Genomic DNA, 72,089 nt, shown 5'->3' with positions numbered 1-72,089 from the left:
ACTTTCTCGAATGTTCAGGAAAGAATTACCTCCCCTGATTAGACAAGAAGGGATTTAGTTTCTGACAACCATAGAACATGACAACTTTGCTCTCCCCTAATCAAGAGTCAATCTCAAGAGTCGTGTGAGCACAAGGCAATTATTTTACTCAGTCAGTACGTGCATTCTTAGTCTCATCAGAATGTAGAGAAAAGGAAGAGACGGGCGTGTTCAATAAAAAGGTGTTATTTATTGATCAGTCTCTTTTCTCATACATGAGAAATGGATCGATATTATTGCAATACTTATAGTTAAGTAAAGTGCATACATTAAAAGCAATAGTATAAAATAATACTGTAAAAACATTGATATGGTTTCTGAGCCATATGATGTTTTAAAATGATTAAAATATATTTACATACACATATACATTTGACTAAACGTACTCAACTGGTGTTTCTAAATACGCCTACCCCGTGTACCTGACCTAAGTCTAATGCGTGGGCGGGAATAGAAAGTTACAGTTTAAGTTAAGTTTGTTTTTGCCAAGTGAATAACTAAAGAATTCTCTGTGAGGGGTTATTCAGTTCTGTACCTGGAAGTTAGGATGAATGAGGAATGGTATCTCTTTCTCTGCTCTCGATATTCCAGGCTGCCTGCGAGGGCTGCCCAGAAACGCCGGTGCTGGGTCTCTCGGCTTGAGATAGCAGCGCGTCTCTCAGCGCGTCAGGAAGGCGGGGCTGCTGCCAGCGGGGTCTGCTTCTGCTCTCGGCTTCGGCAAGTATGGCTGCTCCGTCTTGTCACCACGCGTGTGTTTGCATAGGGCAAGATCGGCAATATTTATACCTTAAAGGTGCCGAGATTGACGTAAGGATGGACATAGATACATCAATAAAGATGTCATACGACTTGCTCGTTAGCACATTCTTTACTAAAGTTCTCTGTGAAATCAAAACAATGGCCGCAGGGATTTTCCAGGTTGTCATAGGTTTGATTTGTTATGAGAACGTCGTATGCCTTATCAGGGACTGGAGGAATGTCGCTTGTCTAATTAGATCTCAAGCGTTATGACCTAATCAGATAACACGTTCCTGTGCCGTAGTGTGACTGCGTCAGATAACGGTATCTGCATCATGGGGGCTGTTCTTGCCTCATGGGCTGACTGCTAGTTAACTTGATAGTTAGTTTAACCAGAATAGGGTCAGGAATAGGGGGATCGATTCAGAACCTATAGGAATACACGACACCCACTCCACGCTAACTATGGTCATATCTACTAATCTATGCATAGTATAACATAGTACAACATACTATAGAGTATAGTGTATACCTTACCACCCCAAAATACATAAATGCATTATGAAATTTTCAAATATACTGAAAAATTGCAGTCATATATATTGTATGCACTTAAGCTATGAATCAAATGCAAAAGTAAACACCCATTTTTATGCATTATTGCTTATTGGTATATGAGAAGTACACATGAAATGGCTCTTAATATGGCTATACAGAAAGGAAGGTCGAGACCATTTCATCACACAATAAAATATTTGTGAACATACCAGCGGGCAGCTAAAGTCTATATAAAGTATCTAAAAATAGAAATCTTAGTTCTCTAGGAATAGTTCCTTACTTTAAGCAGAAGATCAGTGTCCCGGAAAAAATATAGGAAGAAAAATATTTTAGGGGCTTGCTGAAAAAATTGCTGTCCGTGAACTGGATTGTAATTGTTCATGTGACTTTATTTTTAAAGTTGAAGGCCGAATTCAGGGAACGCCGTGTGCGAGTTTACTCAAAAGTCTCTATTTCTGTTCTGGAGAGAACATCATATCATTCAGGCTTTCAAAAAAACTGTCAACAGCTTCATGGGAAAGTTCCTCTAAGTCGGGAATAGGTGTAACCATGCATTCATGCGCATGATTGTCTCCATTGACATTCTGATTTGCATCACTGACAGAAGGTCGTACCTGTTCGATGCTGCTTTCATCTTGAACTTCACTACTCTTCAATCGTAGTGGTGAAGATTCCAGGAATGCCGTCATCAGGATTGGCAGCCTTTGAGGGCAGCACAAAGCGTGAACCTTGGTAGGAACCAACAATGTATCTGCATCCACTGGCGCATCCGATTGTAGCGTCAGACAGGTGTCTAACACGCATTCTTCTCCGCATAGCAGACACCTTAGTACAGGTAAAACACACCTTTGCCACATTGGTCGAAATGATAGAAACCAAGTCATGTTCAGGTCTCTAAGCCGGGAGAGTCCCAGGATTTTTGATATCCGGTCCCGGTATCCAATGGCTAGGATCGTATCTTCCATTGTCGCGAGAGTTTGATCTGTGACATGGGTTGCCATAACGAAAAATAAGGACTAGGAATAGGATTCCTGCAATTAGTCCCAGGATCAAGGGAAGTCCGCCAAAAATCGAATGGACGAAATCTGGAAAAATACCCAGTATGGCTTTGAATGGTGTTAATGCCATCGAAAATACTGTCTTAAATACCCCTGAGATCCCATTGGTATCAGAAATATTTAAGATTTCGCTCAGGATTTCCGCGAAATGTACGGGGGAATTAGTTGATAATAATGTATGTATCTCTGCAGTCGTCCTTGCGACTTGTAGATCATACGTTTCTTTTGATGACGTGAGCCTTGTAGGCGTCTGTAGAAGCACTGTTTTCATTCTGCTTAAAGTATCTATTCGAATAGAAGTAATTTTCAAATTGGGCCATGCCCTTGCCTCCCTGTCTGGAAAGGAGCTGGGGAACAAAGAACGTCCACAGCACTTGACCTTCGCCGTCGTAGTGACTAGATAAGGAGTCCCGGGCATAAGACTACAACATCTGCGGTCAACAATAAGAATGTAACTCCCATTATAGAGTCTTTGAAAGAATGGTTCTATTTCAGTTGCAGGTGCGCCTTGCTGGTGACATGAAAGGTTGTATGAATTCCCTTCACAGGCTCCGTGCAAACTAATACCGTTACACAGAAGCGTGCCGCTTAGTGACATAGCACAATTGTCGCCACTAAGAAACACTTTCTGTCCTTTATTACTGACACATGCATGTGAATAGGGCAGGTTCCAAGTTGTTTTAAGGTACCCCTTTCCCAATTTCTCGTACATGCCAGCCTGTATATATTTTTGGCAGTATTGAAACCTGAAGGTTGAGATTGGAATATTTATGATTCCGTGGATTATCCATTCACTGACAGGTTGTTCTGACATTGTCATTGGTAATCTTTCTAGTTTTTCAATGCTCAAGATTGTATAATCAGCACCCTTTTGCGCCATACCGATTTGTCTATCAGTAAGGTTAAAGATTTGGAATAGTGACGTTGTGTTGATTAAACGCCAAGGCACATAGCCTGAACGCAGATTTTGTAACGTCCAGCCAAGCTGTACAATAGAACGCAATTGTGACTGACCATGTTGTAATAACAGTAAGTCTTTCGACAATATATCGATTGCTGAAGACACAATGCTGTCCAAAGAAAAAATTCTGGAGGACAGAGTCATTAACCCATTGTCCACTACAGAAAGTGATTTTTCCAAATTAATACGGTCAATTTCCCGTATTCTCTCTGCTGTTTCAATTTGAGTAACCTTCCAGGACTCATTATATGCTGCATATACAGAGGCTGCTATGAAACGCTTTTGACGCTGTTTGCGTGGTCCCATTATGAAATCACGCAAGTCAGCACCATCAGTAAGTAAAGTTAGGTGTTGCTTAATTTCAGGCAGTGTGGAAGTTTGAAGCCATTGAAGGCATAATTTGCCCACACTGTAGGTTGTTATTATCCCTGGGTGATGTCTTTGGGGATATCTAGGGTCTGGCCTGGTCATTTTGAACCCCTGTGTTTTATTCAGGAATCTGTCTTGACAGTTATTAGTATCTGTTGGCCAGATCAACCACTGTTTCCAATCAGGATGTGTTCTGTTTTGGTTTAATATATGGTTTACGTCTATCTCTTCATCTGTGGCAGAGCTATTGCTAAACACTGTTGGCTTTGGAATAGACGGTTTATTTAAATCTTTGATTTTGGCTAAGCCAAGACAGGTGGTTTGTTGAACAGTGTCATTTAAAAATATCATTTGTTCTGGGATCATGCAGGCTCTAAACAAAGCTTCTATACCCTGTACTTGCCATTCTTTTGTACCCCAAACACTTTTCAAATCAACATTTTTGTCCCAATAATCAAATCCAAAAGTATTCATTTGTTCGAAGAATGAGTCTGAATAAATCAATTTTGTGTTGGTTATCATGGTTTTCATCCCTGTCTTGTTTGACAATTTAAAATAAAATGTTTCAGCATTACTTGTGTTAAAACCTGAGAAATATGAATATTTGTCATAAACGGTTCTTGAGCTCCCTTTTGGAGGTGTAGCTCAATGTTCCCATTGATTATAATTTAAAACATTTCAAGGTTGTGCAGATTTATGTAAAAAATGGTTACCATAATGGTTATAGCAATACATACTATCATAATTTGTAGAACCGTGCAAATAATCATGTTTTGTAAATTTAGCAGACATTACTAAGTCAGACATCATATTGTTAATGCTTTCGAAGTCCCAATCATCAGCAAATGAGTTTGGTTTTGCAAAATCACTCAAGGAGATCTTGATTTGGTGTGGATATTTCAGGATCTCGACCGGACCATAAATTTCATAGTCAGTGTTGTCCCAGGCTACCCCACCAGGTATCGGATTGGCTGTGAAGTTGGCTGAAGTAAGTTCTGAAGAAAGTTCTCTTTTCTCGACGTGTGAAGATGTGTGTGGTTTGAGGACCAAGTTGATGTTCTGACTTGCTGTGTCCATTTTAGCATATTTTCCCTCAATGAAGCGTCCCAAAGTAAATACCATGATGAGCCAAAGTATGAGGATAAATGCACCAAAACCCACCCAAAATTCAATCCATGGTGAAATCAGATATGTTCCTTTCAGTTGTTTCAAAAGTTCCTTCGCTTTGTCTTTAAAGGATTTGGATGATGGCTGTGTCTTTGGTTCACTGAAGCCTTCAGAGGAATCATCGAAGTTGGTGAAGTAACCAGATGCAGTTCTGTCAATTGTTCCAATTGGTTCAGGATTTTTGTTTCTTGCATTTTCACTTGGTACATCAGTATAGATTGGTGTGTCTCTGCTAAATGTCTTTATTTGGGTTTTCAGAGGTCTGAGTTCTATTGCATTGTTGCATAGTCCTTGTTGTTCTTCTGTAGGCGTTTCGAATGTGATGAGCCTCTTTGTTAGGACCTCTGTACTGGTAGCAAACCTTGGTGTTCTGCTACTTATTGGGAGTCCACTTGGCCTACTGTTTGTTATCGGCCACATGTTGTGGTTTTACCAGGTCGATGGATACAACTCGGTTCTCCTTTTTTCCAGCAAGTGGCGGTAGTATAACTGATCTTGTCCCGTTGACAGACAAGACAGGAACTGCTTTTCTGTAAGAAGGCCCAAATTCCTTCTTTACCGCGATCTTCTCCCTGACTAGATCCCCGACTTTTGGAATCCAGACAGGTCTTGCTGGGACAGGTGGTGATTCTTCAGTGGTTGTTGGCTGTTGTTTCAACTGTATGTTGCTCAGGTCTTTTCTTGTTTTGTTTAAGTCCTGCAAAATAGCCAAACGGTCTTTGACATCAAAGCTTTTTTCTTTCACCACTGAAGTCTGGCTATCAAGGTCAGAGATAATCATTCTAGTTCCAAATAATAATTCGTACGGACTGAATCCCTTCAGAGAATTTCTTGGCAAGTTATTTAGACTACGTTGGACACTTATTAGATGTTTGACCCACCCAGCTCCTGAACCTAATATCCTTTCTATTATTGATTGCTTTCTGCCTTGGTTTTTTCTTTACACCATCCCGTACCCTCAGGAAGGAAGTGAGAAGATTCCCGCTGGGCTGTGCTCATTTGGCCATGTTTCCCCCCAGGCTGGTGTGCCTGAGTGAAAACAATGGTCGAACGTAGCATGCTCTTAGCGTATATGCCATTTAGACTCGCAAATCTTTGTATAACAGTCCGGACGTCAGCCAAGTGGAAACTAGCCTGTATATGTTAATCGCAAGCCATTCTTTTTGCTGGTAATATTATCTGCCTTGATACGACGAGGTATAAAACTGCTTCTCTCCCCACTGCGATCTCTGTTGCAGTTTGGGCAGTTTTTTACAAACATGGTGTAGTGCAGGCTCATGCCTGGCCACCAGTACCGTGATTGTAATTCTTCCAGAGAATCTTTTAATTTAAGGTGTCTGAGACCCTCGCCCATGTGTGCGTCTGCGATTAACAAGTTTCTCCTGTCCATGTTTGGAATCACTCTATCCCCCACTCCAGGGATTCGAGCAAAAGGGACGGAGTTTGCATCGATTATGTATGTATAATTGAGTTGATAGTTGATCGGTAGTGCTGAGCAGTCGCCTTTCGATGACGTTTTCACCGCCAGCAATGTTTCACCGTCAATGTATTTTAATGTACGCTTTTTTCGAACTACGGGAGCCGATTTAGTGGCTGCCGCTGCGGCTGTTTCAGCCAATGAATTCCCTACAACGTGAACGCCATCACGTTGATGACTCAGTGAGTGAGTCACGTGAGTCTTTGGTAGTTCTTTTTGTAAAAGAGCTATTTGTTCCCAGAGCAGTTTCTGCTTTATCGGTGCATCTGTGTCATCTTTGTAACCGTTCTGAATCCATGTCTGCAAATCGCTGTTATATTATTTGACGCAGTAATATGAATCTGACACTATAAGTGTCGGGAATTCGCGATCCGCATTATCTAGCGCCATTTTCAATGCTATTATTTCAGTTTGTTGTTCTGAATTAGTTTCTACTGAGTGTGATTTTGTTAATAGAGGTTTTAATATACCTCCGCGCCACACTTCTTTTGTAATCTCACATGTGGGGTTGTATGCTTGTTCTCCCCAAACGGAGGGTTGAGCATGTCCGTCTGTGTAGATTACACAGGCGTAATGTCGTAGAGGCAGAATGTCGATTGGCAGAGGATACGTCTTTTTATATTTTAGATTTTTAGAAAATTGTCAACCATGCTATGCTTGATAATTCATATCCTACGTACAAGACTGTCAGATGGGCAATTCTGGACTTTCTGAAGTTGAATTTGTAACCCTCTGCAGCGAACCCAAGTATTATGGTGTTCACCCTTTTCAAGTGAGTCTCCAAGTCATCATCTGTTAAGTAAATGTCATCGACATAGGATAATGCTTCATCATCATATAGTTGTAGTAATTCTGTTACTCTCGCTGAGAATACCCCCGGGCTGTTCTTGTACCCCTGGGCTAACCGACAGAATTGTTTTTGAGTGCCATTTACTGAGAATGCAGTTAAATATCTGCTCTCTGGTGCTATGTTTTGACAAAAGAATCCATTGGAGATGTCCAAGGTTGTTTTGTATTTTTTGCGCACTATGTTATTCATTAGTGCAGCACTGTGTGAGTTTTGCACTGCAAAAGTTTTGCAACATGTGTTAAGGTGTCGGTAATCCAAAACTAGACGATATGAATTGTCTGGTTTGGAGACCGGAAACAAAGGATTGTTCATTTGTGAGGTGCAAGTTTCAATCACCCCCTGGTATTCTAGCTGATCTAGTATTTCATTTACCTGTTTTTTAGCTTCTTGCTTAATTGGGTACTGCCTTTGTGCAGTAGGTTGTGATTTTAACTGGATTTTGTGAGGAGGAGAATCCTCATCCCATCCTACATGATTTTTGTATAAAGCAGGTGCTAAGGCCACTGCCCACTTTCTAGCAAGTGTATATTTTTTATGAATCGGGATTTGATTCGAGAAGGCAGGCATAATTACTTCTTCGCCATGAGGGCACTCCCTGACAAACTCTGGTGGCCAGTCTTTTTCAGCTAGGAGGATGTCATAGCCCTTGGAGAGGTTATCCCAAAATAGTCCCCTTATTTTCCTAGTCTTATCTCCCTCTATACGTAATGTTATCTCGTATATCTTGTGGGGCTTGCTTACTCTGGTGTCTGCAGTTTCCACTTGAAGATATTCATTCGTGTCCACTGTCTCCAGATGATTCATAAGGACTTTGCGAGCTATGCTCACCTCTGCTGCGCTGTCTAGCATTGTCTGAGCCCACTCTCCGTTTTTCAGTTGTGTCCTCAGTATTCTCGGCATTATTAACTACCTTGATACTGGCTACCTTCTTTTTTGGAAATTGTAATTTCTTTTTTAGCTGAGCAGGTTCCTTGTCTTTGGACTTGGCGTGCTCTTCTCTTTGTTCTGATCGTCCTCTTCTTTCCGATTTCTGCGAGGAATTCTGAAAAGATTGAGAGGGACGTGTATCAATGTCTTGATATCTATCAGGTTTTTTAATATTATCCCTATTTCTAAGGTTATATCTATTCCCAGAGGGGTCACTCTGCGGTGACCTCTGTCTTCGGTTTGGAGATTTTTCTCTTCGCCTAGGAGACCTTCCTCGGGACTGGAATTTCTTTTCTTTAGGATTGGATTGTTTGTTTCCATCCCAGTTCTTTTTTGGTGAATTATTATTAAAAAATATTTTTTCTGGACTTTCAGTCAGTTGCGGTTTTACTGGTATTCCACCTAAACTATCTCTGCCTAGTTCCTCATACGATTTTTCTATGATTCTGGCTATTTCAGCTGGTTGGTCTGCTATATCTGTCTCTTTTAACCTTTGGCGGATCGCCACGTTTGCTGCTTCACCTTTTATGTTGGCTAATAATATAGCCGAGACCTGCTTGAAGTCTTTTAGTAATTTCATACCAAGAGTTAAAGCAGGTTCTGGACCGTATTCATCTTGAATTTGTTTTAGCACATCTGGTATTACCGAAATGGATGGAACACCGTGCGTTTTTGTGTAGATAGAAGCAAAGACTGTACCCCAAGTGTCACAGTCCTCAATGTGTGGTGCGATTCCCATTGGGAGACATATAGTCAGAATCCTGTGTTTTTCTAGCGGGGTGGTGTCAGGAAACACCGCCTCTATTTGGGTGATTTTCTGTGCCAACCAGAATGGTATTTGTTCCCGTTTAGCCGGAACTTTCCCTAGGCAGGATTGGATGTTCTGTGGTGTAATTTTGTTTGTGTTCCCCTGGTGAGGGGTCAGCTGTGGAAGTTTAATCGCTGGCTGAATTGTTGAAGTCCGCATTACATATTGAACTGTGAATCTTTAGTAGTTGTTTTAGCTGTATTAACAGCTCTGCTGCAGGCATTCTTTCGATGTCTGGATGTGGTGTGTATCCGGCTAGGACCGGCCACGTTGCTCCTGGTCTACCTAAAGGACCGAGCCTGGTTATGTGATTATTATGTTTTAGGGCGCCATCAAATAAGAGCAAATGCTCTTGGAATTTGAGTGGTACTTCCACCTCCTCGAAAGGAGTGTACATTTCTGGTGGAACCTCTATTTTGTAATAGTGGAAGTACTTTGTTACAGCATTTGCTGCTGGAAAATGTATCCATGTATAGTATACCTCTGTCTGCCGATATTTGTGTGCCTCAATTACGAATATGACTGTACCACCTCTAGGTGTCAGTCCATTTTCTATAAGTTTTAAGGTTATAGATTTCCTTTTGGCGACCGGGATGAGTATTATATCCCCGTCCGCATCTAGTGCAGCATTATCAGCTGCTGCTATTTCAGCTGCTAATCTAACTGCTTCTCTTTCTTCATCACTGTCTCCCATTTTACCGACAGGATGGTATTATGTTTATTTGGTTGTTTGCAGATCAGGTTTCTTTTGGAAACAGAGATTAGATGCACAATATTTTGGAACTGTTTATCCTTCAACGTTGATTAGACCAAGAACCATACATAGGAGTTCCCTCCTGCGAGGTTTTGGAGGATATTACCTTTCACCCACTCCAGACGTCTTTGGAGTATTTGGGAAAAGGGGTCTGAGTGAGAAAGCACGACTGAGTTACTCTAAATGTCTTACGTTAGTTTTATCGCCCTTTCCAAACGCGTTGGGCGCCATGTAGTGTAGTTCCTATTTTCCCAATAGGCTCTGCGCATTGGAATAATACCTACAGCAGTAAAGGCCTAGACCAGACGTTAACTAGGTCTACTACTGTCGATACTAGACTTAATTTTTGGGTTTGCCAGCTAAGCTCAGAGTTCGCTAGAAACTTTCTCGAATGTTCAGGAAAGAATTACCTCCCCTGATTAGACATGAAGGGATTTAGTTTCTGACAACCATAGAACATGACAACTTTGCTCTCCCCTAATCAAGAGTCAATCTCAAGAGTCTTGTGAGCACAAGGCAATTATTTTACTCAGTCAGTACGTGCATCCTTAGTCTCATCAGAATGTAGAGAAAAGGAAGAGACGGGCGTGTTCAATAAAAAGGTGTTATTTATTGATCAGTCTCTTTTCTCATACATGAGAAATGGATCGATATTATTGCAATACTTATAGTTAAGTAAAGTGCATACATTAAAAGCAATAGTATAAAATATTACTGTAAAAACATTGATATGGTTTCTGAGCCATATGATGTTTTAAAATGATTAAAATATATTTACATACACATATACATTTGACTAAACGTACTCAACTGGTGTTTCTAAATACGCCTACCCCGTGTACCTGACCTAAGTCTAATGCGTGGGCGGGAATAGAAAGTTACAGTTTAAGTTAAGTTTGTTTTTGCCAAGTGAATAACTAAAGAATTCTCTGTGAGGGGTTATTCAGTTCTGTACCTGGAAGTTAGGATGAATGAGGAATGGTATCTCTTTCTCTGCTCTCGATATTCCAGGCTGCCTGCGAGGGCTGCCCAGAAACGCCGGTGCTGGGTCTCTCGGCTTGAGATAGCAGCGCGTCTCTCAGCGCGTCAGGAAGGCGGGGCTGCTGCCAGCGGGGTCTGCTTCTGCTCTCGGCTTCGGCAAGTATGGCTGCTCCGTCTTGTCACCACGCGTGTGTTTGCATAGGGCAAGATCGGCAATATTTATACCTTAAAGGTGCCGAGATTGACGTAAGGATGGACATAGATACGTCAATAAAGATGTCATACGACTTGCTCGTTAGCACATTCTTTACTAAAGTTCTCTGTGAAATCAAAACAATGGCCGCACGGATTTTCCAGGTTGTCATAGGTTTGATTTGTTATGAGAACGTCGTATGCCTTATCAGGGACTGGAGGAATGTCGCTTGTCTAATTAGATCTCAAGCGTTATGACCTAATCAGATAACACGTTCCTGTGCCGTAGTGTGACTGCGTCAGATAACGGTATCTGCATCATGGGGGCTGTTCTTGCCTCATGGGCTGACTGCTAGTTAACTTGATAGTTAGTTTAACCAGAATAGGGTCAGGAATAGGGGGATCGATTCAGAACCTATAGGAATACACGACAATATTAGGTATTTAAAGGAGGTCTTAAAACTTTTGGGCCCGGTGCAACTGCACCTGCTGCACTATTCAAAGAATGACCCTGTTTCCTGCACGACAACTGCACTTGTAACTGCCTGTTTACTAGTAAATTATAGCAATATTTGGTGGTTAGTGGAGTTATGACAACATTAGCCCCGGTCTCAAGTGGGAGAGTGATTCAGTTTAGGACTAAAGAGGCTGGAATCAAAGATAAATTGCAACAAACAGGTGCCTCTCAGACCATAGATCAAAAAATCTTTCAACAACGGAAATCTCCCAATATTATCCCCGAGACTGTTCCATTAATGAACATTGCTTACTTGTGTGATTCTTAAACCATCTTGCTAGTGTTTTCCAGTTTTTAAATTAGAATCTACAACTCAAATAGGTTATATTAATTAATTACTCTTATGCCGTATCAATTGGCTATAGCAAACATTTTATCTCTAAAAGGAGACATTGGAATAGCACAATGACAAATTTACATGAAAGACAAACAAATTGATGCATTGTTAGAAACATAACCGGAGCAGGAGTCAACAAATTGGTCTGATACATTAAAAAAACAGCGCACAAAGCAACTAAATAATACGTTCTAAACAGTAAACATACTGGACATTACATACATGTCACAAACACATAACTATACGTTCAAAATATCTAATGTATTGTTTTAGATCGTATATGCCCTACTGTGCATTTGTGTATCTGGACCTATCTACTTTGTCTCCTCAATACTACTTTAGTATGTGGTCCTAATGAGGTCAGAGTACAGAAATGGTAGTCCTTGTCTATGCCAACTTAATCTAGCTTAGACTTTCCGTCCTTTAACACAATGTTTGAAGGTAGTTGCTCTTGGCCTCAGGGAAGTGTGTGCTGACACGTTTCGACCTTCGTAGTGGGACCGTGAGATTTTTTGATGGAAGGTCTTCCTCGGGACTGGGGAAACTTTTGTAGGACACAAATTTATGCCTCAGTGATTCATGGGCATGTATAAGGGAGCAAATTAATGCAGTGACTTGTCAGTACAATGAAGTAAATCTCTTCACATGCATCTTTTCTTTGCATCACTTTTGTTTTTCATGTTTCTTGCTGGGCTTCAAAATCCCTTCTTTGAGGAACTCGAGGGTATGCTGGGCCGCTACGGTGCTCGCTGCGTCCGCTTCTTTCGAGTATGGCACATTAGCCCGGTGTCACTGCACCTGCAGCACCATTGAAATCAAACCCTTTTCAACTGTAAGGTAGCTGCAATTGTGACTGCCTGTTTAGTAGTAAAATATGGCAATATTAGATTTTTAGAGGAGTTCGGACAGCTATTTTGCCCAGTGCCACTGCACCTGCCACCATTCAAATCATGACCCTTGTGCCTGAAAGCTAACTGCACTTGTGACTGCTTGTTTAGTTGTAAAATTTAGCAATAATCAGTGTTTAGTGGGGTGCCTGGAGCTTTTGGTCCAGGTGCCAATGAACCTGCTGCACTATTGAAATCATGACCCTAGAGCTGAATAAAGTGCACGCCTACTCCAAAGAGTGTCCTTGCCCTGAGGGCAATCTAAGGGAGTGTGTATTCTGCCTCTGTTTTAATTGTATCTTAGCTGCATTCTGTCTATAAAGTCTCTGCAGAAACAATTTCTATAGCCTCATATGGCACTGTTAGGCCAGGATGGACTGTTTTAGCCTTCAATAGCCGTCTGATTCAAGCCACCTCTTCTTCTTAGCTAGAATGTGCTCATGGCTCCACTGGCTGCAAACACCTGTAACTGGTGTATCTGACAAAAACACAAGGTCCCTTCGTTCAACTGGTATGTTGGTTAGGGTGCGGGCCTGTGTGCTGCCCACTGTGGAGGGCCATGGAGCGTAATGTTGAGATTGCTTGTCAGCTGCAGCCTGCTTCAGTCTGTAGTGCTCTTGTGGGAGATCCCTCAAGCTCTCAGCTGCCTGCTCTGGCATCAAGTCTTGCTGGGCTTGTGCCAGCATCTCATAGCTCACTATGAACTTCTGAACAGTACCTGAGCACAGGAGCAGTGGGTAGTAATGTGCATGAAGTTGCCAGTGAGTACAATCCTCCCTAAGGTGAGGTCCAGTGGGAGTTCCATGCCATCCCAAGGAATAGGGAAAGGAGATCTCAAAGAGAATGTCATACTTTGTGAAAAGCCTTTTCATGACGAAAGTCAGACTGTCTCGCTCCTTGTCGCTGAAATCCTGAAGCCGTAACACAGTGCATCGAGGCAGCAAGAGGGTCTGGAAGGGCCAAACTACCCAATAAGGACAACCACCACTCAGTCTTCGCTATCAAAATGATGCGATCCTTCTGAGCGGCTTCCAGCTTTCCATAATCCCCCCTCATGGGTAGCTGGGGCTTCCTAAGATACTCTGGGTACAATCATCCACCTTGGCTTCATTCAGCAAAAAATTCCTAGCCCATATATGGCAGTGTGGCTGAGGATTTGAGCAGCCCATCATTGCACCTTTGTTTTCAAATATCCACACCTGTAGGCAAGTTTCTCTCTGTTCTCTCATGATTGCTGTCCTCTTGTCAATCACAGCTCCTATTTCAGGGGGTGTCAGACGAGGGAGAGTTATATCAGACCAAGGATGGAAACACATGACTGATTCCTCTGGCCGATGCCGTTCTAAGCAATGGGTAGAAACCATCACCAGGTTCTGAAACATCTGGCTGGTGGGCCGTGAAGTAATTCTGAACAAGGTATGTGCTCTCGTACAGGGGATTCACCTCTCCATTGGCTCTCTTTGCTCCAGGGTAAGAGCGGGTTGGAAGGATCATTGCGCGGAACATGCTCTTGGGCTAGTTTCTCAAGCTGACCTTGCCATAGCCTTTTCATTTGATGTGCAGATATGGGCACCCATTCGTCCCACAGTGGATTGCAATGCACATGCTGGTGCTCAGACATTCCAGGAATAGAAAGGCTTGCTCGATAACTGCACTTGTGACTGCCTGTTTAGTTAGTTAGTTGAACAATGTAGCAATAATAGGTATTTAGAGGAGTGATGATAACTTACTGTCACGATTTACTCCCTGTGCTCTCGTGCCCACCACCAGGGGGCTGAATTGTGGGGCTTTTCAGTGTTCTAATATGCCTCCAAATACTCCCCTGTATGGATATCCTGACTTCCAGGCATTTGGACATCATTTGGGAATTGACATCCATTCCCAATCCATGCCGGGTTTTGTGAAAGCCAGCCTGCTTAGACTTAAAGCCAACCTACTAATGCCTGAAACTCCATTACCCAGAATTCCCTGCTCACTGCTTTGTCTCCACCCCTGCAGGCCAAGGATGGGTGGAGGAATTTAGCTCACCTGTGGCTGGCTGCTGCTAGCCTGCTCACACCAGCTGCATGTGGTTACTGTGAGCTCTTTTAAGCCCCAGCTCCCTTCAGGCAAAGGTTGGTCATTGTAGCTGTTTACTGGTGAGACCGATCCTTGTTTCCAGTGATCCCTGAGCTTTTGCTGTTCTTGGTTCCTGAACTTTAGCTATGCCTTGTTCCTGACCTGCTGCTGTTTTCCTTGTTCCTGAATTAGCACTGCCTGCAGTGCTACCCTGACCCCTGAGCCTTAGTATTCCTTGTTCCTGAACTGCAGCAGTTTCCCTTATCCTGAATTAGCACTGTTTGCAGTGCTACCTTGTTTCCCGAGTTCCTGAGCTATAGCTATTCCTTGTGCCGGAATTAGCACTGCCTGCAGTGCTCTTGTTTCCTGCGTTCCTGAGCTATAGTTATTTTTTGTTCCTGGGCTTCAGCTATTTCTTGTTCCTGATTTGCACTGCTTGCAGTGCTCTCTTGACTCCTGAGCTGTAGCTATGTCCTGTTTCTTGAACTAGCATTCCTGTGGTGCTACCTTGACTCCTGAGCTTTAGTAATTTCCCTGTTCCTGAACGAGCACTGCCTGCAGTGCTACCTTGACTCCTTGAAGCTTTAGTAATTCCCTGTTCCTGAACCAGCACTGCCTACAGTGCTGCCTTGACTCCTGAGCATTACCTCCCTTCTTGTTCCTGCCCAATACTGCCTTCTATGCTTCTTTGTTTTCTTGATTCCTTAACCTGCACTATTCTTGTATACCCTTGTAGCCTCCCCTTCTGTATATCCGTTTCCAGTCCCTGCCTTACTTCCCATTTCCTTGGTTCCAGTTCTAGTTTGCTGTCTTTCTATTCTGCTGTCTTACTTCTGTTACCCTGTATGTTTGTTACCTGTTTTCTGCCAAGTGTGCCCTGTCATTTTCTTCCTTTCCTGTTAAGCACTCCTCCTTGCTAGCTACTTGTCTATTGTGCTTGTGTTTAGTTCTACTCCGTTGCTGTTACTGCCTTGCGCGTTCCTGTTTGATCCCCAGGATCCGTGGGCTCAGCTGACTACCTAGGTGGTGTTTCTTGTTCACTGTGAGTTTTGTCTTTGAGTTACATTTATAACATCACTATAGGTATAAGCTCCACAGACCCTGCCTTTGCATGCATATCCTACATGTGGGTATTTGCCGTCAGTATCTGTAACAGCAATTGCGGGTAAGAAACTTACTGAGCTTCAGTCTTACCATGTGGAGCTCCTGAGTGCTTTACCCCACACCCCCCTTTATTGTTAATGTTGTATTATATATATGTCTTGTACGTCCGTCCTGGGTGTAGTTATTCTGAATGCTAAATTGCTTTGTGAGTGCCCTTCCTTTCTAAGTCTTACCCATCTTGTTCACTTGTACAGGCTTCCCCTTTGAATCCCTTTTTCTCCTCTGACTCCTTGTATGTTCCTGGGCAGCGCTGTACTCCTCTTCCTGTGTACGTTTTCTACCCAGTTCCCAGTCCTTGCCCAAGTCCCTGACTGTGTTCCCCACATAGTCCCGGACAGTCCCTGACACTTTTGTCCCCAGTGCCACTGCACCTTCTGCACCATTTAAATCAAGCCCCTTTTAATTGCAAGTTAACTGCAATTGTGGCTGCCTGTATAGTTGTAAAATGTAGCAATTTTAACTGTTTAGAGGAGTTCTGAGAGCGTTTGCTCCAGTGCCACTGCAACTGCTGCACCATTCAAATAATGGTCCTGTTGTTTGTAAGGTAACTGCACTTGTGACTGCATGTTTTGTAGTGAATTATAGCAATTTAAGGTGTTTAGTAGGGTACCTAGAGCTTTTGAACTGTGCCACTGCACCATTCAAATAATGACCCAGTTGCCTGACTGGACTGTGACTGCCTGTTTAGTAGTAAATTATAGCACTATTTGGTGTTTAGTGGAGTGATGCCAACTTTTGTCCCCAGTGCCACTGCACCTTCTGCACCATTGAAATCAAGCCCCTTTTAACTGCAAGTGTCGGCCTTTTTAGTAGTAAAATATAGACTGTATTAAGTGTTTTGAGGAGTTCTGACAACTTTTTGGCCTGGAGCTACTGCATCTGCTGCACCTATCAAATCATGACTCTGTTGTCTGCAAGGTAACTGCACTTGTGGCTGCCTGTTTAGCAATAAAATATAACATAGCTTTTGTATATTCACTTTATATTAACTTTATTTATTTTTTTATATTTCTTTTTATTATCAAATAAACATAAGCAAACAAGGCAATAAACGTCAGTACAGATAGAGAAGCGCTTTGCGAGGGAGGAAGTGCATTACAATTTGATACAAATCATCAATGCAGGAGGGAGGGGAGCAGAGGGGAAATTCAGAATCATAAAACATTAAAGCTAATGCATCTTTCGGAATCTAAGGTCAGGGGGAAGATGGAACATCCGGAGCATCTGCAAGGGGAGGTGCACATATATCACTCCAATAGGAGTTCCATTGGCCCCAGATTTTACCCCACTTTTTAGGTCTGCCGTGCGCCACATATACCGTTTCCTCTCTAAACATACACCAGTCCATATTCTCGTTCCATGCCAGGACCGTGGGCGGTGTCTGGGAGCCCCACAACTGTGCGATATCTCTCTCGGCAACCATATTCCCAAGGGTCCCCCACTGAGTCTGCACCACATCATAATCAATCGGCTCCCAAACATTCAATAAGCAATGCCTTGCTTCAGGCAACAGAGCGATGCCCGTGACCTCCTCCATCACATCATGCACTTGACTCCAGAACCCTACCACTTCCGGACATTCCCAAATTATGTGGAGAAAAGTACCGGTTAAACCGCATCCACGCCTACACAACCCATCCACAGAATATCCCATACGAATCAGACAAGGACCGGTCACATAGATCCGGTGCAGGATCTTAAGCTGTACGAGTCGGAGACGAGCCGAAATCGTGACCTCCTTTGGTGAGGATATCGCCGACTGCCAGTCCTCGTCATCCAACTCGAGACCATCCCTAGTCCAAACATCTCTAAGTTGGAACAACAAATCAACTCGATCATTAATCAATTTCTTATATATCAAAGAAATAGTGCTGTCAGGAACGTATCCATCAAGCACTCGATCTTCAAGTGGAGATGATTCCGGGATAACAATACCTGCAGGAAAAACCGAACTCAGTGCGTGGCGAGTCTGCGCATAACGGAAGAATTCCTTGTCACTCAACTCATACTCTACTTTCAACTCCTCAAAAGTCTTAACCCTGTCTTTGGCCCAGATATCACTCTCCCTGCAGATACCAATCATATCCCATTTCTCGAAACCTTTCGTCTTCCACAGGCTGCCCAATCTTTCAGAAGCATAGAGCGGAGTCGCTCGAGTCAGTCGATCCCTCCATCCCATTGCCGCATTAGCACATTGCCGCACCCGCACCGCTATCTTAGTGGGTCCCGAAAGTTTCTTCCCAGCAGATTTGGTGTAAAGTGCCCTGTTATAATCGCCATCCGGCAACAGCCATTTATCCATTTCAAACGCATGATTTGACGCAGGACCGTACATTCCATGATTAATCGCGCCCAATTGAGAAGCCCAATAGTATCGCTTTATATCCGGAATGCAATACCACCATCATACCAGGGAAGCATCAGCTTGGCGAGGGCGATACGCGAACGTCCGCCCCATATCAATTGTCTCTGCAAACTCTCCACCTCCCGAAAGTAGCTCGCCGGAATGACATCAAGTGTGTTTTGCAGCGCGTATAAAAACCGCGGCAAAGACATCATTTTGACAAGAGCTGCACGCCCGAGGGGGGATAATGGCCGTCTGCGCCAGGCCACAACATTGGATTTTAATTGTTGGAGCGGGGGAAGCAGATTACGATCATAGCGGACCACGGGGTCCAAGGTGATAAAGACCCCCAGATACTTAAATCCCGTTTGCACCATTTGTATGGGACAACCGCGCGGCAAAGAAGGAGAGTCACCCGAGAGTACATAGATACAGGACTTGGACCAGTTAATCAGAAGACCGGAGTTTCTCCCGAACGAGTTCAACACATCAAACAATACGATCAGCGTCTTTCGAGGCGACGTGAGGTACAACAAAATATCGTCCGCATAGAGTGATAATCAGTCCTCAAAATCCGGGGTCCACCGAATACCGCTCATCGATGGCTCCCACCGCAGCCAAGCAGCCAGGGGTTCCAAGGCGAGGGCAAAAAGAAGCGGGGACAGCGGACATCCCTGTCGCGTGCCCCTTCCAAGAAGAAAGGACTTAGAAACCCGACCATTCACCACAATCTGAGCCAATGGTTCCTCGTACAAAAGTTTTACCCAGCCAATGAAACCAGGACCAAAACCGAACTTGGCAAGAGCAGCCCAGAGATACGGCCATTCCAACATATCAAAGGCCATCGTAGCATCTAAGGAAGCCAAGATGGCCGGTTCACGCAGTGACGCTGCTCTCGCAAGAACGCCATGCAAGCGCCGCAAGTTCAATGCTGTATTACTATGTGGAATAAAACCTGACTGATCCGGATGGATCAGGTCGCTAATCACCGTTATCAAACGGTTTGCCAGCAATTTCGCGAGGATCTTGGGCTCCGCATTAAGAAGCGAAATAGGCCTATAAGATGCGCAGTGATCCAGCGGCTTCCCCTCCTTGTGAATCACCACAATGGTCGCAAGTTGCTGATCACGAGGGAGGGAGCCAACGTCTTGCGACTCCAGGAACATAGAACACAGATACGGCGCCATTTTGTCAGGACGCAACTTATAGAGCTCGATGGGGAGACTGTTAGGGCCCATAGCTTTTCCCGAGCGTACAGAGCGAATAGCAGTTGCCACCTCGTCAACGGAAAGTGCTGCGTCCATCAATTCCCTATCTAAATCCGACAATGCAATGTCTCGTAACAGCAGATGTGAGTCTTCCTCTGGTCTGTCGGATACTGGGGAATACACTGTTTTGAAATATTCCGCAAAACACTCCACAATCTCGGCAGAATCAGTCACTCTCACTCCATCCACTCTCTCAACCACAGGGACCACACGACTCGCCCTCTCCTTTCTATCCAACCAAGCAATCAATTTCCCCGCCTTATCTCCCACATCATATAAACGTCCCTGCTGCTCTCTACTCATGACTCTAGCAGCATCTGTTACCAACGCCCTATAGTCAAGTTGTTTGAGACTGAGGAGATGAATCTTGTCGTAGTGATACCCAATTCCAAATCCCTTTCCAACTCAGCTATTTCGGTCTCAAGGCGGACTACCGCCTCGTTTTTGTTTTTCTTGGCGCCAGCAATCAACGACAGCGCCTGGCCACGGATAACCTTCTTGAAAGCTTCCCACAGCGAAACAGAAGAGGACAGAGACCCCACATTCTCGGCAAAATAATGATCCAGAGACCTGATCAACTCCGCCCAGGTTTTGGGGTCGCAGAGATACCAAGGATTAATAGGGGCCACACGACCCTCGGCTCCCATCTTCGTATCCATCATAAGCCACAATGGGGAGTGATCTGAGATACCCCTAGCCAGATGTCTGACTTCCCTGATTGAAGAGGCCTGCCCTGCCGGCATCAGGACATAATCAAGTCTAGAGAGACTGCCGTGAGCACCAGAGTGGAAGGTGTATTGCGACTGTCCCGGATGCAGTAGCCTCCAACAATCTACTAGTCCCAGCGTTTCCAAGAAACCACCCAACCAAGACTGCGATCTCATGAGTTCTCCGGGGAGGTAACGGTCCTCCCCACCGGGAACGACAGAATTGAAATCTCCACCCATCACCAGAATGCCTTCCGGAGCCCCAGAATTACTCTCCCCAAATCAGCGAAGGTCGCAGTATGCAGGCCGGGAGGAACATAAACGGAAAGCAGAGAGACAGTCTTCCCCTTCCATCTACCAGTGAGAGCAGCATAGCGCCCAATGTCGTCAAGGATTATATTGTCAACCTCCAGGGGGAGGGAACCCCTGACTATGATACCCACCCCCCAAGAACCAGTAGTAAATCCAGAATGTGCCAGGAGACGATAGCCTCGCCTATTCATGGCGTGGCATGTATTTCTGATCAGATGTGTCTCTTGCATTAACACTACATCAGGGGAGAGACGCCTCAGTAGCTGCAGCACAACACCACGTTTTATCCTGTCCCCCAACCCGTTAACGTTCCAGCACAATAACCTCAGCCCCCTACCCCCATCCCAGGAAATAAATGCAGAATCCGCCCCACAGCGAGCACAACACCCAGGTCTAGAAGTTAAACAATGCGTTGCCTTGAAACAGAGTGAAACACAAACAAACCCCCCCACCCCCAACAAATACCCAAAACATACCCCCCCACACTGCACCCCTGCGTTAGACTCAAAAGCCACCTCGCCCTAACATTAAACTAGTCTGCAAAAAGAAACCCAGAGGAGGAAAGAGTCTCACCCCCCTGCCACCTCTGGGTAGTCCACCACAAATAGTGCAATTGTAAAAGTCATCGAACCACAGCTGCCAGTTGTGTACAATATCCAGAAATCCGAAATCACTGCTCACTCCTGTTCCAATGGGCCACCTACAGCTCCTTCAGAATGTTTGGGGGGGATCCCGCTGCATGGGCAACGTGTCGAGCCTGTCACTCACATTCTCAGGGAGGTCAAAGAAAAACATCCGATCTTCGTATTCTACACGCAGCCGAGATGGAAAGAGCATCGCATACTTCATACCCATGTCTCTCAATCGTCGCTTCACCCCCTGAAACCCCATCCTTTGTTTCTGAACGAACTGGGTGAAATCTGGGTAGAAGCTCACCGTAGTATTTTCGAACTTCATAGGGCAGCCCACCCGCGACGCCTGCAGGATAGCGTCTCTATCTTTAAAGTTAAAAATTCGGGCGAAGATGGGACGCGGAGGGGCGCCCAGCTTTGGATTTCTGCCCGGCACTCTGTGTGCGCGTTACACCGAAAAAAAGTTGCTCAGGCCTTTGGGGGCAAGATGGTTTAGGATGAGGTCCTCGACAAGGAGATCTACGGTTGGGTCTTCCGGTTTTTCAGGGACCCCAATAATACATACGTTGTTGCGTCTGGCCCGACCGTCAAAATCCTCCAGCCGACGAGAAAAGAGATCATTAGAGGATCGCAGTTTGCGAACCTCTGTCTGTAAATCGGACACATCAGTCGTAAGGCTGGAGGTCTTCAAATCCAAGGATTTAACTTTTTCGTTAGTCTTTGATAAATCCGCCCTGATCAAGTTGACATCGATTGCCACAGTGTCAAGCTTTAGGGCAAGAGCCTCATATTGTTGGCCGATAGAGGTCTTCATACTAGCAATGGCGCCCATGACATCATGCAGGGTCAAGTCGTCCACCGCCGTTGAGTCATCTCCCGTATCTCCCAGGGACCTACTCGTAACACCGGGGGACCTCTTGGGATGAGTGTAACGATCCATGATATTCGATTGAATAGAGCCCCCCCGGTGAACGGTCTTGGTCTTCCGTTTCTCGCTTTTGGGTTTGCCCGCCATATTGGGTGTTGCGCCCCAGAGGGGCCCTCGAGACCTGGTAAAAATGACTCCTCTCAATTCACCCACCGGGATCCACAGAAACAAGTTCCAGCCCGATGTCACATGACCAGATACACTCGACGGCAATCAAACAGTGGAGTTGCGGGGTCAAATTGCATCCCGGGTTGTCAGAGCGGTCTCGAGGCAGGAGAGGGCAGAGGAGCCAAAAACGAAACTGAAAGTTAACTCCGGTGCGTGAGCAGGACCCCGTAGGCAGTTGTTGTTCAATTACTTTAACTCGAGCCCCAGGCAGTGTCATGGAGCAGGCCACGAAAGTTCGAAGTGCCGTAGTTACGGTTCCCGGAGTCCAAATCGATTTCTGATTTCGATTTTGATTAGCTTTATTCGATTTTTGTTACATAAAATCATAAAAGCAACATTCATATATATACACAACAATAAAAACCATTTCATTACAATAAATAACACTAGATTAAAACAGTATTAAATCAGTTCAAACGAGTTCGCTAATTACTAAGTTCCTTTTTTTAAAAACACTTTTTAAAAAGCCAGTCATGACCATAATACAAGTTGCATTGCCTAATTGCTGCAAAGTAAGAAACGCAGGACGGCATTGTCTCCAGGCACCTTGCTTCAAGTACTGTTTGATACACCTTTTACTCTCACTTTCATAAAATTTACAGAACAAGATTACGTGAAATGTAGATTGTACAGAAATACTATCGCATGGGCAAACAGCCAAGGTTCTAGACCAGTCATTTTTATTTGGAAATGAGACTAACCGGTCGAATAAATTGAACCTAAATCTTGTTAAGAGAAAACTATCAAATCCCAGATTGCACATTGCTAGGTACGGCTGGATTCTGTTGGTGGTCAGTAACAATTGATGATCCCTGACTGTTTTTTTGTCATTTCACCTACACACCAAAGAAGCTCAAAATGGGCCATACATAGCCCTTTCAATTCTGATTTTGAAATATTCTGAATTGAGGCAGGAGTGCTGAAAAACTCGGGTCTTTGAATATCAGTGAATAATTTCCTGATATATTCAAGCCAGTTTATACGCTTCACATTGCCGAGGCCCATGACATCTCTTATAATTTCCTGATTTAGGATAAGATCCCCTGACACCCATACTCTACGCCAAAGTAAAACAGGTTGCAGTTTAATCAAATCTAATAAGTAGTCCATCCCCAATTCCTGGTGGCAGTTAAGAACTGAAGCACCTTTCGGAAGGGCAAGGAGGTATCTGAAAAAATTATTTTCTTCAATTTGCATCGCCGATGCGTCCTGATACCCCCAAATCCCTGCCCTGTATAACGCAACACTTCTACATTTAGATATGTAGATCTTTAGCATAATCTCGGGGTGTCTTTTACCCAACTTAGCTGCAAAGTTCTTTAGGGCCCCTATGGTACGTTTAAAAGATAAGGTCCTATTCTTAATCTCAGGCCCCCAGGAGCCAGAACCCTCAATTGTGACCCCAAGGTATGGAAAGGTTTTAGTATGTTCAATTACGAGCCCTGTCGCTTTGAGACTTTTACAGCTAGCGCGGCCCTTACCACACTGCATTACGTAAGATTTTTTGGTATTAATCATTAGGCCCCTTTCTTTCATAAACTCAAGATATTTGGCGAGGGCTTTCTGGGCTCCTACCTTTGTTCTTGCCATTAAAACTGCGTCGTCAGCATACAGGAGCGACACGATGGACTTTTTGCCATATTTTGGGGAGTCAATTTTACAAGCACCCAATTCCTCCTCCAGTTTATTTGTATAAAGAGAAAAAAGAAAAGGGGCCAATACACAGCCTTGTCGTACCCCTTTTTCTATTCTGAAGGAGCCTGTGCATTCCCCCCTCAGCCCATATCTGACTTTTGCAGTTGCCCCCGAATAAAGTTGCCTAGGAAAAAGTACGATGGCAGGATCAACTTCAATTTCTTCCAGAATTTGCCAAAGCTTAGCATGTATCACACAATCAAATGCAGCGGAAAGGTCAACAAAGATGGCATATAGTTGACCTTCCTTTGCCCTTGTGTATTTAGCTTGTAACAAAACGAAATTTAGGACCTGCTCTACCGTGCCCATCCCCTCACGGAAGCCATACTGTACTGGGCTCAAGATGTCATGTTCACCAGCCCACAACTGTAACTTATTTAAGACCACCCTCCCCACCATTTTCATGAGGGAATCTAATAATGAAATTGGTCTATAGTTGGATGGGCTATCCCTGTCCCCCTTCTTATATATCAGTTTTATAACCGATTCTGACCATTTACCAATGAAACCTATCGCACAACAAGCCTGTAAGACTCGGGTACACAGTGGGGCCCAGACATCCATGTCTAGCTTATAAATATCATTAGGGATCCCATCCGGTCCCGGGGCTTTATTATTTTTACTGGCTAATAAGGCCATCTGTACTTCCTGAAGGGTAATCTCCATGGTGAAAGGGTGAAAAGCACGCCTTCTCTCTACACACCCTTTAAAGTTTTCATCATCCATGTATGACTCCTCCCCGTTTTTATATACCTTGGTAAAGAAATCGATCCAGGTTTTTTCATCAATAGCAATATCTAGCTTTTCTGCCTCCTTCTTAGAAAAAAAGGGTGCATTGACTGCCTCCCAAAAAGCCCTAGGGTCTCTACTCTGTGAGGCAGTCAACAGTTGTTGCCAAGCTTGCTCCTTGATCTCCTTTTTTCTCAGGGACCTTGCCTGAGTATACACCTTCCTACAGTGCCTAATAGCCACATGGTCCCTCAGTTTAAGGCTCAGGGCAGCCTTAAGGGCCGCATATGCCTTAGTGCACCTAGAGTCAAACCACCCCTCCCCCCTCCATGATGGTTCTTTCTCTGGGACCTTGTAAGCTTATCCTGAATCACCCCTGTAATGTTACCAAACGCCTCCAGGGTTTGTTCTTCCGTACTACTCTCATCCAAACAAACAAAAATCTCTGATAGAGCCAAGGTTATTATTTCCTTGAATTTGTTAACTGGGTCCACAGAGCACCATTTAAGTGTCAGCCCGTTATAACTAGCTATAGCAATGTTTTGTGTCCATGTAAGTGATTCAATAGTAGTAAATCTACTTAACTCTCCCATGTTCAAGGTCATACTAAGAGGGAGATGATCACTTAACCTGACTGACAGGATCTCAAAATTTACTACACAATGTGCAAAACAGTTCGACACAATTACAAAGTCTATAGTGGAGTGGCACCCTCTTGCTAGAAATGTTGGGGTAAATTCCACCTTAGGTGTACACATTAGGTTGGCGAAACCAAGATCAAACTTGGCCAACACGTTATTTAATGCCTCTCCTTTTCCAGAATGCATAAAATGACACCTACTCACATTTTCCCCCCTGCCATATTCCTGGAACCCACAACTTCCTAGGTTACAGATATTCAAGTTAAAATCCCCTACCCATACCAGCATTTTATTTAACTCCACCGACAGATTCTCAGCGTTTAGATCCCCTTGCAGGCTGCTTATAACCTCTGGAAAATCCCCATTACTTATATTGTTGTAGAAGTTAACTATTAGTAACTCGACACGATGATGTAGGGTAACTGAGATCATCTGGTAATAATGCGTGTTTTTCCTTCTGGTAATTTTAACAACATTCAGGAGATTTGAGACATAAATACAAATTCCTCCTTTATGTCTGCCAAACAAGGAGCGGACTGCGGGGACATGGAAAGTTTTAAAACCAGAAAGGTGTTTCTCATCCAAGAGCCAGGTTTCTTGTACACAAAGAATGTCGATATTTTGGACAAAATCTCCCCAGACAGTATTGTGCACTTTGTTCTCTAACCCACATACATTCCAGGAGACAAACCTCAATGGTCCTTCCTCCACCCTAGGCGTTTTCACTTTTGGTACTTGATTGTCATTTTCAATATTTGCCCCATGTAAATGCGGCTCAAAGCCAAGCCCCATATCTTCCAGCTCATGCATTAATTCATTCTTGCCAGTCAAAACTGACTCAGTTTCCTCCCCAACCCCAACATTGGTTTTTAATCCAGGTAGGGGCACATAAGCAATTTCTTTAATAAGTTCCGGTTCCAATCTAGGTGAAACTAATTTATTGTGCATTTTCTCTACTCGGCTATTCACCTTTGTTACATAATCTTGCAGGATGTATTGTACAAGAGTCCTATTCCTTTGACATATCATCATGGTTGTATCCTTTCCGCCACACAGTCAATCACATTCGTTTAGACCGGAAAGGGCCAGAAACCTATTTGATCTCCCCATAACAGGTATATAACCCATATTTCCCCCAGGTGTCCGGGGTGGATGACCTAACTGTCTCTTCCTGGGATATTCCCACGGTTGGCCTGCTTGTGGATACAGGGTTCAGGCACCCTGATGTATAAAAGAGGGCCTACAGCGATCATTATATTGTTGGAATAGAGGCCTGATCCGATTTTCCTGTTGTTGAAACGGATACCTAGGGCGATCATCCCAACATTGAGATGGAAGTCCAGAACGATCAGATGGTGTTGGAATGGGGACCTAACACGGTCATTTAAATGCTGATAACAATGCCCAAAAATGTCCTCCTGATATTGATATGGGGGTTTTACACAATCGTTCTGATGCTGGAGTGGGGGCCTAATGCCATCATATTGGTGTTGGAAGGGAGGCCCAGAACGATCGTCCCAGCTACGAGGTAAGATTCTATGATTAATGGCGCTCTAGGGTAGAAAAAGGGCAGTTTGCGTGGGATAATCGCACTACCTACGTTTAGGGGGAAGTAGTCTAAGATGTATCTAACTGATCTAACATCTCTAAAATTAATTCCCATGATATCCCCAGTAATTTCCTTTATTCTATGGCCCAGCCAAGGAAGACGCCTCACATGCAGGATTTCACCGTCCATATCTAGCGGAAGGGGTCTATTCTGTTTAAGCCAGAATATGACTTTATTTTTAGGCTTCAATTAATCTTCTCTCTTATTACCCTCCAAAACAGGCACTCCCATGAGGACTACCACATACGGAACTGCTTCCGGGGGTAGTTCTACATTCGGTATCTTGGAGACAGGAACCCTATCAGGGTTTTTACTACCATTGACTTTAAACGTATTTACTATCTGTTTAGATGTAACAGTTCCCACAGGTTCTTTATCGCTAATTCTTGCATCCTTTTGCCGTGATGTTTTAGGAGGCATGGGTTTCAGGGCTTTCGATTTGTCCTGTTTGGTACCTTGTATTCCCTTTTGAACAGATTTATGAACAGTTTTATCTAGAGATGGACCTATAATTGGAGACACTGTTATAGTCTTTGGTAAGTACTTAATCACCCCTTTAATTTCCCCAAATGCTTGCTCTAAATTCCCCAACTGCTGAGCTATTCTTTTTAACCTCTCAGTTAGAGGGAGTATTAGAGACTGTATTAATTGTTCAATGCCTCCCAACAAATCACTACAAGGTGTTACTTCAATTGGGTGGTGAGGAGGAATATCTATAGTTGGTGTTAATGGGACATTGGGTAAATAACTCATTGAATTACCAAGGAGAATTGAAGTAGCCTTGTTTTTCTTGAGTCCCCCCCTGGGAGATTTATTAGTTATTTGGAAAATCTCTACAGATCGCAACGGCGTAACTGTTATAACTTCCACCTCCGGTATTGGGGTACAATAAGATGTAGAAATACTTATATCTGGTAAGGGTGATCTATCCCGTAATAATAGTGGGATACTGTCATTAGGCGAAGCCTCGAGTCCCATACTATCAGGGGGTGTGCTAGTAAGAAGACTAGGGGGCGACGAGAAAGCTAAATGCAGCGGGCCCAAAGAAGAACGCCTATTCTTCATAAGTTCAACAGAGCGGCGTCTCTCGGCCCATCGCTCCGCCAAGGCCATATCCTTATCAATACCTGCGTTGGATCTAATAACATAACTGTCTAGAGTTCCTTTCTTCCCCCCCCCCCCCGGCAATGAGGATTTCTCTTTAGGGAGAATCGAAGTCATGATGTAAATCAGTCCAGTAGATGACAATATATGGCAGGTATGCACCAAATCAAACCTAGTACAAGTCACAAATGTGTTAACACAGCCCTGAGTAAGATAGCATAGTCATTAGGGGCTTAGACAAACTTACAAGCGAGAAGAAATGTCAGCTCACTGATGTATTATGGAGGAATCCTCTCCAAAAGTCCAGATTGAAAAGAGGTGGCCCAGCCCTGGCTCATCTGGTCTCAGAGGGCCTTAGAGGGCCCGCTCTTTGCCCGGTCCTCGCCCCGGTCGCTGCCGCGTGCTCCTGCAACGCGGAGGAAGCGCGGGCTTTTGATGCGCCTCCGGCCGCTGTGATCATCTCAGGGAGGCGGGACAATGTTGCAAGGGCTTGTGGGCACCGTAGTCCCCCCGCTCGGCGGCCGCTAGTTGGAATGGTGAGCGGCGGCGGGGGGGACCGGAGGCAACAGGGAAAGAGGTTCCTTGCGCTGGGATAGCGCAGCTGATTCCACAAAAAGGGTCCTCAGGCTGGCGGAATTGTGCAACAAGCAGGCTGGCCATGTCTCGATTTCTGAAAGCAGCTATTATATCAGTTGGGTTGCGTCTTCAATAACCCATCGTCATAATCAGGATAATGTTCAGGATAGATGCGGGAGGTGGCGAAGGTCTCGGGAGCCCTGTGCTCATGTGGCCATCTCGGTTGCGCGCGAAGGTCCTCAATTAACTTTATTTTTAACGTGAAATATTTATTGCAACATTTAGAATTTGATCATAATGATCAAATAGATAAAGTTGAAAAAAATCAATCTGATAATGCCTACAAAGTGCAAAGTGCAAATAAAGGTTCTGAGGCATGAATAAGTTTGCCAAAAACGTTCTAAGGCTAAAGCATCTTTTTTACATAACTAAGCAATAAAAAGCAAGCATTCCAGCATACTGTTGGAAGCTGTCAGCCTTTTCCGTAGGAAGAGATCTTATATTGACAGTCAGTGGGGCTTCAACAGTGTGAGTAGGATGTATGACATTACAACGCATGCTTTTACATCGCATGCCTTTACAACGCTGTTTTTACAACGCATGCCTTTACAACGCATAGCGCTAAGGGGTGCTGGATAGTGAATAGTTTAATTTACTATTCCAACTCCAGTCCCCGTGGATAGTAAGGAAGGTGTTGGATAGTAAATTAAACCTATTCCCTATCCTAGAGCGCCCCCAGCGCAATGCGTTGTAATGGTTTGCATTGTAAAAGTTGCGTCGTAAAGGCACTGTGTGGTAAAAGTTGCGTTGTAAAGGATGTTTCCCATGTGAGTAGCTTTAGTAAAATTAGACGAACTATGTGGAAGGCACTAAGCAGAGCCCAATGGGGGCAGTACATAAATAATGGTAAATCAGGATTTGGAATCTGCTCACCGCAACTTGGAATTGCCTACAAAAAAGAGGCAGAAGCCTTGAAACACGATGGCAAAGTATTTTAAATCAGAACACTGGCTGATTTTTGTGTCAAATAAATGCATGTGGTGTTATTTGCCTGTCAAGTGCATTTTTCAAAATCTTTGGGGCATTAGTTTTTTTTTTTTGTAAATGTGTGCATTTGTAGATACTGTATATATGAACCTTTTGAATTGACAGTGGTTTTGTTTGTGCTTGTGTTTCAAAAAATTGCTGATAAATGTAAAAAAGAAAAATAAACTTGTTTGGAAAATTAAATCCAGTGGTCACATGGTACAGATTGACTGTGTGTCTGGGGAATTGTTTCACGAATAATCCTGTCCAGCCACCTTGCGCTGTAGACCAGCGGCAGAGTTCAGCAACCCACTAGAGGGTATGACAATGTTCTGAAAGACAGAATCCGGAGTGCAGCTCAATGTGAGTAACAATTGTGCCAAAACCAGAACAGCATGTTTCATCATGCATGGTAAAATTTGACGCACTATGCGGAAGGCACTAAGCAGAGCCCACTGGGCTCAGTACATAAAGTATATTAAATCGGAACAGTGGCTGGTTTCCATGTCAAATAAATGCCTCTGATGTTAGTTGGCTGCCGAGTGCATTTTCCAAAAGCTTTGGGGCATTTGTAGAATGCCCTGGGGGTCACTATAGTGAAGCAGCAGTCGTACTTGGAATCGAGGACGGGCCCACTTGTGGAGTCCATACAGGACTTGATTGTGTGCTTCCCGGACCACACTTCCCAGAATGCACAGTCTCATTTGAGCCTCCCATCGGTGGGTGTGTTATATATAAAATGGGGAAGTGGGTCGGCGGTTGCGCACACCGCTTCCGTTAAAGCCCCTGAAGAGAAGCAAATGGAGCTTCGAAACGCGTCGGGCAGATCCCGTACGGAGCGGCGTCTACGAGTGGATCCCCGTCCTCACCTATACATAAACCAAGCTGCTGTTCGCGTGCTACTCAAAGGTGGACACCTTCGAGCATTGATTTATACGCGGCCGTCCAGCCGCGGAGTATGCACCACCCCGGCACCCTGGGGGTCACTATAGTGAAGCAGCAGTCGTACTTGGAATCGAGGACGGGCCCACTTGTGGAGTCCATACAGGACTTGATTGTGTGCTTCCCGGACCACACTTCCCAGAATGCACAGTCTCATTTGAGCCTCCCATCGGTGGGTGTGTTATATATAAAATGGGGAAGTGGGTCGGCGGTTGCGCACACCGCTTCCGTTAAAGCCCCTGAAGAGAAGCAAATGGAGCTTCGAAACGCGTCGGGCAGATCCCGTACGGAGCGGCGTCTACGAGTGGATCCCCGTCCTCACCTATACATAAACCAAGCTGCTGTTTGCGTGCTACTCAAAGGTGGACACCTTCGAGCATTGATATAGATATATATTTAGATATATTACTTACTGGCGGTCGCCAGTAGGTAGATATAGTTAGGACCTATTTTCCATAGGAAATTCGCAACATTCTATTTGGGATGACTTTGGCGCCGGTTGACGAATCTTCACAAAATTTTCAAAACTAATGGCCAGATCCGCTCCGCTCCTATCCTGAAAGTCTCGGGTGATTTGTGAAGTGGGGGCCGAGAAAAAAGGGGGGTCACAAAACTTGTTTTTCCCATGCAATTTTCCATAGGGACCTTTAGCCACAGCTACAACCCGAACTGCTGAACGGAATTACACAAAATTTGGCAAAGAGGTAGGACTCAGTTCAGACACGTGCCTTTTCTCTTAAATGGTGTCAATCTGTTCAGTAGTTTTTTAGAAATTAAAGGAAAAAGTACATATATATCTGGGCAGAGCCTAACAACACATCTCATTGTGAGATCTGATTGGCTGTCAGCACTTCATCCAAGAAGTGTTGGCAGCCATCTTGGGACCAATATAAATGATAGCACCTCATTAAAAAGCATTGCAGTTAATAGAAGGTTTTAAGACTTTAGTTACATTATAAATCACTTGTTGATGGTACCATACTCATTTTAGGAATTGTGGTGTCTTCTAAGGTGATTTTACCATTTGAAAAAGCCTCCTGCTTGGATATCATGAATCATGTTTGAGAGAAAACTATTTTCTCATGCTTGTCCCATAGAGGTTTGGAAGGTGCTCCAGAAGCTAAATGAGAGCATATTTTCTGTAAATTCACATTATCTTTCTCAGTCATGTGAGAATGTAATCTGACATTCTCAGTAAAACATGTACATCCAACTCAACCAAACCTTCTTTCAACAATATCTGCAATTTTAATGGTTGACTGAACGTCCACTCTGAAACTATTTGCGCATAATCTTTCAACAAAAAAAATTGCTATTGGCTGTTATATGCGTAAAGATCAACACTGGGTTAACTCATTGAGTTCCTTCCTCATTGAACAAACGCTGTTGTAAAGCCCGGTTTCTTCAGCACTGTGTGATCGGCTGCGGAATTTGTACGCGATCTGCCATCATTTTCATGAGTATTTCATCACTGCAAGATCGGCTCAATTGTTAACCACTTGGATGCTAAGGGTACCTGATGATCTTCCATGTAATTTCCATTGAAACCAATGGAAACTCCATGACGAGCTGGGCTCGTCATGAGCGTCGAAGGGGTTAAGAGCGCAATTGACTGAATAGTGACTGGAGTCTATGTGGGTATTTCTTCTGTGACACACCCACATGTTATCACACGTGTCATGGTAATTACCATTTAAATACTTTCATATCTTCTGTGACACGCACACATTATTAACCATAATTAGCATTATTGGAAGGGCTGGAGTGCAAGGAATATAAGCAATTCTTCCTATGAACAGACATGTCAGGCATTCAAGCTCTTCCATCTTTTCTCAATTTACCTGGTAAACCGCAAATTGAATGGGACATATGGGAGGCAATGTTTCTTGCATATGTTGATGTTTTAGAAGGGGAAGAATGTGAACCAGACAGTAAATTAGCCTTACTCAAACATTGTCTGGGAGGTATTGCTCTTAAGGAATATAAAAATGTACCCCCTTTGATTCATACATCTAATTTAAATGTATAACAAATTGCCTCCAAACAACTTTTCATTTGTTATGGGAAGAAAATAAACATAGTCATGGAGAGATTTAAAAGCAACTCAAGGACACAAAAACCAGATGAAACTATTGACAATTACGTATCAGCTTTGAGAGCTTTAGCAGTTACATGCGATTTTCAACACATCAACTATGACCAAGTTTTAAGAGACCAAATTCTCATGCGTACCAATAATAAAAAAAACAAGAAAGATTGTGGACAACTTCAGACACGTCTCTTAATGCAGCTAATAAAAAAGCAAAATCTATTGAGCATTCAGAAAAATTTGTTGACAAAATCAGATCGTGCAATAAGGCAATACATGTTGTCATCAAGGAAACCGACAAACAAAAAGAAATTGATAAAAGCAAAAAATTCCCAATTCAAAGAAATTAAAACTATGAGAAAACTGAATCTAAAAATAAGTGGCAAAAACCTGACAACAGGTGGAATAGTGTTTATTGTTTCAGATGCGGAAGTAGTTATCATCTAGGGAATTCTAGGTCATGTCCTTCCTTGGAAAAAGTCTGTGCCAGATATAACAAGAAAGGACATTTTCCTAAAGTTTGTAGGTCAGCTCCAAGAAGAGTTACTGTCATCCAAGAATACAAAGAATTATCTGATTATGATTATGATGTGAACACCATACTTTGTTTAACTAAAGAGACAAGCACTAAAAAATGTCCTTCAAGCATTGTTATCATTAAAGGAATCTCTACAAAAGTATTAGTGGATTCTTGCTCATGGTATAACATTCTGTCTCATGATCTTGTTTGCTCTAATTGGCCTAACATAGAACTCATACACCCTGACATCTCACCAAGTGGCTATACTTGCCATCAACTACAACTTATTGGGTATTTTATCGCTGATTTGAACTTCCATGAACGCAAAACACGTGGGAAAATGTATGTTACTAAAGTGGAACAATCACTTTTGGTCTGGCCACAACAAGAGAAACCTGGCATAAAATTATACCCCAATGCAGATCCTCCTGTGTATTCTGTGGGTACAAATGTTACGGATGGAACGGTAATTTCTTCTGGTAATTTCTCAATGTAAAACCCTCATGCTACCTCTAATTTACCGCTGAAAAGGTGTTGGGCCCTTCACACCACGTATTACCTTCAGGAGATTTAAATGAACCTGAACAGTCAAAAATGCAATTATTATTTCAAGCCAATAAAGAGACCTGTTGAGTATTTTAAAGGGTTTTATTTTCTAGCCAAAAGTTAATTTTTCTCTGACCCTTTATTCATTAGTAAAATATCAATCAGGTTACAGAATTTGGAAAACAGGAAAAATAGCATTAATACAGAACATTTACAGTCTGCATATAAGCATCACATGTAAAAAAGAAAATGTGGCGCAAAATTTCAGTCAAAACTCTTAAAGAGTTTCTAAGAAAAGTAGTCTTGCAAAGCTAATCAATAATTAAATAGTTTGCAAAAAATCTCCCATTAAGAGAAATAAATGCATAAGACAAATAAATCTTTTCAGACCTAATTAATTAGTCAAAGCATAAACTAAGGGGCAGATTTATGAAGGCCTTGCGCCGCCGGTGTGTCACTTTATTTGACGCAACGGCGGCGCAAACAATGCGCCCTATTTACAACGTGACGCATCTAGGAGATGCGTCACGTTGTAAAGCCCTGCGCCATAAGGAGGCGTTACTGCGCAGGGGGGGGCGTTCCTGCGCAGGAACGCCTCCTAAAAGTGGCTGAGTGAAATCTATGAGATTTCACTCAGTCACTTTCAGGACAATGCTGCGTCAAAACCCTGCGCCTGCTTGAAGCAGGCATAGGTCTTGACGCAGCATTGTGGAGATGGGGCACCCCCGAACCTTGCTGGAGCTGCGTCGTGCTTGCGACGCAGCTCCAGCAATGCGCCACTTTTACGGCACAGATGCGTCATGCATCTGTGCCGTTTTTGCCCCATGGTGCGCCGCATTGTAAATGCGGCACACCATGGGTGGCGGAGCAGCGGCGTAGGATGACTGGCACATCCCTGGGGATGCGCCAGTCATCATAAATCTGCCCCTTAAAGTTTAGCATCTAATTCTATCTTAATCAGCTGCACTCTCTGTCTGTCTGTGTCTAAAGAGGAAAACAGCCCCTCCTTCAAAAGACCTCAATGGAATGTGGCCTGCCGTGCCAAAATATGACGTGGAAGCAAGAAACCTCCCCCTGACTCTCCTCGGACGCCCAAGGCTGCACCCGTGACGATCTTGTACCTAACCCATAGAATGAAGCAAAGCCTAAACCAAAATGAGCAAGAATCCAGCTGAGCTAAGAAAAAGCCAACCCCCCACCAGAGAGGTCATTATTTATACTCTAATTCTTGGCAGACTACACAAAGATGTGGCATCTTCAGGAAAACCTGTACGTGTTTGGTCAGTCATGATGGCAAGAGTTCTCACTACCCTGACTCATTCTAAAATCCTGACTATACCAGTTTTAACAAAAGAAGCATACATGAATAAATACATTTATAAACGTTTGCAACATTTACTAGGAAAAATGTTTCATTCTAATTCTCTTCCTTCCTTTCACAGCGCAGTAGGACGGATATTTTAACTAACTGGTACATTGGCGCAATCACATGAATGTACAGTTCAAGATGTCCTTGACTTCTTCTTGTCATGAGGAAAGCTAGCTCAGTCTGCGCATGCACCCTTCTCTTTACAAGTCATAGCCTTGCTGGATTCACAGGCAGCCATTTAATGGTAGGCCCCAAAAATAAAACAGACACAAAGAGAATATTAATTTCATGTAAATCAGCCCATTATATTTCCCAACTCCATACTAATACCCCTTATAAATGTTTACCTAGCCAAGCTATTAGTTTCAAGCAGCTTTTCTATTATTTATGACAACATGCAAAATAAATGTGCAATGTGTAACATAGCATTTTTATGCTTTAGTGTAAAATTTAAAAGCACACACAGTTAATAGAGCGCACAAAGCAACATGCATTAGTGTGTTAGATAGCTTTTCATGCAAAAAAGCATTTAGGCCCCTGTGTAGTGTTTGGTGCATTATTTAGATTGCAAGGAATGAGCTGGGAAGAGAGAAACACATTCTATTAATCTTCACAGCTAAAAAGGCCACTTTTCTCTACACTGAAAAAAACACATGTTAATTCAGCAAAAGCATTTCAGACTGAATAGGCCTCACTTTCATGTTTTTCATGTGCCATGTTTTTTAACTTGCACCAAAATGTGCGTGGCAATTTAAATGCAGTCTGTCTGTAGCACAAAATTAAAACAATGCCTGACTGCAGATGAAATCGGTTCCATCATTACTAAGCCAAGTTTAGTCAGGTCTAATGATCCTTCTTTTTTTAAACCTTTATTTATCAGTTTTTAAGTAACAAACACAGTCAAAGTGGTTACAGTCATACCAGATACATTCATTTGACAAGCTGATAGGTCAATTTTTCCGAGCTAACGATCCGAGCAAATAGAAAATATGTGTGTGCCCTTTCTCGCCGCAGTTAGATACAGTCTGTGTAAGGTCGTACATTTTAAACCTCAGGGCATCTAAACTAATATTACAGATGAAGTTGAATAGCATCCTTCAATAACATGTTCTTTAAATCTTTAGCATCTCATAACATTATACAGTAAAGAGAATTAGTGGCGTGCCTCCATCAGCGCCAGGAGACAGAGCCATGAGGGTTTTTTACCTATAACCCAACTCCTTGGCTGCCATCCTCTGACCCTTCATGTGGTGTTGCATTGTTCATCAGATATATCTGTAGAGGACCCCATATATCTTTCGGCTTGTTCCGGACAGGCAGTAAATCAGCATAAATATTGTGTTGATCCTGACAGTAGACTACATCATCCAACCATTCCTTAAACTTCGGGGCTCTCCCCCTACCCCAACGGCATGCAACCCTCCTCTTTGCAAGCAGTAGAACAACGTCCATAAACCTCCAAATGGGCTTAGGTATATTCAGTGTATATCCCAACAGCATTACTAGTGGGTCCCTATTGACTACCCCCTCTGTCATGATCTGTAATGCTTCGTACACCTGGGACCAGTAGTCATACACCCCCCGACACTCTCATGCCAGATGGATGAATCCCGCCCTCTCCGCATAGCATCGGTCACATCTATCAATATCTGGCAACTGGAATCTCAGCTTCCGAACTGGTGTGTAATAGAATCTTTGTAGTGTCTAATTTTGAGCCTACTACTAGGAGATATATTGGCTGTGATAGTACAACAATAATTCCATTGATATTCAGTAATTTCCTTGCCTATATCCAAACTCCACAACTGACACGCCGGACTCTCCAGCCCCATGCGCTGTAGCCTGATATTATTATACAATCTAGAAGCAAGATGGCGGCCATCCGACAGCAGCATAGCATGCAACGGTAACACTACCTCCGGTTCGTTCGGAAAGTGTATCAGCACTTCCTTCAGCCCCTGACGCAATCTGATGTAATAAAATACCTCTAAGGGGGTTGGTTGCAGTCCCTGAAACAGCTGCTCCCTAGTGCGAAATTGCCCGTTGAGGAACAGGTCACCCCATGTGGCAATCTTATTACGCCTACACATTAGTTGAGATCCCGTCTCCTGCAGTAGCGATAGACGGGGGTGGTATGTGAGTGGCATTACAGGGGAATACAACAGCGGAGTTCGAAGGATCTTCGCCAATCTACGCCACGCATCAACCGTGCATGTTACCGTGGTGGATGGTGATTCTGTAACTTCCACCGTACCTTGAATCATCCCGCTGAGAGGAAGAGGACGTGCGATCCAATCCTCTGCCGCCAGTTGTGGCATAAAAGGTGTAGGATTCATCCAGTGGTACGTATATTGCGTCTGAGCACTTATTTATTAGACCTCGAAGTCTGGCACATCAAAGCCTCCCTTCTCGTAAGGCTGAGTCAGAATTGACCATCGTAACTGTGGTTGCTTACCCCCCCAAAATAGTCGAAGGAGTTCTGATCTTAGCCTAGTAAAAATATATGCGGCAGGATAATAAGGAATATTTTGAAATAGATATAAAAAGCGAGGCAGCGCCACCATTTTTATGAGTGACGCTCTACCCGCCATAGACAGAGGCAACGACATCCATTGTGAGACATTATCGGCTAACTTAGTAATGGCAACACCATATTTAGGCCTAAGTGTCTCCTCCTTATTTAGGGATATAACAATACCCAAATAGCGTAGATCAGTGTCACACCATTCGAGTGGGTAGTCCAGCTGGAATTTCGTAACCGCACCCGTGAGCGGGAAAAATTTTGATTTTTTCCTTTTTTTTTTTTTAAATATTTTTATTAAAGAGTTTTCCCCCATTTTTCCCCCTTTAATCATGGGCAGGACACAGTAGGAATCCATACGAAACAACACAAATTCATAGAGGCATATACAAAAGAAAAAAGAAATAGCAACACAAACAATGCGAAACCAATTGATACCCAGTTTGTCCAAAGATAAAGCATATATACACTAGATGCATAAAGTTTCTATACAATACACACTCAGATTCCCCCCCCCCCTGGCAATCCACAATTTAATGATCGGGACCTTGTTTCCATCGCGTGATGGGCTCCCATATTTGCAAACCAAGTTTTTTACCCTTTTTCCCCCTCCTGGCATACACTGCAGATTCTAACTTTTGTATAGATAATACCTTACCCAGCCATTGATGATATGTGGGAGGATTAGGATCCAACCATGCCGAAGCCACTAACAGTCTAAGAATAGCCATTGCAACGAATACAAAATTTTTCCCGTTGTTCACATGGCCCTCGGGATTAACTCCTAATAGCATTACTGCTGGATTCAATTCTATTGTGATTGATAGTGCGTTTTGCAGAAATTTCTCAATGTCCTGTTTTATACTGTCTAAATGTGGGCAGAGTGAAAAAATATGTATTAAATCCGCCTCTGCACTACCACACCTGAAACAAGTAGTTCCCGAGAGACCCCCCCATTGAGCAATTTTACTAGGCGTATAATACAAATGATATAGGATCTTATAATGTTGGGCCTGCAAAGATGATGAACACAACAATTTTATTCCCATCTCTAATGACTCTGAAAAAATCTTATTGGCTATTCCCAAATCTTCAGACCACCTATTGATCCATTTCTCCGTATCATCTTTTTTTAATGTTGTCATCTCTAAGTAAAATCTCTTTATAGTACAATCGGAGCCTACTTCTATAAGGTCCAGCAATACATTTCTATCGAACCCCAAAGGCCCTCCTTTCCGATTTATTAAACAGCTCCTTATTTGGAGGTATTTAAAAAAATGTTTTGTATCTAAAGTGTATCTATCCTGCATTTCAACAAACTGTAATATACCTTGGGGGCCCTGAATATCTCCGATCTTTCTTATCCCTCGTCTCTCCCAATCTTGAAATACAGCACCTGAAAAAACCATACTAGGGAGGGAAGGATTATTTTTAAACCTAGTGTAGAAATTATATTTCCCAATTCCTATCTTTTTTGATATTCCCTTCCAAACGTAATAAGCAGCCAATATAGTCTTAAACCGTGTTTTTTTATAGTAACTTTCCTCAGTAAATCTCAGAAAAATATTTTCAACATTTTTACCCAAAACCAAACCATAAATAACAAGTGAACCGATATTATCCCATCCATCCACATCAGCCCCCCCAACCAGTCCCAACATATTTTGCAGTGCGGCAGCCCAATAGTACACTCTTAAATCTGGTAGAGACCAGCCCCCACGCTCCCGCGGTAGAGACATATATCTCAATGCCCTGCGTGTCTTTCCTCTAGCCCATATAAACCGATTGATCATTTCTTCACATATTTTAAACCATTTATTATCAAAGAAGAGTGGAATCGCCCTAAATATATACAAAAATTTTGGCAGTATCATCATTTTAATTATGTTGACCCGACCTACTAATGATAGATGTAAATTTTCATAGCGATCCAAATCTCTCTTTGTTTTACTTATAATAGGAGCGATGTTATTTCCCACCAAATTGTTTATATCAGCTGAGATATTTATTCCAAGATAGGTCCCTGCCTGGACCACCCGATTATCGTCACAGACTGTCGCTGAATTTATAATAATCTGGGTCTTAGAAGCATTTAGGGCGTACCCCGATATCTGTCCAAATCTACGGGCCTCTTCTTCAATAAAAACAGTTGCCTCCGTGGGGTTCGGGGTGACCACCGCCACGTCGTCAGCGTACGCCAATATCTTACAGGGTCCCAAAAGTGTTGGAAACGGAGTTATCTCTGGGGACAAATCAAGCTTACGAATCAATGGGTCCATATACATGGCAAAGAGTAGGGGGGAACATGGGCACCCCTGCCGTGTACCTCTTTTGATCATAAATTGACCCGTAACGCCACCATTGATTCGTAACGCCGCAGCTGGTTCTTTATATAAAGTTTGCAAAGCTTTTATAAAACCGCCCCTGAACCCAGATCTTGCTAAGCAATACCACAAATAGTCCCAGGAGACCCGATCAAACGCTTTTTCAGCATCCAGCAGCATTACTGCCATCGGGTCTCCTGTGACCCCGGCAGCATCGAATAATGTTATGACTTTCCTGATGTGGTGAGTTGTTCCTCTTCCAGGGATAAAACCATGTTGAATTGAGCTAACTAGGGCACTTATCACCTCGGCGAATCTCATTGCCAGAGCTTTGGAGTATATTTTGGTGTCATTATTCATTAATGTGATAGGGCGGTATGACCCAGGCTCCGTGTGTGGCTTACCTTTTTTTAGAATTAAGACAATATCTGCACCCCCCCACGACTTTGGGATGGACTCACCAAGTTGCGCAGCTTGAAACACTTTAGTTAACTCTTTAGCCAACATACCCCAGAAGGTTTTATAGAATTCTAAAGGTATCTGGTCCGGGCCAGCAGCCTTTCCTGAGGGGAGTCTACCCATAGCTTCCTTGATCTCTTCCACCTCTAGCTCCCTTTCTAATCCATCTGCATCTACATCCAAAACCCTCTCCGTTGGGATATTCTCCAAATACTCCCTGATCTCTTCATTACTACAGGAATATTGATGGTCGTATAGGGACTGATAGTATTTCCTGAATACTTCCCTAATCTCTTCAGGATCTGTTTGCAGATTACCATTTCCATCTCTGATTTCCCTTACAGTCCCTGCCGCCGCTATCTGCCTGGTGCGCATCGCGAGTACATGCCCAACTTTTTCATTGTACTCATAGCACTTCTCCCTTCGGATTGTGTAGTATGCCGCCGCTTTGTTTGCTAGTTCATCTTCAGCTTCGCTTTTAGCTTTTATTAGATCTAATATATATTGTTCAGCTGGTTCCCCTCTAATAATGCAATCATTAAGTAGTTCTTCTGCCTCCGAAGCAGCCCTCTCTAACTCTCTTTGCCGGAGCCCTTCCATTTTGCGTTTATAAATGCTATAACTACATGTTTCACCGCGGACACCCGCCTTAAAAGCATCCCAAATGACTCCTACCGATGTGCTTCCTTTATTATAATCAAAAAACTCAGTGATCCATTTTGACATATGTAATATATAATCTTCCTCTAGGAGGAGCCTTCTTTCAAATGTCCATACCCGACTAGGTCTTGTTCCTCCTTCTAGTTTCATTACCAAAATTAATGGGTTATGGTCACTGAGAATTCTTGGGAGCCTATCAATCTTAACCCTTGACATTAAATTATTAGAAATCATAAAGTAATCCAGTCTGACACAAACTTGGTGCGGTGCGGAGAAATAGGTATATCCTTTTTGTTCTGCCCTGATTGTGCCCCAGACATCCCTCAGATTATTGTTAATCAGTAGATCCACAAGAGCCTTATGGACTCTCTTCTTGCGCCCTTTATAGCACCTGTTTTGTCCTGTTCCTAGCCCTTCTGCCCCATTAATGTTCAAATCTCCACCCAGAATAACCTGCGGGCCCAAACAGCTAATTCAGAGTCTAGAAACTGTAGCACCTCCGGATCATCCTGCGTAGATCCATAAACCGCCACCATCGTTGTCCATACACCTTCTATCTCAATCTCCACCATAGCCCATCTGCCCCATTTATCCTCCAATTTTTTCCCAGTTATTAAGTTTTTACTCCTTGACAGGATAGCGACCCCTCTATTTTTTGCGCCCTGTTTAGAACTGGCTATAAGATGGTAACCTAGCTGATTGAGGCAATACTCCTGCGTACTCATAATGTGTGTCTCTTGCAAAAAAATAAAATCTACATTCATCTGGCGCAATCGCATACCTATCTTGTGCCTCTTTTGGACATCATTTAAGCCGCACTCATTCCATGTTACACATCTAAGTGTCATATCTAAATTTTCCCGGACCATTAACTACCTGTTCACTTGTATTTCTTATTTTAACAAACTTTTCTTCCATTTCAACAACCACAAATAAAACGTAATATTTAGTTACCAAGCTCCCTTCCTTGCAGCTATGCTGTTCATAAACTTGTTTCATAGTGTGCTCTACGTAGTCCCAAATTATATCGATACCATTGTGCCCTGCCCTTATATTCTCCCACCCCCACCCCAGAAGCCCCTCCCTCAAAGACCCTCCCCCCTACAGGCAAATAGGTCCATAAGACCTATATCTGACCGACGCGTGCCAACGGGATGTCTCACCCACCCCCCCCTGACTTCCTTGATTATATACATCATTCAAGAGTGCTCACCCACATAGAGAAAGGAGCTAATCGAACCTCTGTCTATCATCTATCATCTAACATCTAACATAATATTCTCCAATACTGCCTATTCTAAACATAAATACATGAATACAATGAAGAAACAAAATTAACATGCACATATATGGAGAGAGGCTTCAATTAAGCTTTTCTGAAAAAAGAAGTTTAGGTCCTACCAGTACCCTACCAGTACCCTACCTTCCCACAGCATTCCCCCCACCCTGTCCTCTCTTTCCTTTTTTTTTTACTTTTGATGAGGTGTGCTTCTACCAGACCCAGTTTGTAAATTTTGAACCTCAAGGGATTTGTGTTGGGTCCTTTGGTGGCCTTTATCCTTTCTCAGAGAGCTAAGATATTCCTGCGCCATAATTTCAGAATAAAAAACTCTGTAATTGCCATCTAGCCCAACTTTTAAGCGCGCAGGAAACATAAGGAAAGCCTCATACCCTAAACTTTGGAAGGGGGTGATAAGTTGCCTCATCCGCCACCGTCTCTCCACGGTGGCGTGGCAAAAATCAGGGCGAGCAAAAAACTCAACTTCCTTATAAGAGCGTTTAGACTGCGGTTTTGCCTTATTAATTATCTCTTCCCGCAGAAGAAAATTCCCAACATACAACAATATTGCGCGGGGCTTGCCCTGTACTCCCTTCCGAGCCAGCGGGAATCGGTGCGCTCTTTGTACCTCATGCTCCCAGTCCCATGAAGCCAGCTCAGGGAATGCACCTCTCAACAGCTCAATAACAAAAGCTCGTACATCCCCCCCCTCTTTTCCCTCTTGAATTCCGATTAGTCTGACATTGTTCCGCCTTTGTCTATTTTCGAAATCCTCCAACTTCCAGAGCATGTCCGCAGTTGTCTTATCCTTATCTTCACAGACATCTTTCATCTTGATAAAGTCATCTTCCAATTTACCCGTTCTGGCCTCTATCTCAGACACTCTCCCGACCATGTCCTCATACAGTTTGTTCACCTTATGGAGGGAGGATTGTATTTTTTTGTTAGCGTGTCTGGCCCTCCTGCTTGCTCTCTGCACGAGCCTCGCTTTGGATTTGTTTTAGAGTTGAGAATAGGACATCAAAGTTTGAGGCACCTCCTTCAGCACCCCCCACGGCTCCCTGGGTACTTATTTCTGCAGCTACAGGTGCCTCAATCTGAGTCACGCCACTCTCTGCTGTATTATCCCATACTAGCTTTTTTACAACTGTTTTTGCATGCCTTCTGCGAGGCTCTCTGGATTGACTCTTGTACCTTAGATTTCCATTTCCACTTTTAGCCTTGCTCTTTCCCTTACCCTTATAAATAGGATTACTGTCTTTTGCAGGCTTTAACACCTCTTTTAAGGTTTTCCTAACTTTTGTTCTTATTACCTTCTGAGCGGTCTCATGCTCAACTGGTTCTGTATCGCTGTCAGAGGTATTTAAAACATTATCAGTTTCAGATAGATTAGTTTCAGATCCAGAGCTACCCACAGAATCTGAAGTGCCCAGTTCCGAATCCATATCCAAAGAATCAGAACTACTAAACCCGCTTCCATCAAGCTCATCTTCTTCGTCATCGTCTGCCTCATCGTTCCCTGTGAAGAAGATCTCCTCACCAGGTGATACCAAAGCAGATTCAGGTATACTTTGAATAATTTTTACATTAGAGACACTTATGTCTTCCATCATGCAGCTGATTACCTCCAGTGCCTCTTGACCCTGCGCCTGCTGTACTGAGGCAGTCACCGTCTCCATCCCCTGTACTGCATAACCAACTGTAATCTCATTGATCTTTCCAGTATTACCAGGGGGGTCGTTGTTTTTACCATCAGCAACATCAGCGACAGAGTCGCACCCCCTAACCATAGATGCCTCTTTCATGTTGCTCTCGCCCTCTACTGAAGCAATTAAATCCCCGCGGAGGACTTGGCCCTTTAAACCTGAGGCCCCGCCCCCCGCTTCTACCGCTGAAAAGGCATCATCTCCCGCGGGATCTGTAACGTCTGTAATGTCATTCGGTGCAGACGTAGGCTCCACCGCGGTACCTGCAAATCCAGCGTCGACTGTTCCCTCACAGACTCCGGCGGCTACATCAGAAACCTCAGCAGCGGCTTCAGCAGCTGCAGCTGCTCCAGCGCCCCCCAGTCGACCGCCGTCCAACCTCTCACCACAGAGTGCCGCCAGAGCAGGGACTTCGAAAGCCCGCCGCCCCTCTAGCTGCATGCTCGCTCCAGTCCCCGCCACAGGTAAAAAGGATTCCACAATAGTGGTCTGACGATAAGTTGCTTCCTTTCCCGATGTTTCAGTGGGAGCAGACTTTAACTCATTTCTTCCGTCCGCTCTACCCGCATCTTTTTCACGCAGCTTCTGTGCTCTTGCTTCTTTCACCGCCTCACGTCTGAGCTGGGCTTTTGTCCTTGACTTGATTGATTTATTTTTCACATTACTCACTAGGGCATCCACAGATGTATCCTCTTCCTCGGAGGGGATTTGATCATGGCGTTGCCTGGTCGAGCGATGATGTCTAGATGTCATTGCCCCTAAGACAAATATACGTGCCGCCTGAAAAGATCTCGCAATCAAGGAAATGAAGATTTCCTGCAAAGTTCTTCCCTTACTGCGAACTTTATTTTGATCCTTAGCTTGGGGGAAGTCCTTTTCCAGCATAGACCAGTCCGTTAAGGTTCCAAGCATCACATTCGCAAGGAGTAGAGAGTGGAGAATATATTGCAATAGCGTCCTTTAATTGCTAAATGCCACGCTTCTCAATACACGCCGGGCTTAGCTAGCAGGTGAGTCTCACATGGATATCTATTTTTAGGCGTTAAGGTGAGCACTCCGTTTTCCATAGACCTGTCATTAATCAGGAGCAGAGTAGGGTGCGACCTTCCCCTACGGCGTCTCGGCGGCCATCTTGCCCAGGAAGAAATTTTGATTTTTTTCCAGTTGATTAGCACGCCCGACATCCCTCCAAAGACTATGAACTCGCGCAAAATAGGATTAAGGTTGAATGGCGGATCTTTGACATACAATGTAATATCATCCGCATATAATGATACCCCTATCTGGCGCTGGAAACAGTTGAAAGCACTAACCCTATGCAATTGACGAATGCGGCATGCTAGCGGTTCTATTGCTATAGCAAATAGCAATGGGGAGAGAGGGCATCCCTGTCTGGTGCCCCTCGTTATGGGCATCTGAGGTGACAACACTCCATTAATCAGCACTCTCGCAACTGGCTTGGAGTAAAGCAGTTCTATCCATGCCACAAATATCTTGGGAAACCCCATCCTGTGCAATATAGCAAAAAGGTACTTCCATTCCACAGAGTCGAACGCTTTCGTTGCGTCGAGAAATATGGCAGCAACTGGGATCTCGGGGGCTATAGTAGGGATTAGAGAGAACAGCGTATGAAGATTATGAATTGTGGCCCGTCCTGGTACAAAGCCACCCTGGTCCGGCAGTACTATCTTAGTCATAATCAATGATAGGCGCGTTGCTAGGACCTTAGCAAGTACTTTTGCATCACAATTGATAAGAGACAGCGGCCGATATGAATCAGTGTCTACCGGGTCCTTGCCTGGTTTCAACAGGGAAGTTATCACTACCTCCCTCATCGATCCCGGCAACTCCCCAACTTCCAAAGACTCCTCAAAGACTTCCTTTAGGACCGGTGCCATAATATCTATGTAGCATTTATAGAATTCAGCAGGCAGTCCATCAAGTCCCGCCGCCTTGCCGTTAGTTAGTGACATAATCGCCTCCCTTATCTCGTCCAATTCGAGTGGAGCGCCGAGGAACAACCTGTGGACATCACTTAACCAACACAACGCGATATCATCTAGGAAACTCCCTAAGTCCATTTCATCTGTCTGGTGTGAGGTATATAGCTTCCCATAGTGCGCCAAGAATTCCTCCTGTATCCTCTGTGTATCCTGACAGCGCATACCCTCTGGTGTGACAATCTCCAGTATATTAGTACTGAACTGCGGTTTCCTCGTGATTGCTGCCAGTACTTTACCCGGTCGCTCCCCTTCGCAGTATTTTCGCGCTGTCCAGTGTTTTCCCATATATTTAACTTCTCAAGCTGCCTCTTCCTCATACTCTGAAAGCTTATCCCTAAAGTGCTTATGTAGCTCTGGATCTCCACCCCTCGCCATCTCAATTTCCAGCTCTTTTAATTCTCTGTCTAACTTCCCTAATCTCCTTTTGAAGTCTCTCAGCACCCCGCAGCTTTTGGATATGCAAAACCCCCGCACCGTGACTTTAAATGCCCCCCACACCATTTCTACACTGTTTACCGATCCCTTGTTTCTGGGGAAGAAGTCCTCTATTTCTTCTCCCAACTACGTCTTGAACACCGTATCCAGTAATACTGAGGGGAAAAGTCTCCATGGGGGCCGTATTTTGTGATGTCCCGGCATAGCCAATTGCAACAACACTGGGCAATGATCCGAGTACGTCCTTGACTGATGTGCCACTCATCCTATACCTGTGGTCAATCCTCGGGACACAAAGCAGTAGTCAAGCCGAGCCCAGGTATTGGTATGTGTTGTAAAATGGGTCCCCTCCCTATGCCCAGGGTGAGCAAACCGCCAACTATCCACTAACCCAGCTTCCTCTATTATGCCCAGTAGTACATCCCTAGCCTGTCTGTTATACTGACCACAGCCATCCGACCTGTCCACTCCAGGAACTAATGCAACATTAAAATCCGCTCCCCAATCAATATGAGTAGCTCCCACTCCCATCACATGCCCCCAAAGTGTCGTGAAGAATTCCGAAGTATCTACATTAGGAGCATAACAACTCACTATCACAACCGTATCAGTGCCCAATCTGCCCCACAATATCACATAGCGTCCTTGAGGGTCCAATATCTCCCCAAACAGATGCAGTTTGAGTGATTTCTTAATGAGCACTACAGTCCCTTTGGCATAAGAGGAATATGATGAAAATGTCCTAATCATCGCCCATTTACTTGCAAATTTGGGTTTAGAGCGCGGGTGTAGATGTGTTTCCTGCAATAAGGCTATTTGCACATTGTGCCTGTCTAAATAAGCAATCACATTCCTACCCTTCCTGGTGTCATTGAGGCCTCGCACATTCCAGGACAATACTGATATTTTACTCATTACTGTATCAGCCATAATCCTTGGTGTGCACTTTGCCAAAAACTCCAACTCTTTGGCCAGACCTCAGCCCAGCTGTACCGCAGCATAACTTCCAATGAATTCTGAATCGCACTCGTAACCACACTTCACTGTAATCGCCCCCCATTCCCCCCAACCACTGACAGCCCCCAACCAAGTCAGGCATTCTCCACCCCCCCTCACCCACCCCCTCCCAATACGGACATCAACACTCTCCCAAACCATATTCCGTCTCACAATGACTAAGGTCAATACATCCTGCATGCATGTCCACACCCGCTGACGGACCCCAACTATGTCAGCCCATGCCGCCTTACCCCCAACCCTACAATTCCCGAACATTTGGAAAAAAGGGCATTCTGCACCTCCTCCCTCCTGCAAACATCCATATTCAGTGCAGGCCCAGCGCCATCAAGCAAGAATCCGTCGACATAGAATACTAACATCATCATCAGGTAGATTCCCGCCCCTCCCCCCACCCACTGAAGCATCCCCAACTTGCCAGCATCTCCATCCCTCCCCCCTCCCTCCACTGCTAGCAAACAACCCAACAGCTGCAGTGCAAACAACATTGTGCATGGGGTATTCCCTCTCAGGGACATTTGAGGTACACACATTGCCACCCCCTACTCCTCGCCCTACGTCCTGATCCACCCTCTTAGGGCAGTACGAGGGGAGGGGATGGTGCCTGGCATACATTACCACCCATTGTCCAATACCCGTCCATGGTATACTCGATCATTCACAGTGTCAGTGCTCCGCCGGGACCTCTCCGTAGGTTTCGTAAAGGATCCCTCCAACATCGAAACAGCTTCCAAACTGCCAGAACATTGGCTCACTGTTCGTCAGGTAGATTTTGATCCTCTTCGTTGCTCTCGACGTCGTCTCTATGGCGTCCATCTCGCTCGCGCCTCAGTTTTTTAGGAAATTCTCTACCTGCTGAGGGTTCAGGAAAAAATGTTGTTTCGCCTGATGGGTCACCCTGAGCTTCGCTGGGTACAGTAATGCATAGTCAATTTGTAACGCACGCAATTTCTTTTTAACATCCAGAAATTTGCGTCGCTGTTCCTGCACAATAGGTGTGAAGTCCGGGTAAACTAACGCCTTCGCACGACATATTCTAGGTGTTCCGTGCCGCACGTAGCGCTGTGTCTCTGTCACGATAGTTTAGGAGCCTCGCAATTATCGGTCGAGGTGGAGCACCAGGCTTAGGCTTCGGGCCTAAGGAGCGATGTGCTCGCTCGACTATAAACTGTTTGGAGAAGGCCTCTGCACCTATCACCGTCTGAAGGATTCTCTCCACATATTCCTCCATTTGTCCTGTGTTGGTAGATTCCGGCACGCCGACCACGCGGATGTTATTGCGTCTGCTGCGCGCCTCCAACTCTTCATTCTTCGCAGCAATGACTCTGAGGACATTGTCCATCCTCGAAAGCCTGGCGGCGTGGGATGCAGTGGTGGCATCGCTATCCGATATACGTCTCTCCACTTCGGTAATACGCTCCTCATGAACGTCCATCTTCTGCGCAATAGCATCCATCCTGGAGGATAGCCGATCCACCTTGTCCACCACTGTGGCGAAACCTTGCTTAATTTCTTGGAGTATCAACTGCATGTCCGGGGCACCCGAACTGGAACCCGCCCCCACGGTTGACGGGCTCTGAGCCCCTCCATTGTCCGGTGTCGTACGCACTCCCTTTTTCGGCGCAGGAGCAGAGTCAAAGGATATTTTGGGCTGTCTATTGTCTTGTCGACCCATCATTGAACGGTGAGAGGAGCTCAACTCGGCTGAAGATGTCCCCCCGACACTACTTCCACGGGACAGACAGGGGCCCCTGTACATGAGCAGGACCAATGCTCAAGGACGTATCCAAATGTGTGTCTCCTGTACCTCAGAGCCCATCTGTAGCTGTGATCGGCTATCACACAGTTCAGTAATCCCTGCCAGGGTAGTCGAGCTCCACTCCATCCCTGCGTCCCAAGACGGCGACGTATTCGACGGCTAGCAGGTTCTCAACAGTGACAACTGAGATCCGAAGTAGGGAGGAACTTGGTCGGCGCGACTTGGTCAACTGCACCCCATTAGCAGTCGCAGCAGGCAGCAACTAAGGCCAGGTCCCAACGGATCACCAAGGGCACGCAGACACTCCAGTACTCACGCCAAAGATGAACTGTCTACCAGTCCACACACTGCAGTATAGGAAATATTTCAGGCCTCACAGAAAATGTATATGCCAAGTACATCCTCAGCTCCCATGTACAGTATCCGGGCGTGAGTCAGTACAGCCAGCCCACCTCCAGAAGGTGCGTCCAGTCCGGTGAGGTTTTAGCCCCGCCACATGATTAATGTATGTACCTGCAGCTGGTATCTAGTGTACCTCACCAGCGCAGTCGCCACTTCGTGTCTCGACGTGACTCTATATGTGGGGATATGGCCCTTTAAGCACAGCGTTGGGGCCCAATCCACCGGCAATCCAAGCGTGTTCAAGCCTTTGCAGTATCCATACATGCTGCCAAGCACTGGGCCCGCCTTAACCTCCAGCCTCCCTCGTGTGACAATGTCCGACTGTTCACAGGGACAAGTTCACCTCGTATCCAACTACGTGCTCCAGCGCCGCACTCAAGCAGCCCCCAGTCCTCGCCAGAAGCAGGGCCGAGCTCCAGCTCCCTCCCACTGCAGGCGCTATCTTCTCGGATCTTTCTCGTTACCTCCGGCGTCGCACCACGCCACTTGCGGGCCCTCGGCGGCTCCCAGGTCAGTGTCCGTGCGTCTGCCAGGAAGACGTCCCAGCCCGCTCCACCCTCTTACACCTCCACAAGTGTTCCGGTTGTGACCTCTGAGCCAGGGGTGCCCTGCAACGCACCACACCGCTTCTATGCCCCCCGGCGAGTCAGGTGCGGCAATGAGGGCAGGCAACCCGCGGCGCGATATGAATCGCCTCACCACTGCTCGGTCACCTCAGGACTCCGTCAGCGACACAGCAGGACAGACGAGCACATCTTGCGAACCGTTGTCTGAATGCGCCGTTCTGACACTGTGTTGTTCGCCGCACTGCCTCGGCCGCAAGAGCAGGACCCACGCTCACGTTCCCTTCACCCGGAGGCCTGTCCGCCTCGTGGTCGCCGCGGCCTTGCATAGAAACCAGTTCCCGGCCGCACTGACAGGCGGGCTTCGTCCTCGCTCCCGGGCGAACACTCCGGCGCTGTTATCTCAGGAGCCCAAGGTCCGTTATCTCCCAAATTTCGACCGAGGGTGCCACAGGGGTACTCAGCAAGCGTACCGATTTTTATCGGGTTTGGTGGTGATATAGTAGGATAATTATCGGATATTTAGCTCAGGCTGCAGGAGCTTCACATAAGTGCGGCCATACTGCGTGTGCGCCCTCTAGCGACCCCAGGTCTAATGATCCTTGCCTAGTTTCTAGAATTAAAAAGGAGTTTCCCACATTATTCAGTGACAAATTGGGTAAGTACAAAGGTTTTAAACATCGCATAAAGGTTCATGCATATGCTATACCGGTGCGTCATAAGGTTAGAAATGTTCCTTTGTCTTAAAGGAACAAGTTAAAGGTAATGCTTGATGATATGTGTGCTAAGAAGTTTATTGAACCAATAACATCATCTCCTTGGGTTTTACAAGTTGTTATTTCTATTAAATCTGGAGGAGATCTTCGTTTATACATAGATTTGCCAGTCTTAACAATGCTATTTGTGTGGATTCACATCCACTTCCCAATTTACATGAGATGGTCTCCACGTTAGCTGATGCACGAGTATTTTCATGTCTGGATCTAACTGGTGCAACCACCAGGTGCTTCTCCATGAGGAATCAAAAGATCTGACTGCATTCATAATGCCAGAGGGTTTGTACAGATTTTTCAGAATGCCTTTCGGCTTAGCTAGTGCTCCTGCTGTGTTTCAAAGGCTGATGAAAGAAACTCTAGAAGGGCTTACTGGTGTTGTAGTATTTCAAGTATTCTAGTCTTTGGAAAAAATGATGATGAACATGACCATAATAAAATGAAAGTTCTCAATGCTTTGTCAAATAAAAGTCTAACACTTCATGCAGACAAGTGCAAATTCAAAAGACAAGAAGTGGAATATTTGGGACACTGTATTAGTGGAAATTGAATCAAACTAAAATGTCACATTTGGAGAGCATCAGTAAAGCTCCCATTCCTGAGAATAAAGAACAATTAGTTGCCTTTCTAGGCTTGGTAGAGTTTTATGCCAAGTTTATTCCAAATTATGCAACTATCATTAACCCATTTAAGAATCTACTAAAAAAAACGTGAAATTTATGTAGACTGATACTATGACAGCAACGTTTTCAACTGTTAAGGAAATGATTACCAAAGCTCCATGTCTTAAACCTTTTGTCATTGGCAAACATCGTATTGTAATGGTTGATGCAAGTAATTGTGGGTTAGGTGCAGTACTGATTCAAGAAGAATGGGGTAGAGAATGGATTGTAGCATATGCTTCAAGGGCATTGAGGGAGTCTGAACGTCACTATTCTGTGATTGAAAGAGAGCTATTAGCATGCGTTTGGGGTGCTGAGTATTTTAGACCATTTTTGGGGGGGACCAAATTTAACATCAAGTCTGACCATAAGCCTTTAGTTCACATATTTTTCAGGTGAGTTAAGCTTTATTGTTCAATTACTTAAAATCGTTACAATATACTATTTTTACACTAATCTACTGGAGAGAAGAAAAAAAATATATATTGTCACCTGGTGGTGGGCGCACATTGTCATCTAGACTGGCTAGATTGTCATCAAGATTGCAAAATTTCCAGTACTCCTTGGAGTATGTTCCTGGTAAACTGATGTTCATGCTGACTGTATGTCAAGGTTAGCCCTTCCATGCAAAGAATCAGATAGTGTTGATACTGATGAATGTGAAGTGGCTCATGTTGTGCGTGATGTAAATTTGTTGTCCAAGGACAATTCTGTTATTCACAAGCAATTATGGAATAAACAAATGGAAAAGGACCAAGAACTTAAGGAAGTAAAGAAGTTTATATTAAGTGATTGGCCTGAAGAGAAGGAGCTCATAGGGAGTTTAGCTAGTTATTACAAAGTTCGGGATAAATTGGCCATAGAGAATGACATTATTCTAAGAGGGGATACATTTATTCCACCTTTTGGCCTCAGGAAGATGTTTGTTGATTTTGTTTACGAAGGACATTTCGGTATTTCTATCACTAGGAGACGTTTAAAGGACAATTTTTGGTGGCTAGGTATAGATTCATATGTTGAGCAGCAAGTGAGTTCTTGTAATTTGTGTGCTAACAGTGATAAATCATCTAAAGCTTTGACTGCTACTCCACAACCGGTGGACTTACCTGTTGCACCATGGAGCAAGCTAATAATAAATATAATTGGTCCGTTCAGTATTTTGCCGCTTCAACTTTAATTCGGTATTGTGCTTATAGATTATTTTTCTAAATGGCCAGAGATTAAGATGGTCAGAGAAGTTACTTCTGATGCCATCATACAATTTTTAGATGTTGTTTTATGTAGGGAAGGCATTCCTCAAGATATTGTCACTAACAATGGTCCACACTTTATTAGCAAACAGATGGAAGATTTTTTAATGAGGTGCGGTATAATTCACAAAAGGATTGCCGTTTTTATCCAGAGGCGAACGGTCAAATTGAGAGGTGTAATAGGGTTGTTAAGGAAGCAATTCAACTGGCTGTTAAAGGTGGGTTGTGTTGGAACAAAGCTTTGCAATCCATGTTACTCTCTTGTAGGACAACTCCCAATGCGGTTACTTTGTTGACCCCTTTTGAATTATTGAGAGGTCGCAAACCCAGTACAAAACTAGTTCCATGGTGACTAAGGAACAAGAATAAGACACAAGCAGAGTTTGCTGACATAGATTTTAAAGAAATTTGTTGTAAAGTAGATGTTTATAAAAAGGTGAATGAAGGACAATGTAATGGGAAATAAAATTGTGAGGAATGTTTTTGTTCAGGTTGTACATCTAGTATGGTTGAAGAAGGGTTGGTCTATACGTAAAGGGTTGTCTGCTTGGTCTGATCCCATGGAGGTTGTGGAAGTGTTTAAGAATGCGGTTCGAGTGGATGATGGGAGTGTTTGGAATTTTAATAGAGTTTCAATCTTTAAGGGTATGAAGGAACTTTGTGATGAGAATTATTCTTCGAATGTATTTCTGGATGTGAATGGAGACAATGTGAGTAATTCAAGTACTGAATCATCTATTACTGATCAATGTACTTCTGCTTCAGCATGCTCAACTAGAAGCTCAAGAATTCGTAGGTTACCTGTTAAGTTCAAAGATTTTGTGTTTTCTTAATTATAACTAATGTAAAAAAAAAAGAAAAGGAGGGAGGTGTGTTATGTGTTGCTCTTTGAAGTTGACACGAGAGCGCACGCACTTGTGTCAACTTCAAATAACATTTCACGCGGGATGAGTTGTTTGAATGTGAACCGCGTGAGATGTGTTCGTTTGAATGTGTACCGCATAGGATGTGTATACTTGAATGTTAGGGGAGATAGATAAGCATTAGCAAGTGGTAGTTACAGCATTCTTATCCTGTACTTGAGTGAAGCTGGATTGCAATAAACTGCTCTGTACAGTACTTGCTTTTCTTCTCATCAATTCCTGGATTTATGGTAGAGTGAAGTGCTTTCTCAATATTCTAAAGAACAACTAGAGCGCTAACAGCCTTACTAATGACAAAAGTATGGCACACCTGAAGCCATCTTGATTGGAATAAACTGGTAACACTTAAAACATTTAATTTAAAAAGGAATACAATGAGGGGGTTCATTTTGTCATAGAAAATATGGTTAGATTTGTAGAAAGGAAAATTAGGGCATGTTTTAAGAGAGATCTAAAATCCTCTTCTATTTAATTTGAAAATTCTGACATGCAGACTGAACAATCAATTTCAATAACAGCAGTAGACTTCCAGTTAACTCCCTGGTGAGCACAACCCCCTACACTACTCAAACACCACTGCACTACCCTAAACTCTAAAACACTACCCCCAGCACAAGCCCATTCACTACACAAACACCACTGCACTACCCTAAACCCTAAAACACTACCTCCTACAGTAGACAAACACCACTGCCCTTCCCTGAACCCTAAAACACTACCACCAGCATGTCCCCCCACACTACCCAAACACCACTGCACTACCCTAACAGCCGCAGTCGGTAGGGGAGTACCTGCCGGGGCAGTGACGTGGGGAGGGGAGGGACAGGATGGGGGATAGTAATCTATGGATAATGGACGTTTGCAGGTAAGTAAACATATAAATAAATCAAACAAATTTCGTTGTGTGCACTACATCCCTAAATGCAATGCAGTGCACGCAACGAAATTAGTTTGAGTTTAAGTTAGGGAATGAATTCCTTGTCAATCTTGAGGGTCCCTCCAGTAAGCACCACGGAGCTGCGTTGCCATGTTGTAAAAAGGGGCGTGGCCTCTGAACACCTCTCTGCAATGCAGCCTCCTGGGGCATACTGGAGGTACCTGGAGGGAATTAATTCTCTAACTTAAAATGCACCGCAGGGAGTGTTTGCAGTCATATCACCTCAGGCTACGTCCCCTTCCTCCGACACTGTGCAAACGCACCAATGGTTTTGTACGAGTTAAATGTCCAGCTAACTATAAGACCCCTAAAACCTATGGTTTTTTCAGTGAATTTCAAAGGTTTTTAAAAATGCTAATTCCTAACTATATCATGCCTCAAACATATGTTTTTTTCAGTGAATATATATATATATATATATATGCAAAAACTCCTCCAAGAAAGAGCAGAGGCCACGTAGGGGAAACCAGGAACATCTTTATTTAGCTTGTCCTCTATTTTCGGCGGATGCATTTCGGCATGGATATTGCCTTCTTCAGCACCTAGAGTCATGGGGGAGGTGTGGGCAAAAGCATGATTTAAGGAGTGTCCTGCCGCACACCAAAAGGATTACATCTAACTCTGCCCCCTTAGCTGTTGCTTTGGCTCACCTGCTGCTGGGAACCTGCTGTGGAGAAGTGTGGCTCAGGGGTTAGAGGCAGCAGACCCGGAAGCTGAGATTGGTCCTGGACCAGGGTTCAATTCCCGACCTCGGCGGGTCTTGGGCTAAAAATTCCACGGACTCGATAATTCTCGCCCCGGTGCCTCCTCGACTCACGGGTTCACACTCTGCGACTCTGGGCAATAGCTTGCTTAATCTCCACAACGGCCCCTCGCGGCGGGATGCCTGACTTTCACCTTGTGGATACCCTGCTATCTCACAGGGGAATACCAGGAAGGGTTCCCTAAGCAAGCGCCGGGAAACCCACTGCGGGTAGCTGTGCGCTATATAAGCTCAACTACATTTACATTTACATTTAGACTACAGGTCCCAGAAGGCCGTTCTGGGACATGGTGAGTATTACGGGGATCATCCGATGCTGGTGCGGACTGCTGGACTTCTTCACAGTCGCTCACAACAATATCCCACATGTCGCTTAAAATAGATTGTCCCCTTGAGTCCCCTGGAGGGCATCAACCCCAGAAGCACAGGAATCGGAATGGCAGGTGTAAGTCCGGGAATCCAGCTCGCCCAAGGTGGAACACCATCGCTCCAACACCGCTCTCTCTTCTCTCCCAGCTTCGGAGGTGGGCCTGGGAACAATATGTACCCTGAGACAAGAAACCCGCCGTAGCAGAAACCAGCAAGTCCCAGGCCAGCTTGTGATGCGGGGGCCCCTGTAACGCGCTCCTGGCTTGCGCGTACCAAATTATGCAAAAACTCCTCCAAGAAAGAGCAGAGGCCATGTAGGGGAAACCAGGACACACCTTTATTTAGCTTCTCCTCTATTTTCGGCGGATGCATTTTGGCATGGATATTGCCTTCTTCAGCACCTAGAGTCAAGGGGGAGGTGTGGCGAAAGCATGATTTAAGGAGTGTCCTGCCGCACACCAATAGGATGACATCTAAATCCACCCCCTTAGCTGTTGCCTTGGCTCACCTGCTGCTGGGAACCTGCTGTGTAGACTCCAGGTCCCAGAATGCCGTTCTGTGACATGGTGAGTATTACGGGGATCATCCGATGCTGGTGCGGTCTGCTGGACTTCTTTACAGTCGCTCACAACAATATCCCACATGTTGCTTAAAATAGATTGTCCCCTTGAGTCCCCTGGACCGCATCAACCCCAGAAGCACAGGAATCGGAATGGCGGGGGTAAGTCTGGGAATCCAGCTCGCCCAAGGTGGAGCAGCATCGCTCCAACACCGCTCTCTCTTCTCTCCCAGCTTCGGAGGTGGGCCTGGGAACAATCAGTACCCTGAGACAAGAAACCCGCCGTAGCAGAAACCAGCAAGCCCCAGGTCAGCTTGAGATGCGGGGGCCCCTGTAACGCGCTGCTGGCATGCGCGTACCAAATTATGCAAAAACTCCTCCAAGAAAGAGCAGAGGCCACGTAGGGGAAACCAGGAAACATCTTTATTTAGCTTGTCGTCTTTTTTCGGCGGATGCATTTCGGCATGGATATTGCCTTCTTCAGCGCCTAGAGTCATGGGGGAGGTGTGGGCGAAAGCATGATTTAAGGAGTGTCCTGCTGCCCACCGATAGGATGACATCTAACTCCGCCCCCTTAGCTGCTGCTTTGGCTCACCTGCTGCTGGAAACCTGCTGTGTAGACTGTGTGACATCATCTGCAGTGGATTGCGGGCGCACAAGTTATAGTTAGTACAACTAACTATATCGGAGGAATTTCAATGGTCTTGTCCGAGTGAAATGTCCAGCTAACTATAGCACCCCTAAAACCTATGTTTTTCTCAGTGAATTTCAAAGGTTTTTTAAATGCTAATTCCTAACTATATCATGCCTCAAACATATGTTTTTTTCAGTGAAATTATATATATGTACATATATGTACATATATATATATATACATATATATATATATATATATATATATATATATATATATATATATATATATATATATATATATATATATATATATATATATATATATATATTTTATATGACAGACTTATTGACATATGTGTTTTATATTTTGGCTGGTTATCATTTATGCTGTGCATTGCCAGTAGCTCACCAGCCATGTATGAGGTGTTACCTTCACGCACTGATGGCACGTCAGTTACACACTTGAATGGGTGTCCCTCTTATTCTTTTTCTATTCATTCATGGAGACCAGGTGGAAGTCAGGCTGAGCAGGAGGTCAAGTGCATGAGCAGAGCTTTATGTGTTATGTGTGCAGGTGATTAGATATAGGGATCAGTGGTGACATTGCTGCTAATTAGCTGCAGGGAACCAGCACTAGTACCTCTGTTAAGTGCTTTGTCAGCAGCACTTGGTGGGATTTGCTGTTCAGACTCCCTCTCTAACTGTGTGTGAGCTGAAGCTGAGTGAATGAGAAGGCTTCCATGTAGCTGTGGGGAAAGGAAAGGAGTAGATGTGGGGAGGTGCTCAGACAGCAGAGGATTTTAGGAATTGCACTCCTGACTCCCTCTCCCAGCCCACACTTGTAGAATGGCTACCTACCTGTGAAGCGAAGCTGAGTGGTTGCGATGGTGTCAGGGGATCGCACTCACACACACCATTCCATCCTCTGGACTGCGTAATCTGTCTATATTCATTAGTAGTGGTAGTTCATATATTAAACATTTTTCTGTCCCTCTCCCAGCCCACACTTTTAAAATGGCTACCTACCTGTGAGGTAAAGCTGAGTGGATGAGATGGCTGCAAAGTGGAAGTGGGGAATCAGCACTAGTACCTCTTGCTAGGTGTTCTGTCAACAGGGCTTTGTAGGAGTTGCAGTCCTGACTCACTCTCCCAGAGCACATTTTTAAAATGGCTACCCACCTGTGAGAGGAAGCTGAGTGCATGAGTTGGCTGCCAGGTGGCAGTGGGGAATTCATCGCCCCTGCAGATGGCCCGGTTTTGAGGTGAGTGGTCACAAGCTAACAGATGGCTGCCAGGTCTCTGTGGGGAACAGACACTTGTATCTCTTGTTAAGCACTCAGTCAACAGGGCATGATGGTAGTTGTAGACCTGTTAGTTTCAATTTGGCAACAGTAACAAACATGCATTATGTTTCGTGCCGGTTGGCAAGATGCTGTTGTGTGGCTCATACTGCTGTACTTTTCACAATATATTGGTCCTGTGATGGCAATTTGATGAGCAAACACTTGCATACAACAGTCCAACGGGTGTGATGTGAGAGGTGCAGATACACTGGTAATCAGGTGCAGGACTACTGTCTGTGGTTGACAATGACACATCTCTGATACCTTACCTACTGCATATGGGACAATTGGATGTGATGGACGATAGCTGATGTGGGTTTTCCACAAACAGGACACTTCCATATTGTGCCAGTTGGAGAGGTGTTACTTACCAGTCTCCAGTCCCCTAGGTACCCAGTCAAGCCCTCAGTGTGCAAGATGGCAATCACCTTCTTCTCCTAGGCTGCGAGTTCTAGTGGTGGCACAGGAGGCCCACCACCAGTCTGCTGAGCCACAAGGTGGTGCCTGTTGCCCAGGTCCTTGACCCTGGTCTTCAGGTCATGCCACCTCTTCCTGAGGTCTCCATTTGTGCACAGGACTGTAGCTACAGCATTGACCGTAATATTGACCCTGTCCCACATTTAGTTATTGATAGCAACAGAGGTCTGTTAGACTTGGGCTCCAAACAATTGTGTCTGTACTTTAAAGATTGTGTCCACCATCACTAACAACTTGTTGTCAGAGAAAAGTTTTATTTTTTTGGGTGCCATGTATGGAAGAAATGGCTGAAAAGTGAGTGTTCTATTGAGGGTGATACAAAATGTGCAGTGACTAGAAGTTGAAAGAAACATTGTGTCGAAAACGTGTGTGGGTTGTATGTGTGTATGTGGTGGTGAGGTGATGGCTGCCTTCTCTCATGCTCTCGAACAACGTATTGTGTGGGGATGCACTGCAGAGTAGTGGCAAAGGATCATGGCCTGCGATGGGGTGTGTTTTATACTTTCAAATGTAGGCTTGTCCACCTGAACAGTGACCATCAACGGTGTCCTTTTTCTTAAACTTCCCCTGAAAATAGTTGTGGTGTTTGGTGTTAGCAGTCGTGTGGTGGTCGATCGCTGCGGTGTGACCACAGATTCTGACCGCTAGTACCTCGGTCAATTCGTAATCTGCTTGTTGGTTGGACCACAGTGTTTTCGGCATTGGAAATGCAATTGGAAGACTTAACAACCTCTGCGGTATATGCGGAGAGCTTTCTGATCGCAACAGTCTGAATTTTCCATACACGCATTGTAATCAGGCAGAGTATACTTCGCGACCATGTCAGTTGGAATCGCTGCACAGATGTGGCAGTCGGATGCATGCTATGACCAGCAGCGTAATGAGGCCCTATGAATTTACACAAAAAATGAGGCAAGCAGATTGTGAAGAATATGGAAACATTTTGAAAGAGATTAGGCTCAGAATTGTTACAAACAGTGCCAAAAAACTTCAGGCAAGAAGGATATCTGCTTTATTTCCACAAGTTAGGCATTCCCTTTTTTTACAAGGACTACCTGTTGTTTGTTAGAGGCCAACCCTAGAAGAGTGTAATGATTTAAATATGGAAATGTTATCATCGGAAAAGAAAGAAATTATATATATACCTTGCAAAGATTCAATTGAAAGTCATGGAGTAAATATTCCTTTACCAAACACATTATCTATTCAATTATTATGAATGGAAAAATTTGTGTCACCAACAGCCAAATTAGAAACAAAATCTTTAAGTGCAAAATGTGTTGTTTTATTTTATGAAGCAATGTGGGTGTAGAACAATGACTTGTAAGTGGAGCAATGGGATATATATTTACTTTATACAATACATACACAAGTATTGATGAAATTGAATGTGTTACTGTCAAATTGACAATATCAAGGATCCCAAACACTTGCAAGAGCAACAGCAAGGTTTTTTATTAATCAAATACTTATATATTCAAAGAGAACAATTTTCTTTATATTTAATTTATGCTGACACAATACATAAATCTCAATGTTTAAGTTTGGATTATGCTTAATTAGCATTGGTTCAACTGTTTTTAAAGAGGTTATGGCATATGTTGCTTCATCCCATGTAAAAATTGACTATATTTTAGAGATTTTGATGAATGCATACAATTCTTGTGTATGTGAGAATAATAATTTAAGACAGATTAAAACCCTTCTCTTGGTGAATATCTAGTAATATGTAAACCTAAAATATATATGAAAAAAAGCCTCTGAACTGATGAGGTTTTAGGAAAATGCTCCGCAGTATAAAAAAAGAAGGAAAACAACCTTGACATTTTAGGCTTCTGGTTCAATAGGACTGATGAGATTAACTGCTACAGTAATGTATATGTTAATTTGCTTTTATATTTACCTTTAGTGAAAGACTTATCTTTTTATAACACAAATGAGCCTTTTTGTAAGACTTTAATTCATTGGTATTCTATACTTCAGTACAATAACAATTGTAACAATCTACAAGTGGTGTCAGAGATATAGTCAGTGTTTGTACAAGAAATGTTTGTTTCTCACTAAATGAGCAACAGGATGCCCAAACATTTTGTATAGCTATTCTTGAAATACCAGCAAATGAGATGTTCCCCCATCCTGTTTTTTTGGTATAAGCTACTATTGGGAACATGAATGTTTCCAATGTTTAAATGCTTTGTCAACAGTCATGGAATTTGAGCATATCTATATTTTCCAATTCCTGATTGTAAATCAATATCATTTGAGAAACTATATCAATCTGTGCACTAAAAGTTTTATCCAAACAGTTGATTTGAGCTTGTATCAATAGTTGCACTAACTCACATGGCACACAAGCCAGAAACAGGGGTGCAACAGGGTGTCAAAGTGACACCCTGTCCCCCTTGGAAATGTGGTATTTTTACCGATTCGGTAATTACCGAATCTGTATTGGCTATTGATTCCTATGGGCTTCAAGGCCCATAGGAATCAATGGCAAATACTGATTCGGTAATTACCGAATCGGTAATTACCGAATATTACCGATTCGGTATTTTTACCGATTTTTTTAGCAATTACCTATTAGTAAATACCGAATCGGTAAAATTCGGTATTTACCATTCGGTAATTTGCTATTACCTACATCTAGCCCTTAGTGCCCTTCCAGCACAAGGGCCGCAGAAGATCTACACTGCATGGCCTGCTCCCTCCGCTGCATTTGTGCACAATTTCCAGCACTCGCTCAGTGACCCTTGTCGGGAGCAGTGCCTCTATACTGGCCCTTGCTGATGCTAGTGCAAGGTCCGTGTTCTACTGTCTAGAATAGAGAGGAGGTGGGCCCTATTTGGAGTTCAATATTATGTAACTTGTTCAGTCATCATCTTGGACACGCCCCCATTCAAGCAACTGATAATGTGGCAACGTTGTTAACTATATGCACTTCTAGCCTTAAGTAGATTTTAGGCACCAGCATGGCAAATTGTACTGTAAGACTTGTAGTTTCCCTTTCAGCATTGGTAGAATGTGCTGTTGGCATGAAAGTCTGGACTGGCTGAAAGTTTCACACTGGCAATACTACATAAATGTTTCTTGGACCTTGCGACTAAAATAGTCTTTTGGGGGACTGCAGCAGTTAGGTGGTGCAGTGAGCTAAAGGATGATGATGATTTCCACCCAGATCTGTGACTGGGGGTGAGTGTCTGAAAATTTCAGTGCTCCATCCATCATCTCCTTGTGTTTGCTTTGCTCACCCTAAGTTGGGAAGGTATGCCGAGACGTGGGTCCCTTGCTCTCTTTGCCACTGGATTCAAGCTAGCCTCGCTGATAATGAGTGTTACCCAGAAACTGGACCAAGGATGCTTGTCTCTGGGTCAGGGAAGACCTGGCTTGGCAGTTCGGGCTGGACTGTTCCCATAATGCACAAGGTCAAGACTGATTTGCATATAGCTGGGTCTGAAGTGAGGTGGCAAAGTGAGCTAAAGAATGATGATGGACTCAACCTAGATCTGTGACTGGGGGTGAGTGTCTGAAAAGTTTCAGCGCTCCGCCCATCATCTCCTTGTGTTTACGCAGTTAGCACTATGCCATAAGTATAATTTAAAACATATGCAAACTAATGTTAAACCAGCAAGCTTACTGCAATGGAGACAGTACAGACTGTTCTGTATGAAAAGTAGAGAAGCGGGCAAAGCTTATAAATATTTGATGCGTTATTGCATTGTTCTCATTTCACTTATTATGGTCAATGCTGTCTGAGCTGGGGTGAACTGGAAGGTAGTATGACTAAGCAGGTTGGTAATATAAAGTGGCCCCTTCCAGCTGAGAGGTAGTTATGCTGAGGGTTTATTTATCTGACTGCCACAACACAGCTTCAGTCACTGCTGCTTCTCCTGCTGTTCCATAGTCACCTAATCTTTGGCAGGCTACTCTGTCACAGGGATTTCACTAGGGAAAAAGAACCATGACTGTTGGTCCATCAAAATATATATTTTTTCTAAGTAATGCACAAATGTGCCATCTACTTACATGACAGTGACACGGTTTATGTACAAAAATAAATAATTCTAAGCAACTTCTGGGAAAAAGCAACTGCTTTGGTAATTTGCCAGAGTCTGGTAGCAGTTCCTATTCAGTGCATTCGTAATAGATGACTTTTGAGTGCGTTTTTGCAAGCTATTAGAAAAGTTCAGAAAAATCTGTTTGGGGCGTTAAGCGTCAATGGAAAAATAAACCCTGCTCAGCCTTCTTATGCCAGATCATGGGAAGCATTATAAATACTTTTTACCTTTTTGGAGAAAAAGGTTGATTCCCTTTTCTCACTTGTGAAATGCCATTCAGTGGGCTGCCACAGCTCTACTGGAGTAATGCAAAGAAGCAGCCTTGTAGTGTGAAGTGCCTTGATATTTTATATTTCACAGACCTTAAGTTGGACACTTTGAGTGAAACTTTATGATCAATTGAACCCAAAAATTTCTGTCGATAACATCAATTAATTTCAGAAATGGTACACTTTTATGCAGCATAATAGTAGAGATGGGCAAGGCAAGTCTGGCTCAAGCGAAATTTCTGACTCTGTCCCAGCTCATGTCTCATGGAAACAGTTTCCAAAATAGAGGCAACCCAGGTACAATAGGCACTGCTCCATTCCCGCCCAATGAAACACAGAACCTGTTGAACAAAGCACAGCTCGAGAGGGTAATAGCTGTAATCTTTATTTGGCATAGTTACTTAAAACCATTGCAATATAAAATTGGATTAAGAACAAAGAGGATAAAACTGCAGTTTTAAAAGAATTACGAGTTAAATAGTTCACATTCAATAAAATTTAAAAAGGAGTATTTGGACTTCGTATTTGTAAGGTATTGCTCAGTGTCCTCATGAGCTCATGAAGTCAGCAAAGTGATGTCAAATCGGTTGAACTGGGACAGTTGTGGGTTAGGTTTTTTGGCATCTTCTTTTCAACTGCCCTCAGAAATTTTACAAAGCTGCAATTCAAGCCAGGGTCATTAGGATGAAAGCAAGCAAGGACCGCCGTCCTTCTTGTGCGGATCCCTTGTCGATTGAAGTGATGCTTTAGCCAGCGTTTCCGTTCGTCCCGTAGTTTTTCACAAGAGCATATCAAATGCAGCATGTCCTCTTGTGCCAAGCCGCATAGCCGACACAGGGGGTCAGCTTTGATTTTGAGCCAGCGTGGGAGATTTTGAGTACAAGGTAGCAGGCCCAACCTGTGCCTTAAAAAGCACATCTTGACACTTTTGGAGTATCCCTCGGCCAGGTAGCGCTGTTGTGCTTTAGTTGTATACGAATTCAGGATCAGCCAGCCATGTGTTCTTTTCGAGAAGACTTCTTTGTCTTGCAACCATGATTGTAATTTCACTGATTTTTTAACCACTTTTTTGAATGTCGTGTGGTTTGTTGGGGTGTTCCAGAGCTGTTCTAGACCTGTATTCATCAGGCTGCCCGTTAGATACTTAGCTGCTGCTGAGGAAGGATGCTGTTCTAACTCCTTCCACAGGTCTTCGTTCAGAGTTCCTTGTTTTGATTTCCTCACTTTGTCCCAGGCTATCATATAGGCTCCCTGCCTTGCCAGGGACTGTTGGTCGATGCCAAATTCGAGCCTGATTTGAGCGGGTGAGGTTTGCCTGGGTAGGCTGAAAATGATTCTGTATGCAGCTATTATAGTATTGTCAAGGGTCTTGGCATCCCTTCCTCTGAGTGCCTCGCTCCCGTAAGTAATTGTTGGGAGAAGTTTTGCATGGATTACTTGTGTCAAGGGTAAGAGAGAGGGGCCGGAAAGTTTGTGATTTAGCGACTTCAACGAAATCGCCAGCGAAAGTCCTCTCCCTCGTATACTTGTTCTCTGAACCGAGAACTGCCCACCATTGTCGATCTTCACTCCTAGGTATTTGTATGTTGGATTGTCTTCAATTCTTGTCATATTCCAATGCCATGATGTTGGTTTCCTTTTTTTCTTGCTAATGGTCATTGTTTGGGTTTTCTCCAGGTTTATTGTAAGATCGTTCTTACTTGAATACTTTTGTGTTGCATCCAAAAGATGTTGAAGTCCTACCTTAGTGTGGCTTATTAGGACGATGTCGTCTGCGTATAGTAGACAAGGTAGCTGGAGCCCTCCTAGTTTAGGGGCGTGGGAGTTACAACCATTTAGCTCGGGCGGGGGTCTATATAACGTCTCATTTTCCACTTGAAATAAAATCAGAACACGTAAATCAATTACTTTTGTAGCCAGCTGAATTTAGCATGTGTTTCATGAAGACCTTTTCCGACTTCTGCAATATATCTCACAAGCACAGGTGCGATTGAAGTGTGTGTTATTTCATCAAGCTCCTGTAAGGATGGCCTCTATCATCAAATTGTGTTGGAAGATGAGATCAGCTCCACCCAATTCACTTGCTGCCCTGTGCTGGTCAGAAATGGAGGATCAGCCCACACACAAAAATAATTGCCCAAAAGCTGCACTAACTAACTTAAACCTGACCAAAGCTTGGAATGCAAACATCAAATTTACAGCATTCAAAAAAATCACCAATAAGGTGGACACATTGCATTCCTGGTCATTCACCAAAGGGGAAATGGCAGTAAGAAGCCTGGATGGTCAGTTAGTGTTGCATTATATTCACTATGTACTCCTACTTTATTTTATTTTCATTTTCGTCCCCTGAGGCAGAAAGCCGGGTGACTTCTCGCTCTCTGCTAACTTTGCTGGAACCGCTTTTTTATCCCTCTGCCTGGTGACAACAGTGTCGCGTTGGACTTTCTTTGACTGTCCCCTACCCGCACGGCCGATGAGGTGCCGCAGGGTATTCTGGGACCTGTAGGCTGCTCACATTGCTAGAGGCCATCTTAGGGGGAGCCAGGCACGCTGGTCGGCGGACCAGTGGTGCGGTCTCTCGCCTGCGAAGATATAAATTTAGAGGCCCTCATCTCCGCGCAGCGGACGCGTAGAGCGGGCGCGCCTCTTTCGCGCCAAAGGAGCGCCTAAGGTAAGACCGTCTGCGCCCATCAGCGTCCCGGAGGTGGACGGGTGCGGGCGGGTCTGACTTTTGCCCCTGCAAATAGACAGCATGCGTACATATACAGCTGCTGAGCTTACTTCTCTTAGGGGTAATGCGGGCAATTGCTGTAGTGTTTTTCCTTGCAGGCCCAAAAACAAGAGGCGCTGTCCCGGTTGCGGCTGGCTTCCGGGCAACGCCCCTGCTACAACCCCCTGTAATTTGCCTAAAAATAGCTCCTGCTTTCTCCTGAACACCAGATCTTTAGGTAAACATGCCCTGGACATTTATAATCTTCTGTCTGAGGCTAATCCCGTTTGTCTCTTTCTAACCGAGATGTGGTTGGGAGATTGCTCTGGCCCTGACATAGGCCACGCTATTCCTTCAAACTATGTCATTTTCAGGGAGGATAGGAACAATGGAAGGGGTGGTGGCATAGCGCTGGTAGTGGACAAGCGTTTCACTTGTTCCATCATTCCAACGGATGACATTCAAGGGTGTGAGGCCCTTGGGTTTTCCCTATCCCTGTCTTCTCATCAATCCTGTGCTGGGCTACTAATTTATAGACCCCCTGGTCCCATAGGCTCTTTTCATGAAGAGCTCCATGCCGTGGTTTCGGCACTCTGCCTAAAAACGGATCATTGCTTGCTCCTGGGGGACTTTAACATTCACATGGATATGAGGAATGATGTTGATGCTATTAAGATCTTTGACACTACATCTCCATTGGGTCTCACCCCCTATCTCTCCGTTCCCACGCACAACAAAGGCCATACACTTGATCAAGTTTTTTCCACCATCCCAATAGGCATTTTCTCCCCGGTACCTGTCCTGTGGTCGGATCATTTTTTAGTGAACTTCCAAATCCCTCCTTTTGATAAATTTTTGTCTAGGGTGCAGGGACGTCCTCTTCAGGCCTCTCGAGCTTATTATCAAGAGTCCCCTGACATGATGGCACATGCATTATCATCTCACCCTTGCCAGCTGTCTGGCAGTTTAGAGGCGGATCTCGACCTCCTGCAAACATGGTTTGCGGAGAGATTCGATGAACTAGCCCCTAAGACGTTTGCCCGCAAACTCCTTAGCCGGGCCTCTACCCCTTGGTTCACTGCCGCTCTATCTGAGATGCGGCGGATGTGCAAGAAAGCGGAAAGGGCCTGGCGTCGCCATTATGACCTTTCCGACAAAACAGCATACAGGGAATCCATCAGATTATACCACAGTAACATCTTGCTGGAGAAGAAAGCCTATTTTGAAAGAAGAATTGAGGCCGCTGTGAATACTAGCAAAGAAATATTTTTAATTGTTAAAGAATTCACCTTTCCCACTATGAGCTCGTCCACACATTCCCATTCTGAATCCTGGGTCACCCTACTTGCTGATTTCTTTGCCAATAAAATTAAGTCCATTCAGGACTCTTTCCGGCTCTCTGGCATGGTGATAGCCCCTTGCACCAGTGCCCCCTTGCTCTCGTCCCTGACTAGTGAGGGTCCTATCCTTTCTAATTTTCCTTTTCTTTCCTGCTCTACCTCGCTTGACCTTCTCACTAAATTAAAATCAGGCTCTCCATTGGATCCTTGTCCAGCCAAATTCCTCGGAAAAATTGCCCCAGTAATTAACTCCGTAATGAACCCCGTGCTTAACCTTTCACTCAGCACGGGAGTGGTCCCTCGGGTCTGGAAGCAGGCTCTTATTCTGCCGCTTCTGAAAAAACGGCTAATCTGGACCCACTGGTACATGCCAATTACAGGCCCATTTCTCTCCTCCCAGCATTTGCCAAGGTGGTGGAGAAGCATGTCCACTCTTCCCTCTCCAACTTCCTTGAAAGTAATAACATCTTACATGACACTCAGTCGGGCTTTCGTGCTAATATGAGCACGGAGACCACGCTGTTAGAAGTAACCGAGGCTATTAAGGAGGTTCTTGATTTGGGGGGTAAGGCGATGCTGGTGATGTTGGAGCTGTCGGCGGCCTTTGACACCGTTCCCCACGGCGGTCTCCTTTTAAGACTCAGGGAGATCGGGCTACAGGGAGCGGTGTTTAGCTGGTTTGAGTCCTTTCTAGCGGACCGCCGCCAAACGGTCTGGGCCTCTCCGTTCTCTGACGAGGTGCCGCCTTTGGAGGTAGGAGTTCCTCAGGGCTCAATTTTGAGCCCTACTCTTTTTAACATCTTTATGGCCCCCTTGGCGGCACTGGCGGAGTCGTATAGTGCCCAGATCGTTTCATATGCGGACGATACCCAGCTTCTTTTTACCTGCAAGAAGGGCTCTGACTTTGATGGTGTGATTATCAGAAGCTGTCTTGGGGCTGTGTTTGATTGGTTCCAGCTCAATAGCCTCAAGTGCAACTCTGATAAATCTGAGGTGCTCTTTTTTGGTTGTCCATTTGACCCTAGGTGGCAGTTTTGGTGGCCTTCAGCCATGTTCCCCCCTTCAGCTGCCTCATCCATGGCCAAGAATCTTGGTGTGCAGATTGACAACGGCCTCACCTTGAAGCCTCAGATTCTTGGTCTAGTAGGGAAATGTTTTGGCCTTCTTAAAATGCTTAGGAAATTTCTTCCTATGCTTTCTCTTGATCACAGGAAAATTACTGTGCAGTCTTTAATTGGCTCTCGCTTGGATTATGCGAATGTGCTCTATCTCTGCCTGCCGGAATATCTCCTTTCACGTTTGCAAATAGTCCAAAATTCGGCTGCACGAGCCATTTTTGGCCTCCATCGGAGAGCCAGTGCTACTGATCTTCTAAAAACTCTTCACTGGCTCTCAATCCGAAAACGGATCGTTTTCAAGGCGCTTACGCTTGCTTTCAAAGTGCTCCATGATTCCGGGGCCAAATATATCAGGAAACGGCTAGCCTTCTACCAGCCATCCAGATCGCTGAGGTCAACTTCCCTGACCTTGGCATCTGTCCCGGGCATTAGACGAACACGCACTGGAGGTCGTTCTTTCCGGCGTTTGGCGCCCCCAACTTTGGAATGCCTTGCCAGTTTCCTTGAGAAGGAATGTCAACCTTTTAGCTTTCAGGAAGGATTTGAAGTCCTGGTTGTTTGTTCAGTAGTACTTACCATTTGTTCGCCTGTTCCTGTTTCCGCATCGGGTTTGAAGCGCCGGGACACTCCTCGGAGTAGCTGAGCGCTATAGAAATCCCATTTTAACATAACATAACATAACATAACATAACATAACATAACCTACATCAACTGGAGTCTACACCCTTATCTCACAAATCATATTTCACAGTCCATCCAACACTCTCTTATAAACATCAGAAAATCTGGTTCCAGCCTGGAAGTAAGCCTGGCCAGACCCTTACTGTTGCTATGATTACTTACCTGTAATTCCCATTAGTCTTAGTCCTTCTCGTCCTTGACCCAGTGTAAAGTCCAGGAAACGTAGTCATTTGAAGATAAATGGTTTATTTATAACAGGAACATAGGAGCAAGGCAGGACGCAGCCCGCACAGGACTTCTTCAACCGCAACTGCACTATAACGTTCCCAGCAAAGTAAGAACTCTGCAGAGAATGCACAGGAGAGCAATTAAAGAAAAACAATACATTTAAATGAAAATAAACATGACACATCTTCCTCCTTAATAAAAACACAAAAAAAACAAATTAGCGAACAAAATCTTCTAACCACTTAGGTTTACAATGTATTCTTCTCTTAGTATCATTTCCACTGGTGAAAGGGTCAACAATATCACAATTCTTATTATATACTCCAATATTCCCATTACAAGAAGAAGGATTAAGTCTTTCATTTTCTAACACAGTTTCATTAGTAGAAGATGAATTATGAATATCAGCTTCTAAGACATCACCCTGTTCCTCCTCAACAATTGGAATAGAAATGGAATCAGAAGAATTGGTATGACCCTTTATATCATCAAAAGTGTCAAAAGAAGGTGAAGAAGTTGAAATAGATAGCTCTTTTTTCCTCTGTAAATTGCAATTCTTCTGACATTCCAGTTGTGTTATGGTTTCCAAAAGTTCTAGTAGCGCCAAGAAGCCCATGGGCGTACGTGCGCTGTATAAATAAAAATTTAACATAACATAACATTCCACAGAACTTTTTTGACTAACAAAGGTTTAGAAAACTGAGATTCACCCTTCAGGCTTCTTAACTTTGACCCATATACCGGCTTTAATGTCAACTAAACCAGCTCCAAATTTGTTATCAAAAGTGCGGTTGTATTCCAAGTGTTGCTCAAGAACGTTATAATTCACTGAACTCATGCAAATATCTAGACTAGCACTTTTGTGTAACCATTCTGGATTACATTTAGTTCAAGCTGTGCGACCTCTCATGATATCAAAAGGAGACATTTTTAACGCCTCATGAGTATTAGTCCTATAAGTCCATACCGCTTTGAATACTTCCAGTTCCCAATCAACACCCTTCATCACAGCAATTTGTATGGCACTTTTTAAAACCTTGTTGAACCTTTCACACATACCATTACCACTTGGATTATATAAAGAAGTGGTCTTATGTTTCACACCGACTCTTTCAAAATATGTTTTGGCTAATTTAGATATGAATTGTACCCCATTATCACTGATGATTTGTAAAGGAAAACCCTCTTCCAAAAATACTTTATCAATAAATTGTAAAACAGCTGTAGTATCAATTTATCTGCTATGGCTATGGAAGGCCAATCGAACCCATGATATCTATGGCGGTGAACAGACATAATATCGACCTCAAAAATATCGACTGGACATAATATCGAGGTAAAAATATAGACTAGACAAAATATCGACCAGACATAATATAGACTACAAAAATATCGATTACTATCGATATTAATAGCCAAAATATCGAATCAAAAATATAGACTAGACATAATATCGACTACATAGAATATAGACAACAAAAATATCGAAAATAAGGTGTTTTATAATTTGTAATAATTGTGTAATATAAATCTGTAGCGGGTTGTGGGTTTATAGGGGAATAGGGTGGGAAGTAATTTAAATATAATTAATTAAATCTGTAATATAATAGTAATTGTTAATTAATTATTAATTGTTAATTAATTAAAATATAATTGGTAATTAATAATAATTGATTAATTGATCAATAATTACATTTTCGTAAAATATTTTCTGTAGCGGGTTGTGGGTTTATAGGGGAATAGGGTGGGAAGTAATTTAAATATAATTAATTAAATCTGTAATATAATAGTAATTGTTAATTAATTATTAATTGTTAATTAATAAAAATATAATTGGTAATTAATAATAATTGATTAATTGATCAATAATTACATTTTCTTAAAATATTTTCTGTAGCGGGTTGTGGGTTTATAGGGTGGGAAGTAATTTAAATGTAATTAATTAAATATGTAAATTAATAATAATTGTTAATTAATTATTATTTGGTAAATAATTAAAATATAATTGGTAATTATAAATATTTAAAGAATAAATAAATAATAATTAGTAAATTAATTTCTGTAGTGGGTTGTGAGTTTATAGGGGGATAGGGTGGGGAGTAATTTAATAATACCTAATTAAATATGTTAATTAATTAAATTTGTTAATTGATTAATAATTGACCATTAAATAAAATTTACTTTGTAAATAAAAGTAATTGGTTTTGGAAATTAAATTTAAGTTTTGGGTTTTTGGGTAAAGGGGTATTTTTAGGGTTCAGGGTCAGTTTTGGGTTTTTGGGTAAAGGGGTATTTTTAGGGTTCAGGGTCAGTTTTCAGTTTTAGGGGTAAAGGGGTATTTTTAGGGTTCAGGGTCAGTTTTCAGTTTTTGGGTAAAGGGGTATTTTTAGGTTTCAGGGTCAGTTTTCAGTTTTTGGGTAAAGGGGTATTTTTAGGGTTCAGGGTCAGTTTTCAGTTTTTGGGTAAAGGGGTATTTTTAGGGTTCAGGGTCAGTTTTCAGTTTTTGGGTAAAGGGGTATTTTTAGGGTTCGGGGTCAGTTTTTAGGGTAAAGGGGTATTTTTAGGGTTCAGGGTCAGTTTTCAGTTTTTGAGTAAAGGGGTATTTTTAGGGTTCAGGGTCAGTTTTCAGTTTTTGGGTAAAGGGGTATTTTTAGGGTTCAGGGTCAGTTTTCAGTTTTTGGGGTAAAGGGGTATTTTTAGGGTTCAGGGTCAGTTTTCAGTTTTTGGGTAAAGGGGTATTTTTAGGGTTCAGGGTCAGTTTTGGGTTTTTGGGGTACAGGGGTACTTTGTAAAAATAAAGTAAAATAAAGTAAAATTA

At 43.8% G+C, this 72,089-nt stretch overlaps 1 pseudogene; it reads right to left on the bottom strand.

Annotated features, from left to right (window-relative positions):
* Positions 1-13,009: 13,009 nt before the first annotated feature.
* LOC144752611 (galactose-1-phosphate uridylyltransferase pseudogene) lies at positions 13,010-40,951 on the bottom strand (annotated as a pseudogene).
* Positions 40,952-72,089: the final 31,138 nt, after the last annotated feature.

This window comes from Lissotriton helveticus, chromosome 5_1 (genome assembly GCF_964261635.1).
Source record: "Lissotriton helveticus chromosome 5_1, aLisHel1.1, whole genome shotgun sequence".
Lineage (NCBI taxonomy): Eukaryota > Metazoa > Chordata > Amphibia > Caudata > Salamandridae > Lissotriton > Lissotriton helveticus.
This window is presented reverse-complemented; position numbering and strand designations above follow the sequence as displayed.